Source organism: Silene latifolia, chromosome 8 (assembly GCF_048544455.1).
Source record: "Silene latifolia isolate original U9 population chromosome 8, ASM4854445v1, whole genome shotgun sequence".
In the NCBI taxonomy this organism is placed as follows: Eukaryota; Viridiplantae; Streptophyta; class Magnoliopsida; order Caryophyllales; family Caryophyllaceae; genus Silene; species Silene latifolia.
In genome coordinates, this window is record NC_133533.1 from 17847270 (window position 1) to 17918871 (window position 71602).

At 36.2% G+C, this 71602-nt stretch overlaps 5 protein-coding genes and 1 long non-coding RNA gene across 8 annotated transcripts; 3 read left to right on the forward strand and 3 right to left on the reverse strand.

The window, feature by feature from the left end:
• The first annotated feature begins 2880 nt into the window (after window positions 1-2880).
• Window positions 2881-7996, forward strand: LOC141596513 (cationic amino acid transporter 9, chloroplastic-like). Its single transcript, XM_074416707.1, has 8 exons — window positions 2881-3348; window positions 4465-4874; window positions 5066-5242; window positions 5361-5585; window positions 5672-5848; window positions 6175-6411; window positions 7251-7346; window positions 7466-7996. The coding sequence occupies exons 1-8, from the start codon at window positions 3093-3095 to the stop codon at window positions 7613-7615; spliced, it is 1728 nt and encodes a 575-aa protein (XP_074272808.1). The 5' UTR covers window positions 2881-3092; the 3' UTR covers window positions 7616-7996.
• Window positions 7997-13768: 5772 nt separating this feature from the next.
• LOC141596514 (actin-related protein 2/3 complex subunit 5A-like) lies at window positions 13769-17301 on the forward strand. The gene is made up of 4 exons (XM_074416708.1): window positions 13769-13997; window positions 14116-14188; window positions 14397-14497; window positions 16799-17301. Exons 1-4 carry the CDS (start codon window positions 13900-13902, stop codon window positions 16932-16934), a joined length of 408 nt encoding a protein of 135 aa, XP_074272809.1. The 5' UTR covers window positions 13769-13899; the 3' UTR covers window positions 16935-17301.
• Window positions 17302-17535: 234 nt separating this feature from the next.
• LOC141594173 (homeobox-leucine zipper protein HAT3-like) lies at window positions 17536-19404 on the reverse strand. The gene is made up of 3 exons (XM_074414349.1): window positions 18908-19404; window positions 18096-18175; window positions 17536-17992 (listed from the first exon to the last, which is right to left on the reverse strand). The coding sequence occupies exons 1-3, from the start codon at window positions 19211-19213 to the stop codon at window positions 17674-17676; spliced, it is 705 nt and encodes a 234-aa protein (XP_074270450.1). The 5' UTR covers window positions 19214-19404; the 3' UTR covers window positions 17536-17673.
• Window positions 19405-25343: 5939 nt separating this feature from the next.
• Window positions 25344-34445, forward strand: LOC141596516 (uncharacterized). 3 transcript variants are annotated; one of them, XM_074416711.1, is made up of 14 exons: window positions 25344-25445; window positions 26776-26868; window positions 26966-27234; window positions 28180-28252; window positions 28611-28685; window positions 28821-28931; window positions 29040-29082; window positions 30639-30732; window positions 32038-32140; window positions 32473-32568; window positions 32661-32693; window positions 33616-33712; window positions 33866-33950; window positions 34109-34445. In XM_074416711.1, exons 2-14 carry the CDS (start codon window positions 26785-26787, stop codon window positions 34233-34235), a joined length of 1290 nt encoding a protein of 429 aa, XP_074272812.1. In that variant the 5' UTR covers window positions 25344-25445; window positions 26776-26784; the 3' UTR covers window positions 34236-34445. The 3 variants fall into 3 exon arrangements, with proteins under 3 accessions (XP_074272812.1, XP_074272810.1, XP_074272811.1); XM_074416709.1 differs by lacking the exon at window positions 25344-25445 and adding an exon at window positions 26547-26655; XM_074416710.1 differs by lacking the exon at window positions 25344-25445 and adding an exon at window positions 26554-26655 and having other exon boundaries at window positions 26773-26868.
• Window positions 34446-35863: 1418 nt separating this feature from the next.
• On the reverse strand, window positions 35864-41361 carry LOC141596517 (uncharacterized). The gene is made up of 4 exons (XM_074416712.1): window positions 40919-41361; window positions 39263-39377; window positions 37553-37671; window positions 35864-36238 (listed from the first exon to the last, which is right to left on the reverse strand). Exons 1-4 carry the CDS (start codon window positions 41140-41142, stop codon window positions 36187-36189), a joined length of 510 nt encoding a protein of 169 aa, XP_074272813.1. The 5' UTR covers window positions 41143-41361; the 3' UTR covers window positions 35864-36186.
• Window positions 41362-49555: 8194 nt separating this feature from the next.
• Window positions 49556-51765, reverse strand: LOC141594174 (uncharacterized). Its single transcript, XR_012522032.1, has 2 exons — window positions 51479-51765; window positions 49556-49758 (listed from the first exon to the last, which is right to left on the reverse strand). It is a non-coding gene; the product is annotated as an uncharacterized LOC141594174 (long non-coding RNA).
• Between the last annotated feature and the right edge of the window lie 19837 nt (window positions 51766-71602).

Here is a 71602-nt window from a genome sequence, read left to right on the forward strand (position 1 = left end):
GGAATATTTCGTTTTAAGTGACCGGAAAGTAGTAATGGTAGCAAGTTATATGCACAGTGTTTTAAAAGGTAGTAAGTTTAGAACTTTTTTTATAAGGTAGTTATTTTTAAAAAGTGGTGTATATAAGGCTGTAATAATTAATTTATCCTTATTATTATTATTATTATGAGAATTTGTTATCAGCAAAATTATTATTTTATGTAATAATAACATTAAGATTTGGAATGAGACTAGACATAAGGATCTCAATAATCCCGAAAAAGACAAGTTAACTAGAATCAATTCTAGTAGGGAAGAAATCTGGTGGGAGAAACTTAAAAATGATTTCCTAAAGCTAAATTTTGACGATTCGAGAATAGAAGCCTAGAAGGCAATAAAGTTGCTTTAAGATATTGTATAAGAGATCATAATGGTAAAGTCCGTGTGTTAGGAGCAAAAAAGTGTGGATCTAATAGTATTCTTGTTGCGGAAGTTCTCGCTTTAAAAGAAGGTGTTTTAGCCGCTAAACAGTTAGGAATCTCAAAGTTAATTGTGGAGGGTGATAATTTATGTGTTATTTAACTCATTTCGTAGTACTTGGCAAATTCCTTGGGAAATCTCTAGTATTATCAAGGATGTGAAATTAGACCTTTATTTGTTCGATGGAGTGATAATTAAACATTGCTTTCGTAAAGCCAACAAGGTTGCTGGCTTCATGGCTGTCCAACTCTTTCGAGGTGGTTTGAAAGTTGGTGGATTCAACTTACTTCACTCAATCGAAAAGATGAGATAGATTGGTCCTACCCTATAGGATCAACCTAGTTTTTTTACTTAAAAATAAATAAATAAATATGAGAATTTGTGTTGAACTTATTATTAGTCAATTTAACGGGTACAAAATGGTTCCACACGTGAGTCCTGCTTCACTGCTTCCACAGTCCACAATATAACATTACACGTTCAATGTGTATAAAATCTGAAAAAAGTATGGAAAGTTGGATTTGGAGAGTCCTACATATCACTTACCGTATCCTTTCTACGCTCATGGCTCATCAGAATCTGTGTTTTCTAATAATCCTTATATATATACAGAGACTGTACACCTCACATTACCATTATTATTAACAACTGAAATTAAATCTCAGTTATACATTTAACACTTAATAATAATAATAATAATAATAATAATAATACAATTTTTGTGACATGTGTTCTTAAAGCACACGTTAATTATAAATGTTACTATACTAAATTACTAATACAACAATACAATATCACAAATGTGCGGGCTTGCCGGGCTCAAGTCGGATTATTTCGGGTTCTTATACAATATATATATAATCCTTATATATATACAGAGACTGTACACCTCACATTACCATTATTATTAACAATTGAAATTAAATCTCACTTATACATTTAACATCTAATAATCATAATAATAACAATAATACGATTTTTGTGACATGTGTTCTTAGAGCACACATTAATTATAAATGTTACTATACTAATACAACAATACAATGTATGTGCAAGTTAACTATCATTATCAAGTTATTTATGGTTAATAATCTGTTTGCAACAATAAACATATTCGGGTTGGGTTATACTGGGTCGGGGCAATTCGTGTTTCGAGCCAAGCTCAGATCTTGAGTTCAGAGGTCGGGTACGAATCGGGTCAATTTGTCAGGTCTAGACTCGTATACAAAAGTTATTGCATATTAATATGCCGAATATAAAAAAAATCATAAGATATTATCGCTAATTAATAATACTCCCTAATATTCAATGAATAATAATATAATTCCGTCCAAATTCAACAAACATCCCCCCTACTACTAAGAGAATAAAAATTCTCAAAAATTTTCCCTCCAAACTCCACCTACTTATATAAGGAAAGAAATAAAATTTTCCCATTAAGCTATAATCTTTTTCTTAAAGCATGACTTTTTTTATTAAATTATAAATTATAATTATATAATTTTTTAAAGGAGTATAAAATTATAAAATACAAAATCGTTAATTTTTCTTCGAAAATGACTTAATGCATAGTTAAACTATATAAAACAATAAAATAATATTATTAGCTACGTGAAAAAAACTCATTAATATAATTTAAGCAAAGTTATAAAATAAAATCATTAACTTTATTTAAAAAAAAATTCATGACATACTACATTTTTTTTCTCATATTAAAATACAATTAGGTGAAATATAAAAATTTGAAGGTATAAAATTTGGAATGAATCCTCCTATATACTAAGAGAATAAAACTCTCCAAAGTTTTCCTCCAAAAAGGTATCAAGCTAAATAAGAAAACAAAAATACTTCTTTCTTTAAATTATTATCATTTCATCAAAATATAACCTTTTAATCAAATAATAATATTTTCTTTGAAAATCTAAATTATAATATTTTAATTAAAGAAGATAAATTCACTATAATTTTATAAACTGTAAATTTCTAAATTTTTGTTATGTATTATTATATATGAGAGAATAACTTGACACATTTTTTATAAAACAAAATATTAAACTGATGTAATTAGCTTCATAACAAAAAAAATTAAAAAAATAATTAACATAACTTGAGAAAATTTATTATTTGTAATCATTAGTTTTATGTTAAAGAAAAAAATCATTAAACATATTTTATAACTTTACTAAATTCTCTTGATTAGTTCATAGTTCATTTTTTCTCATATCGAAATACGATGAGGTATATGAAAAATTAATAATGTATCAATTTAAAATATTTAAATAATAACTAAAAATAAAACCTCTATATATACCGCAAATGTGCGAGATTTATACTATTAAATACCAATAGTATAATTGTTACATTCTCTAATATTCCTATCTAAAAAACCGCGCATTTGCGCGAGATCTATACTAGTTACTAATTAAGTACATATATAACTCAACAAATTCTACATCATAATTCACACAAAACTCATTAATTTCCCCTTCAAATTCCCACTACTAAATTAAACACTGTAATAATTATTCTTAATAAAATCGCATTATTCATAATCTCATTAACTTAATTAATCCCAAAAGTTTCAATCTTTATTCAGTAATTAATCTGGGTTTTCAATAATTTTATGATTTACGATGAATTTAAGTGGAAGAAAGAGTAACATTGCATCATCAACATCACCATCTTCACAATCATGGTTTTCACATTTTTATGCATCGGCTCGCCGGAGTAAACCTCTTCAACCCGGTTCGGCCGGCACTTCTACGGATTCCGGTGACGGTTTGGTTAGGCGGTTGGGTTTATTTGAGCTGGTTCTTATTGGAATTGGAGCGTCTATTGGTGCTGGAATTTTTGTTGTTACTGGTACTGTTGCTCGTGATGCTGGCCCAGGTATTTTGTTTTTTTTCCTCAGATCTTGTGTGAGACGGTTTTACATAAATACCCTTATAAATGCGTGTTTTATAATATACTCTGGAAGTTTTTATTGTAAAAAGACCTTACAAGTGTGTGTTTTTTTTAAGAAATTATTATGTTTGAATTTTAGTTAATTCTGTTAGTGGATTAATGTTCGTTTTATAAATTCTGGAGTGTGGTTGTTCATTAGATAAATTTGATATGTGTTTTAATTTGCTGTCGAAATTGAGCTGAAACTTGCAAATGTGTTAGTGAGTGGTTATAACCGGATTTGAAGTTCACAAATTCTCATTTGTGACGGAAATTTTTCGTCAGAAGCTTGTGACCTTTCAGAAACTGCAAGTGGGAGAGCAAGTGGAGAAGCATGTAGGAGAGGGCTTGTGAGAGGTCACAAGCGTGTGACAGTCAGAAGCAAGACTTATTGTTTGAAGTTTGTGGGTCGAAAAATGTCAAATGGGGGCGAATTAATAATGCAATAAGGTAAATTAGAAAAAAAAATCGAAGAAGTGTACTAAAAATTTCAAGGTTTATGGGGCCATCGCCGATACTAGCCCCCCACTTCGTTCCTCTACTGGTTTTCCATTTTGGCACATCATCTCGTAAAATTAAAATGTCATAGTGAATTATATGGAGTTGTTGATGTGTTAAATACTTAAATGGTGAAGTGAGTGTGACCCAAAATTATGCACATTGCGGAACTAAAACGACTAAAGGAGTGATGTTCTTCATATGGAGTAGATGGTATGCTGTTTACCATGTTGATAAGGTAAATCTGAAACATTGTTTGTGTTCCTTAGCGTGAACTACGTTATGTTAGCAATATGGTCATTCGGGTTATGCTACTCTGAATGAAAATGTAAGTCTAGATGAAGCTCCATTACTCTTTCACAGAGCTTTTAAATAAGCATTTTGTGTTTATGAGTTGCGGGAAAGAGGACGTGCATAACAGTATCATAAATTTTTAATAGATGGCTTCACTGAAGCTTTTACTACGTATTACACGAGGAAAAGGATGAACAGGAGTTTGTAATTGTTGAGAGTTATTTTTATTCAAAACCAGAAGCTTATATAAATTTCACTTCAAATGCGCAGCTGTCACACTTTGCTTCATACTTGCGGGATTATCATGCATACTCAATGCTCTCTGCTATGCTGAGCTGGCATCTCGTTTTCCTGCTGTTGTGGGAGGAGCGTACTTGTACACTTACTCAGCCTTCAACGAGTTGACTGCGTTTTTGGTATTTGCTCAACTGATGCTCGACTACCATATCGGAGCAGCCAGCATTGCACGGAGTTTGGCTGGTTATGTAGTCGCTCTACTGGAACTATTCCCCGCTATCAAGGGACATATTCCTAGCTGGATAGGACATGGTGGCGAAAATTTTCTAGGAGTTTTCTCTATCAACGTGTTAGCACCGATCCTCTTATGCATACTCACACTAGTCTTATGTTGGGGTGTTGGAGAATCTTCAGCTGTAAACTCCTTTATGACTGTGACAAAGGTATAACGGCAAAAACTGGACCGAGTTGTTAAATTTCGAAACCTGACCATGACTGCCACCATTTAACGACCTAACCCACTACTAAACTAAGTAACATCTGCACCGTGTGTATTATTTTTTTGACAAAATATTTGGATATCCTGAACGCAGAGGTTTTAATGACATCATTCCATGCTCCATTATCGTTGCAGGTAGTCATTGTCCTTGTTGTAATAATTGCTGGTTCCTTTAAAGTCGAGGTATCAAATTGGAAACCTTTTGTCCCCAATGGTTTTGACACAGTTTTGACTGGAGCAACTGTAGTTTTCTTTGCTTATGTTGGATTTGATGCTGTTGCAAATTCGGCTGAAGAATCTAAAAGACCACAGGTAAAACACGTTCAAGATCTTACACGTACCCTTTAAATATTTCCGATTTTGCTCAAATATTGCACATAATACACATACAGCATTGATTATTACTTAATTCATTTCTCTTTGTTCTTAGAGGGATTTACCCTTGGGGATAATAGGAAGCCTTCTCATCTGCATAGCGCTATATATTGGGGTTTGCTTGGTGATCACGGGAATGGTTCCGTACAACCTTCTTGGTGAAGACGCTCCACTGGCTACAGCTTTCACATCAAAAGGCCTAAAATTTGTATCTGTTTTGATTAGTGTTGGTGCTGTTGCCGGGCTTACAACAACCTTGTTGGTTGGACTCTATGTTCAGGTGACTAGACGCCTTGTTGAATGATCTATGTTTCTTTCTTTCTGGTTTGCATGTTTTGTTAACTCGGTTATGGTTCTCATGGACAGTCTCGGTTATACTTGGGTCTTGGACGAGATGGCTTATTACCTCAAATATTTGCTAAAGTAAACTTGAAGAGACACACTCCAATGAATTCTCAGATCTGGGTGGGCTTTGTTGCTGCGGTCATGGCAGGGCTACTTAATGTACATGTGTTGTCTCATATTCTTTCAGTTGGTACACTGGTATGTGAGAATCCAATCTCAAATCTTATTATATTTGATGATCAAAATGCTGTAGGACGGTTTCATCACTAAACAGCCAATCAACAATTGAATATATAATCTGCACTTTTATTCTTGACAACTTAACTTTCATCATTACATAATACTCCTATCAACTGTGAAAACTAAATCGGATGTTACTTAATACTGTATACAAGTTTTTTTTTTTGAGCTACTTCCTTTCTACGCCGGTGCCGTATGATAGGACCTTTTCAAAGGAGAGACAATGTTTGATGATTATGATATCAGGACTTTATCAGGCTCTGAATTTTATCCTTGTGTTTCAGACAGGTTATTCTGTTGTGTCAGCATGTGTATTATCCCTCCGTTTTAAGGAGAAATCTGAAAATCAAGCTTCAGGTAGACGACTGTCGCGATGGGCAGAAGGTATTATTTGGCTGGTTGTATTGGCTTGCTGTGGTTTTACCGCTGGTGCAGTGTATCGTTTTGATGATTCCTACTTATTCCTGATCATACCACTGGTCATAGCTCTAATTGGATTAGCGGCTCTTTATTCACGTCAAGTAAGCTTTTTCAACTGTTCTTATTTCTTTCGTCTTGCATCAATAAGATTGTTTCCACTTTCAGCAGTTGCGGTCAACATAGCTCTCATATTCCTTATTATCGAACTCTCTTACGTTCTCCAATTTGATTTCAAGTGTAACAAAGCCCTCTATCTCCTCTGGGAGGGGGTATAACCTTGCCCATTATTATTTTTTGCCTTATTGCTATCATTGTAAAAAGACACTGTTACCCTTTACCTTCAACCAATGTATGCCTTTCTATGGTACGTTTCCTAGAACACGCCCCTAAACCCTAGTGAGGGGACACTTCTTTTTTGCATATCAGATCAGCCACAACATTACCACAGTGCCTCAATAGCTCCCTTCTGTAGTTCTGTAGTGTAGTCCTGCGTGAAAAACACAAAGAGACTCTTTCGCAAGACCCATAATGAAAATTGTATCGTAAATTGCATCGACAGTTGGGTACTGCACTATGCAAGAAGCATAGATATTCGACTTCTGCTTTGTTCGATCATTTTCCAAAGCTGAAGAACAATGGGTCTTTGGCATCATGGAAACATTTTCTTTTGCCTAATCCGGAAAAAAAAAAAATTATTGCTGAAACCAATCAGTGATGAAGCTTTGTACATCTTGATCACCTCCACATGCTACCGACAAGTTTCAGATATGGGGTCTTATTGCTTCAAATAGCAGCGTTTTGGTTGTTTGTAGTTCCAAGTTTTTCACAACTAAAAGAGCAAATTGCATGAAACGATTTTAGAGAAGAGTATAATTTGAATTTACAATTCGTATTAATAGTTTTAACAAAATGTTTCCTTTGTCTGAATTATACACTTCAGACATATACAGGTACTGCTCCCCAAGGGTTTTCTTGTCCAGGAGTCCCTTTCTTGCCGGCCATATGCATATTTTTCAACATGTTCTTGTTTGCTCAGGTCTGTTCCATGCTTCTCCATTATTTTATCCTGAACAAATCATTTTCGGCCTTTTACGGACTACAGGTTCAATAACCTTGTAATATGTGCTGTATTGATATTATTCCATTGGTTTGTAGCTACATTATGAAGCATGGGTGAGATTTGTGGTAGTTAGCATCCTCACACTCGGAATATATGCTTTCTACGGTCAGTATCATGCGAAACCTGCTTCAGAGGAAACCATTATCTACCATAGGACACTGCCAGACAGTCCACACGCAAGGTAATCGTCGTGAAACTGCTAAACTCGAGTGAGACGGTCTTATATGTGAGACCAAGCATATAAGCCTGTAATTAAATGAAGACTGTATAAGGATTCTGGTTGGTCGCACGTCTCAGAAAAGACTCATTGCTGTTGCAAAGCCTGCACCAAATGTGGAGAAGGCGCTCGTCGTCAGTACGTAGTTGTAGATCCTTGTAATGAAATAGTCTATCTTTGATTTAAGTATTTATTCTTTTCCCGGGCCTAGAAATCCCAAGTTTATGGATCCGGCGTTGGGGATTTGCGAGCAAGGAATCGATGCTCTGTATTTAAACAAGATATACTAGTTCTTTTAACATTAATATTCGTATTGAAAATTACTTTTATAAGATTACATTTTAATCGATATTTTTGTGTTCTCAGTGTATGAGAAATCGAAAATGGAATGTTGTGTTTCTGTTTTGCCTTAGGCTGAACAGGAAAACAAAATGTACCTACATACTGTCAATTGCAGTAGAAGTCTGACAATATTTACATTTCTTAGCAACGACAGCAACATTACCCCCAATGCCTCAAGGGATCCCGCAAACATTTAGCTGAAAATGCTCACAAAATCGATTAAAAATCATGAACACACCATCATTTTTACAAGCATTTATACTGAAACATGAAACCAGTCAACAACAACAACCAGCATCAGTACATTCCTGCATAATTGAGCATTTGCAGTATCACCTATTTATCTTCAAGTTTGATACAAGGACTTCTTTTGTGGAACTTGACGCCTACTTGAGTCGCCTCTCGTAGTTACTTTCTCAATCCGAATTTGTTCCTTGAACTTAGCAATGAACTCATCAGCCTTCTTATCAATCTCACTGTCAGGGTCGTCTTCTTTAACATCGCACAAAACACCAGCTTTACTATTTGACCCTTCTTTCGAGCTCACCCCAACGATAATAGAAGTTCCTCCTCCCCCTTGCTTCTCTCTTTTACGACCATTGGAGCTCGTTCTCTTCTCACTTATTCCAATTTTTATAACCACCATCCCGGAATTCTCTTCTTTTTTCTGATCAGACTGAGCATTCTGATTAGTTATCATCGGAGCAACTTCTCGCGGTCTGATTGTTCTTACAGATTTCCCTTTCAATGCAGCTTTACTCAAAGTTGGTCTTACATCCAAACTCAAACAACCACACTTTCCTGCTTTTCCAACGTACTGGTCTCCCTCACTCATCCTGTTTTCTTCCCTAGCCTCATTCTTGATGCTCTTCCTTAGATCTCTATCAAAGAAGGATGTACAGCTAAACCCACGAGAATGTGGTGCTTTCGACAAAGATTTTACATTTTTAGGGCTCTCCACAAGCAAGAAACTATCAGAATGTGCCTTAGAGCTGGATTCAACAGGAGGTGTGCCAGGTGGTGATGGTTTGTAGGCTTCAATTTCTCTGCTTAGAACTTCTATTTCGGAGTAATCAATTGTGTCTTTCAATTGAACATCTTCTTCCGCTCCATTATGCTCTGATTCTTGCTCATCACAAGACAATCTACTTCTTGATGAAGCTACTCCTGACAAACAAGCCGGTTCTTTCAATAAAACATCTTCTTGCACTCCATTCTGTTCCGATTCTTGCTCATCACTAGACGTTCTACTTCTTGACGAAGCAACTTCAGACAAATGAGCTGATTCTTTCAATATGACATCTTCGTCGTCCACTCCATTCTGTTCCAATTCTTGCTCATCACTAGACAGTCTACTTCTTGATGAAGCCACTTCTGAAAAATAAGCTGGTTGTTCCACCAGATCTTCTGTGTCATTGTTTTCCGATAAGGGTATCACAAAACAGTTCTCATCCCACTTCACAGGAGTTGCTTTTTTCTCATTCTCATTCAAGAAAGAACCCTTGGAAGAAAAAATCACATCGTCTTTAGCAGTTTCATACTTGCTTTCTGACCTTACCTCAGTATCCTTCTTGAGCAAAGTTCTCCGACTTAAATTAGCCCAAGTTGGTGCTTTAACAGTTGAAGCAATCCCATTATTAGGAGCTTCTCTTAGAAGAGAGTCACTGTTTACTGAAGTGTTCTTATTGTTTGGACCTACGGGCAGGAAGAAGTCTTCATTGTTCTTTGGGAAAGTAACATTGATTGGCAAAGAAACATTCTCAACCGGAGGGATAATGCGAGATGCAACAGAAGTACCATTGATTGGCACCAAAGGTTCAACACCGATATCTTTTTCCAACTGTTTCTCGTGTTTCTTGCCAGAAAGCTTGAGTTTTGATTTTGAACGCCTTGGTTCTCCAACTGATGATGCTAATTCACCTGGTGCACGTAGTATTGAAGGCGGAATTTCTGGTGTTCGGGGCATGAAGTATTCCTCATTCTTCTTTGGTGAAGAGCTAAAGATTGGTTGAGCAAGATCTTTCTCTGAAGGCATTAAAGTGGCAGAATTTCCAACAAAGGTATTTGCATTTTCTAAGATTGTCGGAGTACCCCAACTGCCATTCTCATAATCATGCATCCTAGATCCTGAAGCAAAGTCGCTAGTAGAAACCGGCACTGAAGGTGGGGTTGCAGTGGAAGGCATGTAAAAGTTTGAGGTAGTATTACATTTTTCCGAGGTTGGAGCTGAACCCACCAAATCGGAACTATCGGCTTGTGTATGGAAATTCGGAAAGGGCGTGTTGTTAACTCCATTCCAAGGATATCCTTCCACCATGTTTGGTGAATCTGGCAACCAGGAACAAACACCAGCATTTATCCCACATGATGCTCCTCCTTGAACTGGAGACCTAAAAGACCGCGACTTCAATAGTTCTGGTTCAACTGTACCATTATTTACCATGAAATTCGACCTCATGGATCGTGATTTCCATGAAACTTGGGAAGAATTCCCCAAATTTTCCTCCAAGTTCTCGCCTTTTGCACTGGACCGTGAATCCCATCCATATGGGAAAGCATTACTGCCCACATTTCCTACAAAGTTATCACCATTCCCTGCCATGAACCGGGATTCACATCCATTTGGAGGAGCACTAACCTCTACATTTACATTTCCTTCCAAGTTCTGACCAAATCCGGGCATGAAACCAGCCATAAAGGACCGGGAATTCCACTCATTTGGAAAAACATTACTACCTACATTTCCCTCAAAGTTCTCACCTTTCCCACAATGCAACTCAAAATCACCACTCCCTGCCATGAATCCTGCCCTCATGGACCGTGATTTCAATCCATATGGAAATGAATTATTCCCAATGTTCCCCTCAAAGTTTTCACCTTTTTCACCATACATCTCAAAATCAGTATTTCCTGCCATGGAACTCGCTCTCATGGACCGCGACTTCACTCCATTTGAAAAACCATTATTCCCCATCTTCCCCTCAAAGTTCTCACCTTTTTCGGCATACATCTCAAAATCACTCTTTCCTGCCATGGAACTCGCCCTCATGGACCGCGACTTCACTCCATTTCCAAACCCATTACTCCCAAAATTCCCCTCAAAGTTCTCACCTTTTCCATCATTTACCTCAAAAACACCATTTCCTGCAATGAAACCCTCCCTGACAGACCGCGAATTCCACCCATTTCCGAAACCATTACTCTCTACATTCCCCTCCAAGATCTCACCTTTCTCACTTATTGTACAACTACTAGATTCACTACATGAACTCTCACCACTACAATCACTTTCACCCTCACTAACACACTCATCCTCGCTATCGCTATCCACAACTCTTGACCTTAAACTTCTAACAGGCAAACCCAAAAATCTCTCCTCAACATTTTCACCACTCCTCTGTCTAACCACAACATATGGTTCTGTCCTAAACCCTGAAAAATCACAACTTTTATCTTCCACCGATTTCTTGTCAAATTTCACAGATGGGTTTTCATCTACACAGTCAAAAATTGATGAATGCTGAACAGCATTCTGTTTATACTGCTGAAAGTTAACTGATTTGGGAGAAACTTGTTCCGGGTTTTTTCGACGACAAAATAACCCATAAGATAAAGCAATGCCAATAACAAGAAGATGAATAAGCTCCCAACTTTTAGCAAAAACAGTCTCACTGATAAACTCAGGTGGTTCAGAAGGAAACAATGGTATAAGACAAAGAAACAGAGCAATCACCAAAAATTTTAGTAGAAAATTTGAACAAGACATACTTTTATTTCTGGGATTTGCTTCAAACTTTGGATCAAACTGTTGTCTAACAGATTGAGGTTTAAGATAAAGGTATGCATTATCCTCCATTGATGGAAATAAAAGCTAAAAATTTACAAGCTTTTTTTTAAGTTCTATGTTTTTCCTTTGATGGTTTTTTTAGGGTGTTTATAGTGTGAAAGAGTGATGCAAAAAAAGATAAATTTTTGGTGTATTGGTCTACCATGTCATCGTACACCAAATTAAACACAAGACTAGATTTGAAAGTATTTTTTCGTAAATAAATGTAAAGAATTTACATGTAATAAAAAGACAGGATTTTGATTGGTTTGAGTGTACCACATCATCGTATACACCAGCCAACTAGTCTTGCTTAAGACGTCAATATAGTATGTTTTAGTCATCAATATCTGTTTTAGTATATTGATGATAATAAGACCAACTTGTGTACATCTATTTAGATTCGTTTTACCATTAAAACGGATATTGACATCTTAAGCAAGGATTTGTGACGCCCAATGTATGGATGATAATTTGATTGGAGTAAAAGAAGCCGGAAAAACAGGAAAACAGAAGAAATTAAAAGAAAGAGAGAGGGAAGGTTGAAAAAGGTGAGAAATTTGTAAGTGATTTATGCTTTTGGTGTAAGATTGATTATTGAAGATCACTTTATATGAGTATAATAGTATTAATGTGATGAGATTTGAGACAGTACTTTATTGAATAATGAATATCCTAGTGTTGTGGTGGGGAATCCTGAATTCTGCTGCAATTGAGTTTTTTTTTTTTTTTTTTTTTTTTTTTTTTTTTTTTGAGAAGAAAATTGAGGGACCGTTTATGCATTGGGATGGTAGTCACAAGAATTTTGGTCTAAGGAAAGTAAGCATGTTCACACAACTCACAAGAGGAAAAGGTCAAGTGAATAGAGTGACAGTGTACTATTGGAGCTCCAACTTATTTTTCGGTTTAGGTGAACTGGTGAAGTTGGAATTCCAACTTTCTTTTTCATGTTAAACTTTTTGAAAATTGTCCATTAATATAGTAAGAATTAATAATCATATGTTTAGTAGTGTCATTATTTAATTTGTATCGTCGAAAATGATTAATGTGGGATCAGATTAAAATCAGTGTCTCGCACTCTCGCAAAAAGTTATACTACAAGACCACGAAGTTGTTTGGTAACTTCGTTATCCAACTGGCAACTGCTCGGCAATACATTAACTTTGGTCGGGTCTTATTAAATTTGATTCTTCTAATCAGAATTTGCACCCCAATCCTTGGAATCCTGGGAAATGTTAGGAAGAAAGTGCAAGGGAGTCATTCATCTCGAAATACTGTTTTCGACATAAGAAATGATGCAAAATAAAAATAATGAAATGAACTTACAATAAAAAAGTCGAATTCATTTAGGGATTTATGAGTAGTTTTGGTTGATAGATCATTTAAGATTCTTTTGTCTATTTTTCCAAAAATATTTTGAAAAAGTTATCACTAGACGCCGACGATCATATACATATTACTCCCTCCTATTTCAGATAACCGTCTCATTGTGATTATGGCACAAGAATTAAAAAAGTGAGTTTAGACCACACTAAATGGATAATGGGACAGTTATATGAATAGACGAAAATAAAATTGAATTTGGACCACACAACACTTATGACTTATCAAAAATGAACAATGGGACATTATTGTGAATAGACGAAAATGGACAATGGGACGGTTATCTGGAATATGAGGGAGTATCATTTATCTGTCTAATGACCCTAGAATTAGAAACTGTTTTTGTTATATAATGTGAATTGTTGATAAGAATAAGTTACTTTTTTAAAACTATTGCATCCACAGGGTTTGAACACGAGACCTCTGTTAAAGTAGAATAACCTATTGTCAGTCTATTTAAGTGTTCAGGGTTAATAAGGGTAAATTAAAAATTGAAAAAATAAAAAAAAATTCAATCAAAACAAAATGTAAAGAATCTATTAAAACATGGGGATGAGAAAAAAAAAAAGTAAAGATCATGACGAGTCGGGGGTAAACTTAAAGCACACACCCTAAGCACCCAACTAACCCAAGTGACCAAACGAATTAGTGATTGTGAAAGACAGTAAAGATCAAAGTAACTGTTGAATATTGAAAGAGAGATGGCAGGACATGAAGATTTCATCGAAGCAGAAAATGCAGAAGCAATTATCACAAGAATTGAGCATAAATCTCGCAAGATCGAAAGTCTTCTTAAACAGTGATTCCTACCCTTTTTTCATTCTTCATTAATCTTCCTTTTTCTTCATCAAAGTTTTCATCTTTCATTGTTTCACATTCTCATTTCTCTAATTAATTCCTCAATATAATTAACTTAGGTATAAACCTGTTGAAGCTCTTAAAACTGCTTTAGAAGGGTCTGCTACAATCACCAAAGACGACCGTTGCAAGGTACTCTATTTACGATTTATAAATACTTGAGTAAGGCGGTTTTATATATGTGTATTGTGATACAGATCCTTTTAGTAATTACTGCCTTTTAAAATTTGTGGGGTTCTGTTTCATGTTTGTAAAACCGCCTTACAGAAGACTAATTATGCAAATTTCTGTGTTTTTGGTATTGGGTTATGATCATTGATTGGTTAATTTTTGTGGGTAGTCGGCGAATTGGATAGCTGTGCATCGGGCAATCATGGCAATTAAAGATGTTGATGGAATGCTCTCTTCTTTAGATGCTGAGTACTATGACATTCTTATGAAGTATGCACTTTTTTCTTTGATGTTTCTCATATTATTTCATTTGTTTTCGGGTTTGTGATTAGCAATTAGGCGTAAACGATCAGTACATTGTTGTAAACACAATTGGGGAAGGTGGGTTTGACTTTGAATTTAATGAGTTTTTGGTGCTTACCATCAAGATTAAAGTTTTGGGTGCTTTGAAGATGAGTTATTGTTTATGCCAATTGTCATCAGTGGCAGTTATTTGGTTAGGATGAGATGATTGTGATGTTGTTTGTCTAACTAAATGATGACGGTGTTAATGAAAATGTTAGTAAGTAAAACTATAGGTGTGGAAATGTAAATGGCACAAGATTGTGGTGACTCGGAAACCTTTTAATTGGGTAAAACCCTGGGGTAGATCTGTCTGTGCCAATCCACTTTTATCCTCTAAGGACTTTGTCACTACAAGCTTCTCGACGATGACTTTATGCACAAGTGAATTGCTTTGGACTTGGAGGATCTCTGACTAAAAAAACTAGGATGTTTTAGGATGCTAGATTGCTTGAGGTTATATGAGTGCTTCCTGAGGGATGGAGTTGTGTCCTTCAAGCAATCAGATGCCTTTTTACACTTGCATACCACGTCTCCACTTGAACTGTACCACTCGTTGTGGATCACAACTTCCCTTCTAAGCCTAGTCCGCTTTTTCTCCTCATTCTTCCTTTGTCCCATGCCATTCGAATGTTAGTTGCTTCTTTGTGTTGGTACCATAGAATGAACCTCTGCTAAATGATGAAATATTTTCCTTGAATGTAGCTAATAGTTGCACATTTTCGACTAACCATATGTCATTCCTCTAGTCATCACGAGGCTTTCTTTGAACAACATCAAGATGTTGTCATTTGCTTTAGTCTGCGAATGCGAATCTGAAAGTCTTACTCACGAGTCACGACTCACCAGACCTATTTGTGGGCAAACAATGATATCAGTAGAATGTAGAGTTAAGTCGATAAGACTTATACTTTTGAACTTTTGAAGATGCGTTTTTAGCAAAGGGGAGAAGAAAACGATATTTGGACATATTAGAATTTAGGTGGTCTAGAATTTGTAGGTCTAGGCATTCTTACGAGGCTGAATTGGTGACCCAAATCACTTACAATGCAACAATTCTCTAGTAATTGTGTGGCTTTGGAAAGATCTATGTATGGTAGCTAAGCCACACTTTATTCAAGAGAGTTTTAGGTGGTTAACATATTAGCAGTATTCTTATTGTCCTTCAGAGTTGAGACTACTAACAACGCAGTGTAATTAGGTCTCAAGTACCATTTGTCGGATTCCATTTTAGTTGAGTGAAAGACCTGTTATTCTTTGGTATGAAATATGATGGGATTAAGCCAAATTACTTGCTAAATATTGTGAAATAGTAATCAGTCACTGTTCGCACTGCAGTTTTCATTATCAGTCATCCAGAACCTGTCTGTGTTTTAAACATTATGATAAGTCTGCCTACTTCCAACCCTTCCTTACATTGCCATGGGTAGGATCCTGCAAGGAATATGGTTATATGTGTTGCTGAGGAACATATAACGTGTTAACCTTTGTTCATTTCGTCAAGGCCTGAGCATAGCCAGTTGTCAATTGAGTAGTATTTTTAATATCCCTGAGGAATTTACAAAGCTAAGTTCTGTTATAGCACTTAGAGATAAGTTGTTTGGTAAGTCTCGCTTCAGTGTTGCTCGACACGTAGTGACAAACCTACTTGATAGCGATCCTGGTGCCTGCGATAGCTGAAAGTTAAAATGTGTACTAGATCGTATAATACTCCATACTATATAGTAATAACAACGAAACCTGACAGGAGAGGATATTGACTCTTCAAGTGGGAGTAAATAATGGCATCCATTGTGGGCTGTTCCTGATAAATTTTTATGAACAATATTAGACTTGGTAGTTGGTACTGTACTACTATGTACTTGTTGGAGTTCCATTTTCGCCAGTAATCCCCACTTGGCATTATTTTGGTGAGAGGGAATTTTGAACAATGAGGCGTAATGATTGAGATGGATGATTGGGAACATGAGAGGGGTACCAATTGGGAAAATGAAAGTTTGGGGATGCTATGAACGTAAGTCATCATCTTTGTCGATTCATCAGCTGAGAATATGTAACAAATATTTCAGATTTTCGAGAGATAACAGCTAACATGCTTATATTGTAACCCTTTTGATGGAGAATTAAAGGAACAGTAACACCAGTTCCGTGATTTCTGACAGTCATCAGCTATTGAGTTCCATTTACTAAAAGTAACTCGTCCTTGATATTGTATATTCGGATTTTCAGGTATTTGTATAAAGGTCTATCTACTGGAGATCGGCCTACATGCGATCAATGCCTCAGAATACATGAAAAACTCACACAGAAAGCTGGTTTAGGATGCATCCTGCGCTGTCTTGCTGATAAAGAGAACATGGTATAATTCAATCCTATGTTTTTACTCCGATTCCACTGCAAGCATCAAGCGTGGCTCAATGTCAAATGTCAGCAAAGCAAATTTGTGATAAGGTTCACGCTGTGTCTAAAATGAAGTGCTAAAGTGTCGTTATGGAGTGTCGGACATGGGATACACGGTTGGAGTGAGGAAAAATTTGTAGGAGTATTTCTCGACGATTTTGTACAGAAGCTTACTGGTATACACTTCCTGTGATCACTTCTCTTGTCATCCTTGTAAAATGTGGGTCATATTTACTATCTGCTTGTTACAGACTTACAGTATATGAAAGGCAACCTTTATCTGAAAACTGCGGCTCTTAATATTACTGAAATTTTCCCGATTGTACCCTCTCAATATTACTGAAATTTTCCCGATTGTACCCTCTCATTACGCTTCATTGTTCAAAATCCCCCGCTGGCCAATGAAAAAGTTCGAAAGTTTTATAATTTCTGAAATTTGCTCTAAGTTTACTATGTCATTACTCGTTCACCCCCTCAGTGTTAGAGAATGCAAATAGAGACTGAACTCCTGAAGGGAAATTTTGTTCAGATTAGGATTCTCTTCATATGATTTCTAAGCTCAATCGATCTGAAATACCGAAATTGATATTCTGCATTTAAATCTACTCTGTAGTTCATACTTTTTACAAGAAATTAAAACAAGTTCATAGTTTATCAGCATTAAACTAAACTGCAACCATGAATAAACCTACTGTTTATCCACATTATACACGGGGAAGGTTAGATACGAACATGTTATTGTTTATCGTCAGAGACAACTTCTTTAGATTCAAAGGGGCAGGGCGGTGTAAGACACCAGCAGTCGGAGTTTTACTGCTGCTAGCGAAGGAAGGAGAAAGAGAAACACTCTTGCATGACGAGCACATGATCTGCCCATGCATCGCTGACTGATCAGACAGTCCCATCTTCTGCGCCGCCCTTAGTTCCTGCACCTCCTTCTGTAGCTTCATGTTTTGTTCTTTCAAGGTCTCAGAGAACCTCCTCAGATATTCACAGTCCACTTCTGTTTGCTTTAGCTTTGTCCTAATAACACGAAATCACACCGGTTTTATTATTAGATATCAAAAACTTATGTAAGACGGTTTCACATTAGATTATAGGCGCGGATATGCAAATTTACACATACCTTGCCCTTCTATTTTGAAACCAGACTTCTACTTGCCTTGGCTTTAACTTTACTTCTCTTGCTAAGGTCAACTTTTGCTTCTGGAAATGGATAACAAGTACATGTGTCACCAGTCAAACGTATAATGGTTGTACAATGCTTATTATACAGCTTGACTCTGCTTGAGGTATAGTAGTATTTGTGCCGGTTCACATGGCAAGTACAAAAATAAGAAATTTAGAAATTTAATGAGGGCATTAATTAAACATGTATTTCATTCTTTTTTCAATGAAAATAGGGTAGATTGTGAAATTTCCATATATATATATCAAGAAATCAGTAATACATTTGTATTTTGTATGTATGTTGTGAAAGTAATTACTAGGATACGATGCGAATCACGATCTAGAATGGATAGATACGATTCGAATCTCATGGTAAAATCTTTTTTTATGAGATACGAATCGATCATATTCTTGTTTATATATTTATAATTATTTCATAAAAACACGTTCAACATTACACTATACATATCGTTCCAAATTCACGTTCTAAACATGTTGATTCAATTTATTTGCAAGATTTTAGATTCGGTTTGTAACAGTCCTACTGATCAATAAAATAACCTTCCGACCTATAAAAACAACAACTAAATTCAATTAAATTGTTTCAAAAACTAGTAAAAATAAACTACAAATGACAAATTGACAATTATGCCACCTTTAGCAATTAATTTAACTCATACTTATTTATTTACGAACTTAAACAAAAATTTGTTCTATCGCTCATAATTAAAATTATTACGAGTAAAATAAAATAACGAGATGACTGACCGTATTAAGAGTGGTGTGTTCCCCAAAAGCCCGTTCCAACACCATGATCTGCTCCTTAGAAAGCCTAAGTTTCTTCCTTTCTCCACGTCTACCGCGGCCACTGTCACTACCACCACCGCTACCACCTTCTTCGTCATCGCTAATGACATCTCTATCTCCTTGAAAACCACCAAAATTCTTGCCAGCATCAGCATTACTTGATAAGGTGCTATTTGGGGAACCAACTTTGGTTTTCTCCATTTCTTCCAAATCTATTACCAATGGTGCTGGTTTTACGTCCATCTCCATCGTCTTCGGCATCATCATCGTTAATCTTTCATTTGGTTTATGAATTTTTGAGCTTTTCTCTTCTGCATTTAATCCAACAATAAATTATTATACAAAATTACACATTAGTCATTTGTGTTACTTGTATTTTTTTTTTTACAAGATTTTCAAGGCAAAATGCTGGAAAAATAGGAGAGTGAGTTTTCTGTCCCATTTTTACATCCCATTCCTTTTAAATTATAACACGTCATTCAATTGATATGTTTTACGAAACTTTTTTATGATTAAGGATGATATGTCGAACATGAGACGTAACAAAAATACCACACCAAGTGTGAATGTGTGATACCAACAAGTCCAACAAGCAATGTCTATTATCAATTGGGAAAAAACACATAAATCTACGGAACATGAAAAATATAATTTGAAACGGAATTGATTATGAAAAATCAACCCTTTGTAGTAGACATTTTGACTAAAATTTTCTAAAATCTAATTGATACAAATATCTATCACTATTATTATTAGATTCATTTTGAAAAAAAAAAAAAAAAGGTATTGACATCAATCTACTTAAATTTATTCTTATACTCCGAATATACAAAGGAAGAATGTGAAATCATGAAAACGGGTCAGGCCATACCCAAAAAACGAGTTTAACAAAGAATCATGTTGGTTTTCATTACAAACAAGACACTTATTTATAGTTATACAAAAAGGACACTTTTTTTTTTAATTCTTTTTTCCTCAAAAAAAAAAAAGGGCACTCGATCGTATGGGTTAGACAAAATTCATGGACATGTATGTTCTTACAAACAAATGATTATAATCATATCATACCACCCTTTTCGTAAAGCAGAATATTTTTAAGACAACTTTATAATTTATTTATAGGATCATTAAACAATCTATACCACAAAAACATGATCATAAATTACTCTATCTGTCTTCAATTATTTGTTTATTTTTGATTAAAATATCGTTACAAAAAATATCAAATGTAAATAAACGACTGACACAAAAAGAATATTGCTTAAAAAGGTACCTATTGAGAAATGAGAGACTCTCTTGCATGTAGCCTTTTCATTAACACCATTAAAACTTGGTGGTCTCAAACTCAAACTTAAACCCCATGCATCATTTTTCTTATTTTCCTCACCCATTTTTTTTTTTTTGCACACTAATTATATAATTTGTTATTGTCTCTCTTTTTACTACTAAGAATTTGTTTATTTAGTAGAAAAAAATGAGATGTGTATATATATTTATATAAGGTGAAAGAAGTGATTAGGGGGTGCATTCAATCATGAGTTAAAGGGTATATTTAGAGGATTTTGTTAATTGGAGGATTAATCATAATGGAAAATGTGTAATTTGTTGCACAATTATTTTTAAACATATTATGGTCAAAGTAATTTAATTAATTTCTTCCTTAACATTTATTTTATGTTCCCATTTCTCCTATCTCTTTGACTATAATTATGTTTGTAACTCCACCTAATAGTAATAATTAACTCAAATAGTTATAGTAAGGTGTTATAAGTTCAATTTAATGAAATCATATGTAACTACTCATTATAATGTTGCTATTACTATACCGTTTACCAAAGAATGCTGACTTACTACTAGTAGTATTACTCATCTGTCTGTAAATAATGAGTTACTCCTTCGTCTCGATCAATTATTGTCCTTTGGTTTTGCTGCAGACAAACAATAAGGAAAAAGGAGGATTAATTATAAGATGACAAGTGGACCAAATTGAGTGTGAAGGATTGAATTGCTCATCAAATGCAATTCTAAAATAGAAAGGACAACAATTGATCGAGACACCCAAAATGAAAAAAAGGACAACAAATGACCGCCGGGACAGAGGGAGTATAAGACGGTTTTATTATACCGACAATTGCAAATGTCAGCTAGCTTAATTGGTAATAAAGTCATAAGAAATGGTGTTCATGAGTTATGACCTTGGTTCGTATACCATCGGTATTACATCACCCTTGTGACTCCCGTTAACTCAAAGTAAAATAAATTAAAATATCATAATTGAGTAATTGAGCTGGTCTCACAATAGTATCATCCTGTATATAAATTTTCTCAATGTTATTTTCTTGTTACATTATTTAATTCGCATTGTCACTTTACAAATCGAAAAATGACTTACATAATTACCAATGTTTATTGTTGTTATTCTCACTTTGTCATTTTAGCAAAATAATACTCCTCCTCCGTCCATTCGTTTGTTGTCTTTGGTTTTAGACAAAGACCAAGGAAAGGGGAGGGGCCCAATGACTAAATGACAAGTGGAATAAATTGGGTGTGAATGATCAAACTACTCATCAAATTCAATCTTAAAATAGAAAGGACAACAAATGACTGAGACACCCCAAAATGGAAAAGGACAACAAATAACCTGGACGGAGGGAGTATAAATCTTTTATTAGTTAGATTTTAAACGTGTGCTCTTAGAAGATACGTTTAAAAATAGGGAAAATGCACGCGGTGCCCTTCAACTTTGACGTTTTGCCCGAAATACCCAATTTTTTTATCTAGAGAACTTTAAGAGACTATAACTCGTGTTTACGAACTCAGAAAGTGACGATTTTTTTTTTCAAATTGATTATCATTTCGAGAACTACGACTTGAAAAAAAAAATTGTCGAGTTTGGAATTCGTGAGCGAGAGATATGGTCACTCAAAGTTTGTTCATTAAAAAAAACTTTGACGTACAAAAACTCCTAGCCACGGGATCCAAATACGATAATTTTTTTTTTCAAATCGTAATTCTCGAAAAGATAATCGATTTGAAAAAAAATTATCATTTTCTGAACTCGTAGACACGAATTATAACCTCTTAAAGATTTCCGGAACATAAAATTGGGTATTTTGGGCAAAAATCGAAACTTCAAGGGCACCACGTGCATTTTCCCTTAAAAATATTACTACAGTATCATATAGTACAAATTATTGAATAAAAATGGGATCATATCGCGCTAGATTTGATACACCACCTGCCCTTCTTGGTGATTCTTTTTCCCCATTTCATTAATTGTTTCTCCACAACTATTAATTAGTTGTATAATTATGGGATGTAAATGGGGAGATTAAAAGAGTCAAACAGAGTTAATAATAATTGTCAAAGTTGTAAGTTACGGTGGCATACAAGCACAAGTATTTAGGTTTGTGTAAGGCAGTTTCATGCCAAGAAGCAAAGTTAACGAGTGGTATCTTGATTCAAAATCAATAAATTCCATTGCTTTGAAATCGTGATAAAACAAATTATACCTTGAAGACTATTACTCCGTATATGGTAAAATTGCTTAAAAAGTGACCATTTTATATTAAAAGTGGTCACTATTTAACATAAAATGGTCACTAATTCTCATAAAATGACAATTTTTTGAAAGTGGTTCTTTATTTAACATAAAATGGTCACTAATTCTCATAAAATAGTCACTTTTTATCCGACACATAATACAATGATCGGACTATGATCATACACAATAAATTAACTACTATCTTAAGAATTTGTGCAATTGCAATCTATAATTGGTGTGGTTCCAAAGAGATTAGTTTATGAGAAATGATATCATATAATAATCTCTTTATTTATTTATTTTGTACGAATGAGAGGCTAGATAATACTCTCTTCATTCAATTCCACACTACACATTTATTTTTTCACGTTTGTCAACGCGTGTTTTACGTGATAAATATCTTTAGTTACGTATTTGCAAAAATTATAAAAGTTATATATTTTAAATGTACTCCTTAAGACGAATCAAACAATATCACATCAATATATTTTCACTTATGTATTGAGAGAAAATGGAAATTAAATGCTAACTTATGAATAGTGTACAAAATAGAAACATGTAGTGCGGAGTTGAATGGAGGGAGTAGTAATCTCTTTATTCACATGACCTTTTCTACAACGAGTTTTAGCCTAAAGGGTGAAATAAAAATATCTTTTATTTGCTAAAGCGACAACCAAAAAGCAGTTAATAGATCTTACAAGTTACAACCAGTTATATGGTGTAGAATCCGAGTTTTATAATAAAGTTTTCGAATTTTGTTTTAAAGAATCCGAATTATATCATAAATTTTCTGAACTCACCCATTTAAACATAAAAAAAATAAAATAACTTTAAGAAAGCTCAGAAAAATTACATATAAGCTCAGTTAGATATAAGTTGGTTGTACAATGCTAGCGTATCACTGGAGTCTGGAGGTATAATGTTATTTGTGACCAAAAATAGTAGGTAAATTATATCATTATACTACAATTGATGGTATGAATTATGAGCTTTATAATAGAGTTTTTGAGCTTAAGTATATAGTTTGTGTGCTTTATTATACGGTTTTTCTAAAAGTATTGAAATGGAAAATTTGACAATAGATATGACATTGAAATCTGAAAATGTGTTTTCTTATTTCAATTTACCATGATATTTATCATAAAACATTTCATTTAAGTTTTCTTAACATGTGCCTTTATGACACATTTTAGAAAAACCGTTATTATAAAGTTTATGAGATCCTTTATAAAAATATTGAGCTCAAAAACCTATTATATAACTAAAAAAAAATACATATAAGCTCCTCTAAAAAAGATACATCTTATAATAGCTGAAATTTTATCGTATTGTAGTTCCGTTATTTAGTTTTTTGCTAGTAGGAAGTCTAATTGAGTCGCGCAAGAACTTGCCCATGCTCGTCAGTTCAAACTTTGGACGCATTATTGGTCGCCTTTCCCGAGATATATTGCGGCTATTGTGAACCCGTATGGGTTTCCCTAAAAAAATAAATATACAGAAGCTCCTCTAAAAAAACCCTCTTTAAAAAACGCTCTCTAAAAACCCTAACCTCGATCAATTATACTTGGGGCTTCCTGTAACAATTAGGAATTTAAAGAAAGAAAACGAGCGTGGTATGTATATGAGTAGCATATGAGTAATTTCCTACCTTATCCTCAAACTCCCTTTAACACCCACAACTCTCTAGAAACTTCCCATGAACACTAACTAGAAGACCAAGCCTAGATTTGGAAGGATTATTCACCAAGTTTGATTCTTTCTCACTCCTTTCCACTAGTAAGTTGATACTCATCATTTTCCTTTCATTTTTATGTTGACCCAAACCCTAGAATTTGGGGGTTTTCATGGGTAATGTTAATTGGTTTTTTAAGTAGTATTATGAGTAATTAAAGGGTAATAATAAGGGATTTTGGTGTTACATAGGGGTATAGGATGTATTGTGATAGTTATTATGTAATTTATGTGGGATAAGACGGTCTTATGAGACTGATTCTTGGTGATTTCGAGTAGCTTTTGGAGTATGCTAAAAGGTAGGTTAATCCTACTCGGTTTCAATAAGTATAAATGGTTGCATGTGTCATTATTGTGTTGTTATTACATTATAACATGATTGTTATGGATAATTGTTATTAGTCTCATAGTATTGTTGGGATTTCTTCATAACATGATAATGAGTCATTAGTGTTGGTTTTATAATGTCATTAGATTTGCATTATCACATGTGGTTGTTGATATACACGAGTATGTGGCATGATTGACATTCATGATATATGTAAAAGAGGCACAATTGGTAAGAGTTATGCATATTCGTTGTGAAATGGGCATATTGGTACATTGTGATGCATTTAGTGGTATATGTAGTGGTTGGAGGTTGTGGGGGAGTTACGGTGATGATTTATGGTTGTTGTGGGGACGTAAGGCGGTTGGGAGACCGTCGTCTTACGCTTGAGTCGCCTCTTGGAGCTTTCCACTCTAAGGGGGATGTGCACATTAATGGCTTGAGTTATGGAGGGACTCGCGTGGTTGAGGCACGACGTCTGGTAGGAGATGCGGTTGGCTTCCGGACCCGGTACCACAGGCGTGTCCCGAGTACCTATTTGTGAGGTATGGTATCGTGGGCGTGTCCCTGACACTGGTGTTGTTGTGGGTACGGCTGAGCGTGTCCCGGTACCGGTGTGGTGTTGCTTAGTCATGGGTTATTCATTGGCATATTGCATATTTACATATTGCACCGTGTCCTATGTTTATTTATTGAAACTGACGTGTTTGGGTTGTGTGTAAATTGTCACTTATTTCCGGGGTGCCCTGTATCGATCCATATGATAATTCCGATCATATGGGGAGCAAGTTGAGTACATGTTGATTTGACATCACGCGGGAGATGGGACGAGCTTCAGACTTGGAGTCGAGTCGCCATGAGATAGTTGACATAGCCTTCTTTAGAGAGTCGTATTAGTAAGACGCTTATTCTTTATTATTTATTCATGGTTATATAATTCATTAAATACTTTATTTATATTAAATGTTTCTTAACTGCAAATTCGATTCACCGCCTCGGGAAACCGAGATGGTAACATCCTCTATTACCTTGGCCGGGTAAGAAGATGGTGTTACACATCCATCGATAATCAGTCGATGGTAAGCCTCAATACTGTTTCATCTTTCAATCAGTAGTATGAATATCTATCTTTTAGTCAATAAAAGGTCTCCTTTTTGGTGAGAATCGTTTTTCAGTTCTTTATTTCCGGGGGTTTTCCATTTATTCGCACCTTTATGAACTCGTAACTAAGAGATATGAGCAGTTAAAATCTTTTTTGAGAAAAGTATGGGTATTTTTTTTGTTGAAAAAGAAAAGTATGGGTATTTGGGAAAAAGTATAAATTCCAGGGATACTGTAGGAATTATCCATAAATTTTATGTTAATCAAAATTTCAAAAATGCCATAAAAAATGTGTTGTATACTCTGTATGTATGAATTAAACAAGTAAACGCAAGTATATGCTCGGGCGAAACCAGACACCACCTTAGTTTTCACCACTAAACTAAGACCTCTTTAATAGTTCAAACACATGTAAATGAATCATAACGCACAAAAAGTACTCCGTTGAGGAAAATCTTATCTCGAGAATTTATGAAGTCCTCCGTATCAAACATTATTATCAAGGGTTTCCTTCATGTTATAATAGCAAGTAGACATGGCAAAATTGACCCGCTCCAAATGACCCGACCCGAAAAACTCGACCTGACACCTGACCTCAAGACCCGAGATTGACTCGAATTTAAATCGACCCGACTCGAATATTTACTGTTGCACACTGATTATTATCCATGAATAACTTGTTAATAGGTAACCCAAAAATAACTTGAATCCGAAATGAACCTGCCCAACCCCGAATTCGAACTGAAGTCTATAAACCCAAAATTAACCCGACTCAACCCAAACCCAATCTAATTAACCCGTCTGACAATTCTAATATTGGCCCCTAAAAAAACAAGGGCTTCACTTCCGACTTTCGAGTTCACAATCATATTAAACGTTCTAAACTTCTAACAACTCAGGAGAGTCGAAGTAGCAGCATCCATTGTTTTGTTATTAAGGAGGTTTATCTGAGGTTTTAAGCAGCAACTTCCGCCATTTTCTCTTTTCTTTCTCTAACCTAATCTTGTAAGTTCAACCCTAATCATTAATCACTCTACTTTCTATTTGATTTTAATTAATTTTCTTTTGGTATTATGCAAGTTTGCTATAAATTAGGTGTTCTTTTTAATTAATTACAATCAGCAGGATTGCAATATGGTATTGAAGCGAGCTCCGGTAGTCGAAAGCGAAAGCGATAGGGAAATGAGTTCTGAAGAAGAGAACGAGTTTTTGGATGCGGTATTAATTTTTAGGAATAATAATTATTATTATGATTATGATAGTTGTAGATGGTTGAGTTGTTATTTGATCTTTTAATTGATATTTAATTTCGTAGGTGAGTGAAGAAGATGAAGAATTAGGTGCTTCTGATGGTAGTTATGGGGAAGGGAGCGGGAGCGAAAGCGGTGAGGGTGAAAGTAGTGGGGAAGACGAAGAAGAAGATGATGATGGTAATGACGAGGACGAGGACGGGGACGGGGACGGGGACGGGGACGAGGACGAGGATGAGGATGAGGATGGTGAGGGTAGGGAATTTGTCATACCGAAAGACGATGAGATGGAGGAACTTGAGAAAGAGTATCGGGATCTTCAAAATAGGGAGGAGTATGTTTTATTTTGTTCAAGTTCTGATTTTTGGTGTGGAAATTAATTTGATTTGATTATTAGATATGTGGAAATTGTTGATAGAAATATTTCATTGTTCGTACTATTTCGTGTGTGTTTGTTTTAGTAGTGACTCGTGACTGTTTTACCCCGAGATTGATAGACTGTAAAAGACTAGAAACTGAGTTGATTTGGGGTGGAGAATAATAGAATATCACCTACGATTCTAGTAGAGAACAATAGAAATGAAAATAGAAGTGTTGAAGGAAGATGGTGTTGACTGTTGAGTTTTCTTTTAATTCAACAATATTTTATGGATAGCTACCTGAAATGGTGCAAGTAAGCTTATAAATGAAAGCTAGGGATAGAAGGGTACTATCAGAAAGTAAGAAAATAACAAAAATTCAAATTAACTTATATGACCAGTTTGGTGTGTATCAGTAGCCTTTGCGTAGAATGACACTTGGTTGAAGTTGTGTGAGGGCTGTTCACTTGTTCTAGGTAGCCTTTGCGTAGAATAACACTTGGTTGTGGTTGTGTGTGAGTCGTTCTAGGTAGCCTTTGCGTCGAATGACACTTGGTCGAAGTTGTGTGTAGGGATGCAAAAGTTTTTGGGTGTTCTGTAAGTTGATGAATAGCAAAAGGATTTACTTGGTTGCACAATGAAAAATTGGAAAATTTCTTTTTTGGTGTCTAGAAGTTTGGCTAAACTTCATTTTGGCGGCATGATTCAAGAGAGATTGATATTTACCCATTTCCACAGGGTAACTAGAGGTTTTTGAGGGTTTTACAGTCTATCAAGCTTTGTTAGCTAATTTGCATCAGCAACAACCTTTTGCTGGCTATTTGCTCTTCTTTAGTTTTTTTTTTTGAAACTTTTAATGAGGGTTTGCGATCCTTACTGGTCTTCCATGTTAACTTTTCGTGAATTTAACGCATCATTAGGAAACTGGTACATACTCTAAAGCGGCACAAGGATGAAGACGTTGTCAAGGGACAGGCTATCAAGAGCCAGAAGGTAGTTTGCATTTATTTATCTGAGCTATTTTCACAAACGTGCACTGTTCTATACTGTGTCAGTGCTGCTTGTATCTTATGAATAATTTCCATAATGAGCTCATCTATTATGACGCTCTGAAATCTGTGTGCTCTTTGTCAGCTGTTCTTGCCTGATTTGTGTCCTTGTATCTTATTTACAACTTTTCGTCTAGTTTGGAATCTGAATGAATCAGATTTTCTGTAATTACTTGTGGACGGTCGATGAAGTTACTACTTACTGATGTCACTGTATTTGAGTTCTTTTTTCTGCTGATTTTTCAAAGCTCTATTGTCATGCAAATAGTTGGAGGCTTACTTTATTCTGCCCATCTTTTCAGGCTCTTTGGGACAAGGCCCTTGAGATCAGAATTGTATTGCAAAATCCATATACTAAGTCAAATAAGTTACCACAGGTGATTGTTTGTTGCTTTATAATTCCCATGCCTTCCAGTTTTCTCTGCCCATGTCTGTCCTTGAAAAACACTTCCTTTTCTAATTGATATCCGGCTTTAGATGGTTTTGTTTAAACCTGTCATTGTTCATCCTAGGAACCAATTAGATCATTGTTCTTGGAGTCCAACAAAGCAGTTTCCAGTGGATATTCGGATCTAATTGCATCTTCGAAGAACGCGATAGATTCACTAGTGCAATTGCAAGAGGCATGTTATTGAAACATCTTATTGTTTTGCTATTAAATTTGAACTTCTTTACTCTTGAGCTGTCAAATTGGTGTTGTATATTGATAGTTGGCCATATCTACAATGCAGGCTCTGCTTGACAATAATCCCTCAATTGCTCGAGCCTTTGAAGGTGAGTTTCAGATTGGTTGTGTTTTTTTGTGATAATACCCATTTAATGACAACACTTATCCCTTTATTCTGTAATCAGTAGTCACATGTAGACTCTGACGAACTGTTATACTACTGAGGAAGCAAGGAAAATTTGGTGATAGTGCATGACTGCATGCTTAGCATTTGTTTTCTGTGTTTCACTTTGAAGTAGTCAGTTGCTGCAATGCAAGGAATGGTATAGATGTAATGATCCTTATACGCTTATCAAGTGCTATCTTATCTATAAATGATTCATATAGGGTGTCAGGAGTTGTTCCATAGCATGTGATTCTTTAAATTCTATCTTTCAGGAGAACATGTGATTTCCTTGCTTCTATTGATTTAATCTTTAGCCGCGTTGATATATATGTGTCTTTGCACCCTCTTCCTGGTTCTTTCGATTTTGTATTACATATTAGCTCTTTCAACCATCGTCCTCATGATGGTAGATGAGAAGATGGATGGTTGTGCTGTGACATGTTCCCTTTGGCTAGTGGGGTGATGTTGATTTTATTTTTTAGGGAAATTCTACAGTATATCATTGAATTTTTCGGTTTTCTACCTTGTATCCCTGTTTTTTCTAAAATTTAGGTGGTACCCCTGTACTCTCATACTTAGTCTGGAATGTAACCTTAATGATTAATTTTGTTAATATTTCCATTAAGTCCATCATTTTCCACAACCTTTCTTTAACCTATATTCTTAACCACCAACAATACCTCACCATCCTCCATAAGAGCCATTAGAAACCACTCTTAACAACCAAACAGCCTATATCGTCCACCACAAGATCTGCCTAGAACCAAAAACCCCCCGCAAATTGGGGAGATGAGTAGAGGATGAGGGGCTTGGCGTTGTGGTGGATATGAGAGGAGCGGTTTGTTACTGTTTATGGACATGTGCAGATGTGCTCATGGTGGTATTTAGGTTGGTGCTTGGCCAGAAGAGTGAAGGAGTTTGACAGGGGAAGGAAGTTGATGGTCATGTGAGGATGACGACCCATCTTGCTCCTCCATTGACCAATGGAAATTGGTGTTAGGTTACTTGGTAGGTGGTTTCAAGGGTGATTGAGTGGGGTAATGGATACTTTGCTTTTTTTATGGGTCAAAGTAAATTAGCAGACCGATTTCACGGTTTAGTTAACTTGGGGAGTAAGAAAGCGAGTTCAGGGGAATATGGTATGTTTAATAAAAAGTAGGGGTACAACGTAGAAAACCGGAAAACTTGGGGGGTGCATCATTGAATTTCCTTTTTTTTTCTTGTAGTTTTGATAGCGGAATTCTCTCTGTCGTTGTTCATCTCTGCTTGAGTAGATTTGGGATAATGAACGCAAGACCTATAAAGATCTAGCTGTTGCCCATTATGTAATATTGTTCTTGCCATGCTGGGCGGTGTATGCTTTACTTTCTAGTTTCTACGAATATATAGTCTTACATATTAACAGTTTAACACATTGTTCTAGCTTTTTAGATAATGTTCTGGATTCTTTTCGTCTAAACTTTTGTTCATTTTTCTGTTTTGAATGAATGTTTTTAGAAGGTGGCCCTCAGTCATCTCTCGTTTCTAACGGCGAGTTAGAGAAAATGGATGTTGATCAGGAGTGGTTACAAATTTCCCAAATTCAATCAAGGTGATATACGAGTCCCATCAAAGAGTTTTATCTGTTTGCTTTTGGTTGTCATTTATAAATTTCTTTCGCATAATTATATCTAGTAGTTGTTTGTTACGGAAATCGTCAATTTCACGCAGAAAATAACTGGGTTGGTATTAGATCTGCATGTGTGCAATCTGTGGATTGTAGTTGCGGAATTGATTTTTGACGTGTTGTGCACAAGGTGACTGGTTGATGCTGATCTCAAACCCCTCAGATAGTCATTTTGTTTTTTTCTTGTGTTCTTAATGATCATAAACACCTCAGATACTCTTTACATTCTAAACTCAATCTTTGTTACAAAAACGTGGCTGATAATGCCCTTAAAATGCAATCGTGGTGACCTTGAAACCCTTTACAAAGCGGTTCTAATGCGTTGTCATGGCAAATTTGATATTGTGATCTTGCCTATGCATTTGAGAAGGATTTAAATTACACTTGGGATTCTGTTTGGATGAGATGACGTGCGTGCCAGCTAATAGCCTTTGGATTTTGTCTTTATTTTAGCTTAATTTTCACCTGCTGTTTGCAAAATAGGAGGTTTGAGACGAACTGAAGCTGGTTCTTTTGGAAAATCCTGGCATAATGGAGAATTGTCTCCACACCCCTTTCAACAAGTTGGAAGTCCACAGCTCTTATTCGAACCTCAACGCATGATATCTAGGTCACATATTTGACGGCTAGAACCGCGTAAAAAACTTTCCTCCTGGAGTACCCGTGAAAAGTTTCATGTTTAAGGCTTTTGTATTGTTGTGATCGTTATGAGATAATAATTTCAAAACCAAGAAGACAATGGAGGAAAGTGTTGCTAATGAAGGGTGAAATGAGGAAAAGAGGGTCGAAGGTGCCTATCTCCTCCCTAGAGTAACGCGTTACCTCCACATGGAAGCAGTAGTGCCCCCATGAAGCCATGACCCATTATCCACCTTCCTCTACGATCTCTTACCTGCTGCTACCCTATCATTCCCTTACTAGTGATCAGCACTGTGGCCTGGACTCTCCAATACTACCTTGTGTACCCATGTCGGACACGCGGACATTTCATTTTAGACCAAAAATGATTTTTTTCCCATAAAATAGCCGAATCCGAACCTTGTCGGATACTTCTAATTGATTCCGAGCAACATAGGTGATCGGTTATCTTTTCATTTGATAGATTTTGCTGAATTCTTGGGGCTATGTGGTATGTGTGTGTGCAGCTTGCTTTTGCAAGCATTGATTTATTTTCATCATCTAAGTTAGTCATGAAATTTATGTAGTGCTTTTTCTGCCTTTCTGTTACAGATTAGCATCCTTCAGAAACAAGTCGGTCGATAAATGGCAGAGAAAAGCTGATGTGCACAGTGGTGCTGCTGCAAAGAAAGCAAAATTACTGGCGTTTAACCAGGTACTGCATGTCTGGATTTTGACAGTGAAAGTGATTTGATATCCGATTGCAACATCATTAGTTCATTACCCCAGTTCTCTATATGGAGAGGTAAAGAGGTTTGGATGTGCACCTTACCCCTTTGCTTGAACACAGAGAGACTTTGCATCACACATATATTACTTCACACTTCACAATATAAGAAGGGCAAACATATCAATAAGTCAGTTTGCTTTATTCCATGAGATTCCAAAGCCGAAGAAAGTGAATTATTGGCTTCAGCTGAGATGGAAATAGAAACGGTTCAATTTGGATTGCGTTTTCTCTAATTTCTTTTTGAAACTTCCTTGTAGAATATAAGTGACCAAGTGGAAACATACATGAGGGATCCAAGTAAAATGATTAGGGGCATGCAAATGAGAAGAGAGACTGCCGATGTATTTGGCTCTGTAAGTTTTAACTTCATATCTCCTAAATATCATCAATCTTCGAAAATGAATTTGCATCCTTTGGGGTCTGATTAGTGTTCTTTGTATGGCAGGCTGCACAACAGGTTGACAGCGCCATTGAGGAGGTACACTGTTTTTTCACAGCGGACTATTATTTTTATTGTAATTCTCTCTTGATCGTTGTTAGGTGCAGTGCTGCATGTCCTTAAACTGAATGTACAGTCCAAGTTAAAGGGTCTCGCCAATTAAGTTGCACGAGTTTTTTGGCCATCGACTTCTTTATATTCGCATAAACCTCTTTATTAGAATATGTCAATGCATGTATCAAGTAGTAAGAGACTTGGGGAACTGATTTGGGGGGTGTTTAAGTACAAAAAAGGAGGGGTATGGAGGGGAGGAGGAAGGATGGAAGGGAAAGGGAGGGGGTGGAAGGTGTGAGTTTCCCTCCAAATATTTCCTACTTTGGAAGCATTTGCCTGGTAGGATGGAAAAGGGATGGATCTATTTTCCCTCCCCTCCAACCCTCAACAATCTATTTTGCTAACCAAAGAAAGAACATTATCTCCGTGTATTTCCCTTTCCCTCCAACTTCTCCTATTCAAACATACCCTCAAGACCATGTGTAATAGTAAAGGAATTAACATTGGAACAATGGAACCTGTGCTGCTGTGCACTTAGTGCATTTTAAAGTGTCTGCTATTTTGTGAAGAGTCATTTTTGCGCACTAGGGTGAAGTGTCGAGTATTGTGTCAAGACTATGTTTCATGTCGAGGCGTGGCTCACAACAGCTTTTGTTTGTCTGTGATACTCCCCGTGTATAACCATTGCCAGTTTTATGTTAATGCATGATTATAGGTAATTAAGACCTCCTTTTAGCCCCCCTGGTGTTTGTATTCGTCTGTTTATATGATCTGAGTTTGAGATGGATACTGAATATCTTGCTTTCAACTAGCCTGAACTTCTTTAACTGGTACGTACACTGGTACACTGTTCCTATGCAAACGGTGCTTCCAACTGACCATGCTCTTGATTTCTTTCAAACTTTAGGCAAACCCTGAAGGTGATCCTGAGCTCTTGGACGACTCTGAATTATACCATCAAATGCTTAATGAGTTTCTTGAATCAGTTAACAACACATCCTCTGGTAAATTATTTTTCATTTAGTCAATAGATTTTTTGTTTTGGTCTCGAGATATGGGTTAACTCTCTCTAAAATAATTCACTTATTCATACGAGTCTATATAGTTAACTTCCATGATCTCACATCTGAACGGACATTGTGTCATTTCACCTACAGAGGCAACATTTTACACTCTGAAGAATAAACAACCAAAGAAAAGGAAAGTTGTTGATAGGCGAGCCTCCAAGAGCCGTAAGATAAGGTTGATTTCTTATGCAATCTTTCCTAGTTCATGATGGTAACATGGTATCACAAAGATTTATACAAGAGCAGTCTCAGTAGTTTCTTTGTGCGACTGTCTCGTACTTGACTAATTCTATATATTTAGTGAAATCTTACATTTTCTATTCAATGTGTCAGGTATAACGTTCACGAGAAGATTGTCAATTTTATGGCACCTCGACCAGTGGATATGCCCGAGATGGCCCCCAAGTTATTTCAGAATTTGTTTGGACTAAGAACTCAGAAATCGTCATCAGCCGCGTAGAATGAATGCTGTTAAGTTCGTGCTACATTTTAATCTGCATTGTAGTAATGATCACGAAACTGAGCATCACCAATTCAATTATAGGAAAGTTTTTTGGGATCCCATACATGTAATGAAATTTAATTTTTTTTGAGTTGGACAGTGTACATGGCAATATGGCACACACTTGATTGTGCTGGAGGTTCAAAATATAATCACCTTCTGTTTCATTAATGTTGACTTTCGAAATGCTCAAAACTCAGCTAAAGATTTCGTCTCAGCCTCGTAGGTACACAGCAGATGCCGAACTCTTAAAAAATCATGATTTTACCAATGACTAGTGTAGCTGGTAAAATAATTGAAGGTGGTATGTTGTGCTCTCGAGTTCTGACCTAGTTCAAAGTTCACAACTCATTGGTATCTTTGTTGTAAACCAGCGCTGGTTCAGGGTCCCACTTTCTAAGTTCAACCTAACCTGACCTGACCCGCCGAGAAAAACAAAAAGGAAAACAAAATTTTGATCCTGCTTGGTCCAAGCTAACTACATGTCGATCTTGGGTCAGGCTTGAGCCATACCTGCTTGGCCAGCCGTCTCCCCTAGACCGGTCCTGGACTCCTGGGTCAGTGGGGTTAGACCCCGCCCACCCCAGGCAGTCCTGAAATTGGTATGGCATTTGCCATGATTGTAGGCGTAAAACAGCGAGAGAAATGATCATGATTTTACCCATTGCTAATAGAGTTGGCAATCCGGGCCGGGCTGGGTCATTCGGGACATGCCCCGACATGACCCGGGTGTATAGTGCGTGCCAGGCACATCGGGCTGGATAGCGTGGGCCAGAGCGTAGAAACTGGCTTTCATCCGTGCCTAGGCATGGCACGGCACGGCTCGACTAGCACGACAATTTTAGGGGTAAATAATTAAATACCCAAGCACGATGGCCATGCCTCGGCAGCAGTCTGGCGGGCGTGCGAAGCACGGACGACCCACCATCTGTGGTTGGGCTGGGCCTGGTGAGGGGCTGGGCATGACGGGCCAGAACGAAGCATGGCCAGCCCACCCGATTACCTGCTCAGCAGCTCTAATTGCTAATAGTACAAAAATGACGTCCCCTTTGCAACCAAAGAGAGTACATTTTTTTTGGGGGTTTTCTAGGTAGTACTCCTAAATTTTTTCGAATTCTACGTGATATTCCTTGGTTTTCAAAAATATCATTGGTACCCCTGAACTTTGAAATCCTCTTCAAATACCCAAATGGTTCTAGTTTGCTTCATTTAAATGTTTATTTTATGCATTTTTTTTTGGTTGATTTTTGCCAATAATTTGCCACACTATTAACATAAATATCATTTACTCAATCGCAAACATATTTTCTTTACAAAATTTAACTATTTAAAAATTCGATTGTTAGTAGTTTGGGTATCTTACGAACTAGTTACTAAATTTAGGGGTACCAGTGATATTTTTGAAAACCGAGGGGTACCACGTAGAATTCAAAAAAATACAAGAGTATCACGTAGAAAAACCCCTTTTTTTTCAAATTCCGAGGCATTAAACGATTTCTTCTATGTTTATTTTCGTTTTTTTTTAGGTAAAACTTTAGACTTCCTATTTCTTAAGAAGTTTATCGGACAAAAAAGGCAGTAAATAGACTCGACTTGTTTGAAATTGAAAATTACTGAGAAAAAAAAAAAAATTCAACCGGTTAGTAAATATTGGTCATGCTACACTACTTTATAACAGGAGGTAAAAGTTGGACACTTATTCAGAGAGCATTACATTCCCTTCACTTGAACTCGACTACATCAAATTTTTTTGATACAGAATCACAGAAGATTGAATCAAGATAACTTGATAGCTTTCAGCTAAACATAATGCCAATGGCCAAGAGAGCAGACGCCCTCAAACAAGTACGTATATGATTCAATTGGGTCCACACAAGGCAGTGACAATGACTTACACCATCTCCGAAAATTACCCGAGGCCTCTAACATATTGGTCGAGGGTAGTGTTGAACAGCTCAGTCCTACAAAATTGCATACACATTTGCATAATTAGTAAATACCCAAAATCAAAATACATACTGAAAATGAGATCCTCGTAATGGAAATGAGTTATACTTCGTATTTGATTATAAAGCGTTATAAGAGCTAGATTCAACTCCTTGTTATGGGAAAAGAGGTTTTCTTTTCTTAATTTGAAAATTGCATATATATTCATAACACAAATCTGAAAATCTTCTAAATTAGTACACGTGATTAGTGTGACAAAGATTGACACATGTTTCTCTCTAATTAATTTTTGGAGAAAAATGTTGGTAATAAGGATTTACACGCTATTCTTTGGCTCTAGATTATAGTGAAAATAAAGCAAAATGATTCACTAAATTGGTTATGCCTCTTTCTATAGTGACGTAGTAGTCGTTGAGTGCAATTCTCCAAATAATTTTCAGTATGATCCAAGAAAACCTCTAAATGAGGTGAACACAGGCATAAGGTTGCGTAAATTCAACTATGCTACCATTTGCTAGAATCCTTGAGGCACTGGGTAATGTTGTTAGTATCTCTTAGGCACCAAAATCTCATATGAGACGGTATCAAGATTATAGTATCTTGAGACTGAACTATTAATCTTAGGCCCAGTTTTTCTAGTTAGAGCATGATAAAGTCAGCCAGATCATAATTTCACCATGTTTAAGTTTGCAGTTCTTAACGCAGTTTTCATCTTGGGTCATTCAGAAACAGCCTTCTTTGTGTTGCTAACACAAGGGTAACGTTGAGTACATCCGAACCCCCTACCCCCTTACCTCGCAATTTGCAGGCGGCCATTGAGGCGCTCGGGTAATGTTGTTGTTAAGTTGCTAAGAAAGTCATGGTTGCAAATAATTGGGTATTTGAATAGCTACCACCATATTTAAGTTGTTAATCGTTCCTTGAGTTAACCTATTAATTCTGATTAATAAGTCAAACCCAAGATCCGGAGATTAGTTACTTGGAAGGGAAGGGGAAGGTGAAGGAGGAAGGGAGACTAACAAATGCCTCTTACGACTTCCAGTCTTAATTCATGCAAGGAAATGCCGTATTTTATGGAAAGATAATAGGAAGAGTTCTGAGAAGGCCTAACATAACTTTATCAGCAGGAAAAAGGATAGCTACAAATATGCATTCCTAAGCATTTGTTGGGATAAGAGATCACATTGTTCCCACTGATCGCAACAAGTTAATTATGAAATATAAAAAAAGAACACCTTTTACTTGTAGGATTAGTAGAAAACTTGGGAAAGTATGGATCCAGGTGTTTAAATAACAAACCTACTAAATCTGTGAAGTCAATCACTTACCGGATAGGAGTTCCAGGTGAATAGAGAGGATTCTTGACTACGTATTCAACATACATGTTGTAAATATACTTCAGTGAATCTCGTAGATCACCAGTTCTAGGATGAGTAACCAGAATAAGCTGCATATACAGAGACGAAAAAGATGGACATCAGTCAACGAAAGAACATAACTTGCATATCAAGGAATGCTACACGAAATGGTTATGCTACACAGCTACAGATATCCAGATACAATTTCCATGTTACAGATGCAACAACAGAGAGTAACAAGATATTAATCAACAACGGTTTGTCCAAAAGCGGGTCCACATTTGAGGTAGAGATAACCCGTTGTGTTAGATGGAAAGATAAGGCAAGGAAAGTGAGTTAAGACTTAAGAACATAATCCAATGGCCAAATCTCCCTCCTATGGCAGAGTAAGAAGGCCGTATGTACAAATTCTAATCCCGTGTTGGAAACAAAATATGCTATTTTTTATTAGCAATAACAAAAAGCTTGGTGACTTACATTGACCATATGTCCACATGCTACTTCACAATATACGAAGCATGTACAGTTTAGTAAGCCATAGGATTTTATTGCAACATATTCCAATGCCAGCCATTAATGACTTGGTTCGAGACAAAATAAAAAAAGGAGGGAGAACGGAAGATCTTTACGTTTGTACTTTGTACGTTTGTAGTAATGAGCAAAGGGCGGGGAAGGGAAGAAAAGATAACAAAAAAAATGAGGGTAACCGATCCCTTAATAATCCTAAGCTGGAGATACACGAAAGGAAAACTCTTTTAGTTTTAGAGGAAATTGATCTCTCTTTTCTATACAAATTTCAAAACTCCCACCTTTTTCTGAACATGTCCTCAAGAACTCAAAGCAAAAGCCCATTTTCGCCAAAATAAATGTCATTCGTTTAGCAAATATCAATCATGATATATATTTATTTCTGTCGAAAACTAACTCTTGCTAGAAAAAAGAGCACTCATGAGTCATGACTGATATCAGCCAAAAAATGTCTTTTATTTCGCAAAAACTGGCTTTGGTGGGAGTTTTAGACGAAATGTTCAGAAAAGGTGAGTGTGTTGAAAAAAAAATTAGAGTAGGTGGTGAGTTTTAAAAAAGTGGTATAAAAATCTCTTCTTTTTATTATATAAGTCTCGTCCATTATGAATTTCTCTTCCCTTATCTCTGACTTAGAAATTGAGGGTAGTCCCTTCCTTACCCTCTGAATTTGGTAAACCAATCTGACTATGCAGGTGAAGAAGAAAAGGTGACAGGTCGAAAAGCAAAGCAGGAGCCAAGCTAATATAAAAGTAAACCTATGATCACCAGAGATCCAATGGCGAAATCAAAACGACCAGGGTTAATGGCTGGCAATTTGGAAATAATTATAACGAAGTAGCTGGAAAGAACACGAGGGTTAATGACTGTCAAAAGCTTACAAGCCTAGTTTCAGAAACACAGAAGCATTCAACTAGAGATCCTTCACAGTTGGATTCCTAATACAAGAAAAAAAAAATGTGACTACTTTTGAACTCCTAATACACGAAAGGATGCGACCATAGGAGCACAAGTGATTCGAGAACAAAGTTGATCAAATGCAAAATGAAATCACAAAATTATATTAGAAAACACAAACTCAAAGTATAACCAAACAAAAACAGCAATTGGATTGTGAGAACCAAAAGGTCTAGATTATAAGTGAATGCAGCATACCTTTATTCCAGATGGCGTCTCCATGAAACTAAGCTTATAAGTATTGGTGCGGAAACTATGAAATGAGCACCCCTGGCCTGGCAATTGCGGCACCCCAAGGTTGACCTTTTCCGCACTGCCTCGACATCAGAAATGTAAACATCAGCAATGTTCTATTTATTCCACCTTACATCCAACAAAATGCAACTTATGCAATTTGGTCAAGGATTGGTGATCTAGATGATATTCAAGTTGCACCAGTCAAAATATCAATACAGAAAGAACATATTTTTTGCAATCTTGTAGCTTAATTTGATCGTGTTTCTTTATATTGCACAGGTTCTGGTACTGGGATTTATCCTTTTCCCAAGTTTTCAGCTATACTACTGTATCTCTTCAAATTACCTCACATAACCAAAACTAGACACACGAACATGGTTATGATACTTGGACACTTCACTTCAAGCCAAAAATATGCGTTTTTATAATATATGAGTCGGACGCTTTCTAACCAAGGTTGGGTAACAAAAATTCCGGTGTAAGTTATGTAAATAAAACTTTAGGCATTGTCAGAGCTGATACAATATAAGTGAATGCGGACGAACTATCTGCTCTCCAAATTCCAGTGGAATCAAAGACTAGTCATCAAATTTACACTTTCTACACAACACCAGAAGAAGATTACACTTTCTGAATTGGAATTCATCTTCATTCACCAAATTTCCATTATACTGATCTCGGCACTTCTATAGTCAATCAAATCACACCCCCACCATCCAAAACTCGAACAAATAACCCACCGTCCAAAAACCCAAAAAGATCAAAACTTTAACAAGTTTGATCTATTCGATTCGTGCTAACCCATATATACAACATCCTAGGCACATCTTGTGACACATCACATTAATCCCTCAATTACCAATGAATTCCTGCAACCTAACATATCATACACCCACCATACAAAAACCATAAAAGATCAAAACTTTGCCTAATTGATTCATTCTAACCACATATCCCATATTCTAGCCACATTTTATGACAAATCGCATCGATCACTCCCTCACCAATAACCTCATACAGCAACAACAACATTACCCGAGTGCCTCAATGGCTCCCGCAACTTACAGGATAAGGGGAGTCGAATGTACACAAAGAGACTGTTTCCGAAACCAATAAACTAATACTGTACAAATTAACAAAATCCAAAATCAGGAAAGATTTAAAATTACATTACCATGTGAGGTATCTTTGCAGTAATCTGATCGACTAGCACAACAACAACCAATCATCCCAAAACCAATAATTTCGACGTAACACCAAAAAAGATTACAACTTTCTAAATTGAAATTCATCAGAATTCCATTATACTGATCTAGGCACTTCTATAGTCAATGAAATCACACCCCCACCATTCAAATTTCAACAAATAGTCCATTATACTGATCTGGGCACTTCATGATCATCCACATATACCATATTCTAGCCACATTTTTTTGATAAATCAAATCAATCACCAATGGCTCAATGGCTCCCCCAAATTAAGGGATAGGGGGTCGGATACTCGGATGTACGCAACCTTACCCTTCTATTAACAACACAAAGAGGCTAATTCCTAAACCAATAAACTCAAACAAATTGAAAATTACAAATTAGGAAAGATTGAAAAAAGGTGATTACCAAGTGGGGTCCATCTTAGCAGTAAGAGATTTGAGGGAAAAGAGCAAACCAAACATAAGTTTGTGATCTTGTTGAGGATCTAAAGTATGAAGATGACGATTCCATTCCCTGTAAAGCAAACAAACACCATTTCTATTGAAGATATAAATCATATGTGCATTGTTTCCTGATGCTGTTACTGCTGGTGGTGATGGGTTTATCTCTGTTCCCCCAAAAAACTGCATCTTTCAACCTTACTTCTCCTAATAATAATCAAACTAAATACAAAATTAATGTCGCACGTTGATCACTATTTATAACCCAATTGGTAGTTTTTATGGGATTGAAATCAAAATCAGAATTCAGATGAGGTGATGATTTAGAATTTCGGACGGATTTAGGAGACTCTCACTGGCTTTCTACAATAAGGTCGGAGATTTTTTTTTTTTTCTACAACCGGCTTGGCTTCGGGTCGAATTATTTCGAGTTATATATAGGACTGAGAGTGATGATGAGGCAGAGGCAGTTTGACGATTGAAATTCAAAAAGCTTAAGTCAAGCCAAGCAAGCCCGGGCTCGACTCGAAAAGCTCACAAGCCGCAAGCGGCTCGAACTATGTGATTAGATAAGATATTGTTCATGTTGTATAAAAATATTATATTATGATTATATCTTTGTATCATACCTATCAAATGTCCACTGATTTGTCAAATATTTTTAACAATCAATCAATCATCAATCATCAATATATATAAAAGAGGATTTTTTTTCGAGGCATGTGGTAATCTCCAACTATTTTAAACTACCTATTTAAATAATTTGTTAGATTTAGATAATAGTTGAAAGTATAGATAATCAATCAATCAATCAATCAATACTATATATTAAATCTAGAAACCAAGGGACTTTAATGTAATTAAAGAAAGTTATACAAATTAATTATACTATATAGTTTTAAATCACTAGCACCGTGTGATGGACCCGATTAAGGGATCTCAATGCAAATATTATATAGTTTGGGTTAAAATTAAATTATATAGAAGTTTAGTAATTTTCCTAAACATTTGTAAGAGACTAAAACATGGTCAATTTCCTTAAAATAAAATAATTAATTAAGATGGTCAATTTCCTTAAAATAAAATAATTAAATTTCCTTAAAATAAAGTAATTAATTAGTATAAAAATGCACACTTATGATATTAATTATTATCATCGTAAAATTATATACTAAATTTAGATGTATAGAGATGTTATTTATTTAACATACAAAAATATAATATAAGTAGGTTATAAATAATTCAAGTTAGATTCCATAATATATAATACTCCCTCTTATTTATTTATAATGTTCCCTCTTTTAAAAACGGATTATTCAAGTAATGTTCCCCTTTCTTTTTTTGGTAAATTTTACTCTTATTTTATTCATCCCTCTCTCCCATCATCAAACCCCACACAACTCTTTTACTCCTATTTTATTAATTTTCTTAATGTTTTGGCCCCAAAACTCCTTATTTAACTCCTAATAATTTATCTCTCTCTCCTATCACTAACCCCATCAATGTCCTTTATTCATTTTTAATAGTATTCCTTAAGTATCGTGCCAAAGACAAAGGGAACATTATAACGAATTGGAGGGAGTATTGCATAATTCTTTCGATTTGATTTAATGCACATATGTAATATATCTATATAAATATATAATTCTCTTAAAATTACATGCCTAAGTAGTAAAAGTAATTTCGTCAGTAAAGAAAAGAATTGTAGTAACATTGGATATAATTATATGATAGTAATCACTCATTTGAATAGTAAAAGTAACAATATTATCAGCGAGATTAGTGAAAGTAGTAGAAACAACGGGAGTAGTGAAATAATCAATATTAATGCGACAATAGTGAAAGTAACGATAATTACGGCGGGAGTAATGAAATTATCAATATTAATGCGGCAGTAGTGACGGTAACAATAACTACGGCGGGAGTAGTGAAACTAACAATGATTACGGGCAAGTAGTGAAATGTTATTACTATTGTTTCATTAATAAGAGTAAAATATTAATAGCGGGAGTAGAGAATTTGTCTAAAAATTTATTTCATCGTAATTTTAGGATATGTCATAGAAAAATATATTAATGATAAATTTATGGGTTATGCAACTTTAAGTAATTTTATTTAAATTTAAAAAAAAAAAATATAATGGTAAGTAGAGGTAGCACGGGCGAAACCGGGCACCAATACTAGTTATATAACAAAGTTAAGATAATTTGTGAACTTTTATTTATTGTGATTGTAGTACATCTAGAAGTCTTTCGCAAGTCATTCGGATTCAATCAATATATACTAGAGTATATAAAGACATGCAGTCGTAATTCCGCTTATGATATTATTGTTGTTTTTTCTTTTTATTCATGTTGTATTTGTTTGTTTACGTAATATATGTATGCACATTATTTCGATTCTATTATCAACTACTCCAATTTAATACGCGTCTTTTATCTTGCAGGTGTTTAGAATATAATTTAGGTCAAGAAGGATTCATATTAACTAGCTAAGACAACATTCACATCGACACAACATAATATGATGGTAAGTCCTACACATAATTTTGTTTCTGTCATTTACCTTTTTTGAGTCAAATTCTTAAAACTTTAGGCATTGACTAAATTATAAACTATAAATTTTTCGAGTTTAAATCTTTAGTTAAAGGGTATGGGAGGCTAAGATTATTCAGAGATATGCTACAAAGTGTTTCTCAAATGGAGAATGGTGGGTTTCCATTGGACACAATCTCTTCAACCATGGTCCTATCGTCCTATGGTATTCACAGTGAACTAACCCAAATGATTATTGGCCCAGAGAATTGAATGCTTTAGGCATTAGCCTTTCAATTAGGACATATAACTTTGTGCTAAATTATTGCAAGATCTGAAGAGTGTTCCCATTTCATTGAAAGACTTCATGCCATCAAAAATTCAACGTTACATTGTGATCATGTTTATCATGGTCTACTATTCATTGAAAGATGAAAGACTTCATTCCATAAAAAGTTTTATCTATTTTATTCTTCCTATAAGTTTGTTGAATTCAACGTGGGAAATAAAATAAGGTAAGTTTCAAGTATTTCAATGTAAATTTTGCTTTTGAGATGTGTACGATTATCCAACTATGAAAACTTTCAAATTATTATTTCAAGAGAAACCATCATAAAATAGGGTTATAAATTTGTATTTCTTTTAATATTTTTTCATTTTAATGCAGGGTGAAGCAAGGGTTTTTATTTGAGATTGACAGGCGATTATACTTGATCTCTTTAGATTTGGACTTTAACAAATAATCATGATTATCCAACCTTCTTAGTGAACAAGGATCACAAATTCACGTAGTCATACTTGCAATTAGCTAATTAGCCAAAAAGATGTAAAGAGTTCGTCGCGTTAGAGCATGCAAGCGGGATGCATATAAAATATTTTCAAATCCTCCAACTTGGTAAGCATAGATTTGAGATTGTCAAGATACAGCCCACCCATGATAAATGCGCATGTGAGTATTCCACATTGGAAAAATAGGAGAGAGTTGTCTATCATATAAAACCAAGGAGTTACTCCACCCATTGCCAATTGGTTTTGGGATAGAACCTCCTTGGACTTATAAGTCGGACTCTCTCTCCTCCATGCGGGTGCGAGTCAGGCCTGATAACAGAACTTATCAGAGATGGCAGTGGAAGATGATATAGAAACAAAATTTATTTCCTCAATGACAAAAAATTTCAGTGTCAAATAAATTTTTAATTAATTTACATCCCTTGGTCTCTCTTTGGGAAAGGGGTAGACAGAATTTAGGGTAGGGTTTAATGCTAAACGTCATTTCTTACAATATACTCCGTAGAAGAGAGAAAAGTCGGTTCTTGAGACAACATTATATGTTTGATATATTTCCCAATGGGAAAATCATATATTCATGTCTATTAACGAATTGGACTTGAGCTCATATTATTAAACAATATTTGAAGGCCGAATAGTTGAGTCTTGATTGGACACGACAAAAAAAATACCAAGATAAGACTTAAGAATACGAGAATTTGGTTGGGATGGAAACACAACAGTGTTTCGCAGTATATATATCAGCGGTCCCTCATACTCTTACCTACTTTCCCCCATATATAAAAATTGACAATATACGTTTTTAGATAAAAATGTAGAAGTCTTTAATAAGTTGGATATACGTCATCACGTTACCTATAAAATTATCAGTTACACAATTCCAGTATAACGTTGGTCTAATTTCATATTATTATTATTATGTGCTTGGTGTCCCTTTGTTTAAAGTCTTATACTCCATATTAAATTTCTATAGATTTTCTAACCATTCGATAATATTGTGGATAAAATAAACCATTTTTAATTATTTAGTGCGCATATGTGGCGTAATATGTACATCAAAAACATATCCAAACATTATTGATTTACAAAACATTTCGCAATGAACAAGTTACACGTATCCGATTGACTTTAAATGTCGACACATTATCTACTTACAATTTTGAAAAGCTCACTTAAAAGAGAACATTATTTAGTTATCGTACATCGCACGAGCATGAAATCTAGTTATATATAAACTCGAGCTTGACCCATAGCCTTGTTATTGAAAATATCGAATAAAAAAATTAAAAAATTAACAATTATATATAAGCTCGAGTTTGGCTCGAGCTCACGTTAAAACTCGCAAGCTTGATTATATATTTGTATCATACTCTCTAATGGAGAGAGACATTGATATCTAACGTTGGGATTGGACTAGGACAATGAATATACACGTCCCATTAGTATAGGACGTTGATTGTGGGTGTCTCTTATGGGAATGAACATTGAATTTGGGTGTCAGTGTGGGATAGGGACATTGAGTATTATTGTTTGTGTCCATTAGGGACATTGAGTTTCATTGTTCATGTCCATTAAGGAAAACTAGATTCAACGTCAATTGATACGAAAATAAATACAATTCAATTCATACTGAGCAAGCAATGATTCGTACTAGGCAAGCAATGATTCAACGTCCACATTCATAATTGATTCATACTAGGCAATAACTCATACTATGCAATGTCCGATTAAAATGAAATTACATTGTGTAGTTAATTAGTTAATTTACGGATGATTCGTCGCTAGCCATTGATTTAGATGATTCATTGTTTGACATTGAATCCGATTAACAAAGTCTTGATTTTTTAATTTTTAATTTTTTAAAAAATTTTGTTGTTTGGGAGGATTTGGAAGAAATATAGGAGGGAGAGAGTGACTAAGGGTAGTGATGGTCTTTTTAAAAAAAAACATCGACGATTCGTTACAAAACGTCAAGAACGTTTCGCAACCCGGTTTTAAAACCGGAAACATTTTTTAAAAAAATACGGAATATATAAAAAAGAAAAAAGAAAAACCCTAAAACAAGTTTATTCAGAGTTAAATTACTCAAGTTCGAACTCTATTTCTGTACTATAAAGTGCACGTGTTGAGCACTTGAGGTTATGTTTACTGTACTTTGTGTCTTCTGAATTATCCGCCGCCTCAAATCTCTGCATATTCACTTGTTCTTTAGATTTTGTTCTTGGTAGGATTCATTAATCTTCTTATAATTATTTTGTTATTTTTTTTTTGCTTATTAACTCAAATTTAATTCATGCAATACCTTGATGTTCTTCATGATTCAATAATTGTTTAATGGCATTAACAGTCAATTGTTTTTGAATAATTGAGCTATTGAAACACTGGGTTAATGTGGTGGTTGTTGTTTTTGAATAAATTGGGTTTTGTTTAAATTTAGTGGGTTATGCTTGGAAAGAAAATTGTTGCGAATATAAGGGTAAGGCTGTTTACATTCGACCAATTTATCTCGCAATTTGCGGGAGCTCTTAGAGCATTAGGGTAATTTTGTGATGGTTGTTATATAATTGTAGAGAAAATTATCAACCATTAGCTTAATTGTAGTGAGATTTGCTCTCAAATATGTCCTTGTATACTTCTTTTTTTATTCCTTGAGGAGTTGAGAGGAAGTGGTGAATGATTGGCATTTGACAGTGACGGAGCGACGTGACAGCCGCTAGCCGAGAGGGGGATGTCGTCCCCTGGGCTATAGAAAATTTGAAATTTTTGTTCAGATTTGAAATCTTTTTTCCAATTTACTGTATTGCAGTAAAATTCACGAGACTATCTATGTTTTTACGTTGATGGTGTTTTGTAAACCCGGATTCGCGATCGCATTGGGTCTTGAGGAACAAAAAAAGACTCGTAAGAAAAAACTTTTATTAATCAATATGTATATTGCCATAATATATCGCCAAACATCTATCTATATCTATATAATATTATAAAACAAAAACCACTCATGTCATTTTCCCGCCTAACAAAACCGTTTTCTAAGCACAATATCTATTTTATTCTATTCTATATATACAAAAATATAAAACAATATTTTCCTAAATCTTTCCTTATTTCATGGCAAAATCATATAATAATTGGATTGGATTTTCTAACTTAAAATTAGTTTTCGTTAACGATTTTTTTGTGATAAGCTAAATTCATTGTGTTGCTACGTCAACAAATCCCTAATTTCATTAGATCAGTCTATTTCTTAGGCATCTTCTATAAAAAAAATAAGGTAAATTTTTGTATCATGCCCTTATGATAAGCATGAAAGAATAATCAAGTTTATAATAAGAAGAGTCCATAATTGATTAGGGTTAGGCTACAACAAATTTTTCTTTTGGGTTTTGATTTCGTATTCAATTACTTTCATATTCTTAAAAAGAATTGGTATTTCTAGGATTAATTGCATTTTGCATACCTTGGAGATTAGAATGGTACATTGTTTCTTTAACGGTTTATTGACGTTATCGCGATGAGAATTTTCACAATCATGCCTTAATATAGTCTCACATCTACCAGTTTGGCAAAACTTATTTGTATAGGGTCTCATATACACAAACTATATCATAGTCAAAGGGTATACTGTGATATGACGTACAAAAATATCATAGTTGAGTTGTTTAAAATTTTAGCTACTATATTGAGTATGGGTGATTAAATGCTTATTCGAAGGAGAGTACCTACTCGGTCGAGTTATCTTTAGTAACAGTCGAATTATTAAGTACGACTTTCAATCAATTTTTTTCATAACTGTACCTTAAATTTCATAACGTCCTTTAATTCTGATCTTGAAAAAGGAAAGACAATCTTTGCTATACCTTCATATGTAGCAAATTTATATTTTTTTCAAAAACTCAATTTTTTGAGTAAAAAAATCGTGATCAGGTTTTGTCCGGGTGAATATTGATAGATCATATCATTCTTTCCTTACACGTATCTATGACGTTCTAAATTTAGTAAAACACAAAATGAAATTGATATACGGAATATAACATTTCTCATCAATAAGACTCAAATGTTTTTTGCAGGGTTTATTTATCATAAAGTTAAAATGTTTATTATGCTTATTGTGGCATGGAGTTATTGGGAAGTGTGGAGGGAGTTGCGGGGGGAAAATGAGGGAGTGGTGATCAAAGATCGCAAAGACACAAAGTGTGCACTGGAAGCACCTAAGGGAGGAGTAATGAAAATTAATGCCGATGCACGATCTTAGGAGAGGTGGTACTGAAATGGGGTTGGTAGTGCAAGATCAAAATGGCAGTGTGGTGCATGTAGGGTGAAACAAGTCAAGGGAATGTGGAGTCCTGAGATTGTCGAGCGAAAGCGGTAGAGTTTGGACCGATCACGGTAAGGCAAATGGGAGTAAAAATTATTATACTGGAATCTGACTGAACTTAGTTTCATGCTGAACTCGGATGTGTGTCCTTCCAGTCAATTTGGTAATATGGGTATAATATTGTTAGCTTTATATCTAGAGAATTTAGGAGACTAAACTTTTGTTTTTTGCAACGGAAAGGAAATAGGGAATTCAAACTTTTGTAATTTTAGACATTATGTCTGTCGTTGATTAATAGCAATTGCATATTCTTCATCAAAAAATAATAAAAGAGTTGTGAAAAAAAAATTACAATAAAGTCTCTTAGTAATTTAATGACATACTGTCTCTCTATAATTGTGTAAGACGCTATACAATAAAGTCTCGTAGTAACTTAATTAGATAGATTGTCTATACAATAAAGTCTCTTATCATGTATGGAATACTAATTTTTTTTCCCAAAAATTCTTTTACCACACCCTTGCAATTTTGCACGGGTCTAAGCTAGTATGTTATGTTTATGACCACAATTTACTAAACTTTATCACAAATTACTAATATTTTGCTATGAATATTGTTACGTTTATTAGTCTTTTACCACGATTTTTGTTATTATTGTTGTTTGTCTTCAATATTTTGTCTTTATTTATTATACTCCATCCGTTCCGGTCATTTGTTTACCTTTTACTAACTTTAAACCCGTGCAAAAATTACACGGATCTACTCATTCATTTTATTTGTAAAATCTAAATAATGTGTGACACCCTTAAAATTAACGATAAATAAAGGCGTAAATTCTACGGAAAAACTGGTAGGATATGTTTGTAATTGGTCCAACTAGCCAAAAACCTGTAATTTCAAAAAATTTTCTAAACCAATCACAACATTTCCAACATTTCCAAGAGGCGGGTGCCAAAACCTGCAATGCTAACGAACTAATTTACATACATAGCTAACGATAAGAAAAAGTAAAGATACAAACCCAGAATAGAAAAGGGAGACATATGTCCCTTCAAATAATATACAAAACCAAAAGATAAAAGGTTTACTATAAGAATAGCCAAAAACTAGGTCCAAGTTTCCTTATGCTCACTAGCTCGTCTGTGACCCCAACAAAGCATCAACAACCTGTCAATCGCATTTTATATAAACACGAAAGCCACAATTCAGTGGGGAGTAACTTCGAGTCCTCCCAGCCACGAATCGTCATATTTAATGTAACATGTAATGAAACATGTAAACTATATGAAAATTAATCTAATTTCCAAGTATTCTAACATATGAATGCTAAATTGACTAATTTAAACTATCATGTGAAAAATATAACAAGTAGTAATCCAAACTCTATCAACCATAGCCGGCTTGCATCTCACCTTCTATGATTCATAGAATCATCAAACAAGAAAGGGCAATATATCAAAGACAGGCATAAGTTCTTAGTCCCGTCAATAGTCACTTTGTAACTCGAGTCTATACCACGAGGTAGGGAAGGTAATCGAACCGGTATCTTGGCTCAGCGGTTAATATTAATAAAACATGGCCAAGACACAACACAACCCTAGCCTAAAATCACATGAGACCTAGACATGCGGATACACACCACCGCACCCAAGACCCACAATTTTTCTAAAACAAAGTGAGTACCCTAAGGAGTCCACCAAAGGGTCGGCTAGTACTTAAGTCGACCACTTACTATCAAAATAAAATCGAGGTCATGCCCCAACTTGGATATAAATCCACTAGTCAGGAACACAAAGGCTATCAAGCAGTGAACATATACTCGTCAAAGACTATAAAGACCTATCTATGATGAAGGCCAAAATACTCACCTAGGACCTAGTCCCAGCTAGTCCCAGCTTGAATACTTTAGCCCACACCACACAAGACTCACCACACAAGTCAAGTAAGACACCCACTTAACCATAAGAAGGCAAAAAGTCCAACTTACCAACTTAAATGCTAACATTCTATCATGTGAAAGGCTATATAAATGTCTATTCAACAGATAATCCAACAGTATTCTCAATAAGTATTCAAAACTAATTACCAATTCTAACAATATTAACCATATTAAAGGCTTTAGGGGAATCTAGGGCCATTTCTACAATATAAGATACTATTAAATACAATCAACTATACATGTGAACTAAAACTTGATAAATGGCCTAAAACAAGAAAAAGGTCGATTATCTAATTCATTCAACCGAATTTTTACCCGCAACCCCAGCCCTGCGACAGGTACGGGTTAAATTGCGGCTGACCAATCACTCAATTAACTGACATCGCATCAGTCAAAGGGACTAAGGCTCAGTTTTCGGCACAATCAACAACACATTACAATTATCGCTATATAATTCATTCTGAGCCTAATCTTTACAATTTCATTTTCTAACCTATACTAACATGTGCAATTACCAAAATAAATATAATTTTTACCTTTAACATAATTTTTACTACTAATTTGATTTAATTCAAAAGTTTACCCATACATTACTTATTCTAATTATCTCATTAATGAATCTAAAATGACGAACAATGCATGGAAAACCGCGAAACAAGCAACGGGCCGACCCGGGCCAGCCGTGGGCCAGCCATGGGCCTGCCGGGCTGCTGCCGCCACCTATTACTCCTCTTTTTTTCCGTTTTTGTTCATTTTAACATCGTCTAAACATTAATTAATCGTTCCCATACCAATATCCTAACTTAAACTAACCAAAAGGCATAAATTAAGCATGCATGCAACCATATTTTAACATGTGAAAATTTCTACTCAAACCAAAAATCACAAAACATCCAAAAACAACAAAGCATGTGACGATCTTTCGTCGAGTAACTCGAAATATGTTACCTTAAGCTAGAAAAAGGCAAAATAACCCTTGAGAAAACCCTAAAAACAGAAGCTACCCATCATCCTCTACTATATAGGAGTCCCCCACATCATCCTCATAATCTTCACCAGGAGGTAGATCTCGGCGAGAGGATTCCGGAAATATAAATTATGTGAAAATCCGATAAGAAATGAGGAAGTTATGATGAATTTTAGCTTGAAAAGCTTAGTTTTATGGTGTTTTTGGGTTTAATGGCTTAGAATGTTGAAGGAGATGGAGTATTGACAGAAAAATCAGAAAGAAAGGAAGGGAAAAGGGGGTGTGCCACGTGAAAGGAAGAAAGGAAAGGAAAGAGCGGGTTTGAGTCGGGATTTTACGAGTCGGTTTTGACTCGTTTCGATAATAATTAAAACCGTAGGTCAAAAGCAAATTCCGACAAGACCAAAGTTCTTAAACACGAGATTACAAGAAAATTGAATACTCATACGACCCATTTCCAAAATCGTTTACCCAATTTTCAAAAGAGTTGTCATTTTTCCCCGATATGCCCTTATTTCGAATTAAAAGATTTTTACACGGTTAAAACTATTTTTAAACATCACAAAACTATCAAAATAAATACTTTTCTTCAAAATATAATAAAATTATATTTCTTTGAATTATTATTACTTTAAATACATTAATATCAAATTTTACTTGTTTAACTAATTATTTCCGAAATATATTAACGGTCCGAAATTACGGGGTGTTACATAATGAATGAAGATTTTTACAAAAAATGCACAAAGTTCTGACTGAATAATGTTTTATCAAGATTTATTGATAAAAAAAGTATAAAATTTGTATACAAAAGTTTTGTCTATATTTATGTTATATTCTAAAAATTAGAAAAAAAAAATATTCACAGATTACTCGTATATTCTATGTTATTTTCGATACAATCATATAAACATAACACCCCAATATCCTCTCTCTTAATAAAATTAACTACCCGACAATTAATACTAACAAGTAATAATAAATATTTTAAATTTTTGTTAATTATCTTCTTTTCAAGTTGATTATTAAATAAAATTAATTGTCCGACAATTAATACCGACAAGTAATATATAATAGTTAATTATCTCCTTTTAAAATTAATTATCTTAAAAAGAAATTTTTAAAATAAAGTAATAAATGTTTTTACTTTTTGTTCAACAAATTTAAATTACAATTGTAATATTTGAGTTCTAAAGTCATATTTAAGTTTTTGTTTTGTTTTGAGTTACAATTTACATTTGCGATTAAAGTAAATAATGCATTAGGGTCAATTGGCTAGGTAGTTATTACACTATGTATGATATATTTTCTTGGTAGTTAAATTTGAGTCAATAATACTTTGTCTTGTTAGACAGGAATTTCAAAAAAACCCGACTTACATATCAAATAAAAGTATTCAGATGAATAAAACAAAATTAGTAAAAGTGAAACTCTCTAAATAGTTGCATACCCGTGCAAATCATTAAATCTATTTTTCATTTAGTCAAACAAATTTACGTTTCTAGAACCCGTGCAAGTTTAAAATGATTTTGCTCCGTGCACGTAAAAATGTAAAAAATTAACCCTTTTTTTGTTTAGTTTCGATTGTTAATTAGTCAAAATTGCACGGATATGCACTTCAAACATCATTATTTTAAAAAACTCATAACACTTAACTTTTGTATAAACTCATATTTAAGAATTTGGACTTGAAGTATAAATTATATTTGCATTTATAAGGCAACAAAATTAGGATATAAGACGCATTAGTTTGAGTTACTACTTGACATGGTGATTGAGAAGTTAAATAAAGACCGAGAAATATGAATTAAATGAATTGAGGTAATTTTAAAAAAAAAATTATAAATTCTAAAGTCAAACATTTAAACATCTATGATATACCTGTAAAAATTTGACTTGACACCGGCTAGTGTTTTACGAGGTTAAGTCCAGCGAATTTTGATATAAACCAGTCGGGCTGAAGTAATTCGTTATTTAGTTCCCCTTAGATTCAACCTGTTTTTTTCGTGGTTAAGTCCAACGAATATTGACATGGGACTCCGGAGTAACCCGTTAATGTAAGTTGTCTTAAATATAATTATAGAACATATCACTACTACAAATTTAGGCAACTACAACGCCCCTTTAACAACGATTATTCACGAAAATCACAATAGACGTTGTAGAATGTATGGCGCGAATTTTACTAAAATAAATTACAACGGGTATGGTTATAAAAACCGTTGTTATTAGTTTTAACAACGGGTCACCCATGCACAACCGTTGTTAATAATTTGGCGCAAAATTGGCGCAAATTTAGTGAAAAGTAATCACAACGGTTATTTTTGAAACCCGTTGTTAAAACTTATTTAACAACGGGTGTTTTTTATAACCGTTGTCAAAACATATTTCACAACGGTTGTTGTTTAATAACCGTTGTCAATACCTTCCATACTATAAACCACACAAACACAAGTCTCCTGCAGCCACAAAACACAAACCTTAATACACAAACACAAACCCAAAGAGTTGAGCCCAAACACAAACACAAAACACACACTTTCTCATCGTCTCTTTCTCTCTTTCTCATCGTCGCTTTATCTTCTCGCATCACCGTTGATTTCATCCTCTCTTTACGTACGTTCTGTAATTATCAGGTTTGTTAATTATTTCATTTCCATCTTCATTTCCATGTATGTGTTTCTAATTATTTCATTTCCATCTTATTTGGCGTCCTTGAAGACGGATCGAGCATGTTTTAGCAAAGATTAGTTGAGATAATGCAATGTATTTATACTAATGTGTGGGTTGAGTTGTTTTTTAATTAATATATATGTTAGGAAGTTGTGCCATATATGTTAGGAAGTTGTGCCATAATCAGATCTTGATGATGAATGATAGATCTATGGAGTTGAAAAAATGGAAGCAAATCAAACAAGCATAACTCAACACTTTCAAAATGATCATTTCATTTAATTTTAAACCAAATACATTAAAGCAATTATCAGAAATCAAAAGATGTATAATAAGCGGTGAACAACCCCGGTTAAGCGTAAAAAGCGCTTCTCAACCCGCCACCAATCACGCCACTCTGGTATACCGCTAACTTCCGGGTCATTGGCTTCATATTTTGCAATAACATATTGAATATATGCAAGGACACGACTTGCATGTGGAGATAAGGTTGGAAGAGTACAACTCAACATATCTCTGGGCCGCAAGCCAAGTTGCGAGTAAACAGCCGACTAGGGTATGAAGATGATGATGATGATGAGGCTTTGTTGACAAGCCGGACCGCTTCACGCCTCTTAATCCAATAATTCCGTTGATGTTCAAGGGATGCTTTGATTAATGGGTGTTGATCGAAGGAAGCCTTGGCGAGAACCTTACCATCATCTTCAATCGTTTGTGTAAGCCATTCTTCGTTGTTGATAAAATTAGGGTTCATTGCCATGTTGTTTCAATTAATGAATGTTAGTAAAGGATGCTTTAATATATGTTGGTAAAGGATGCTTTAATATATGTTAGGTAAAGGATGCTTTAATATTTATAGCTAGTAATATTTAATTTAATTTTTTTTTTATTTTTTAAGAACAAACAACAACGGTTATTTAAGAACAACCCGTTGTCTTTAGTTATAACAACGGTTTTGTATATTAAAACCCGTTGTTATAACTTTCCCCCCAAAATTGAGTCACACTTTACACAACGGGTTTTTATATTTAAAACCGTTGTTAATAGTTTTAACAACGGTTTCCGTAAGAAAACTAACCGTTGTTAAAACCTTCTACAACGGACGCTTTAACAACGACCGCTTTTTTATATAACAACGGTTTTTGACCGTTGTTATAGCCTGTATCTGTAGTAGTGTATAAGTCACTAATATTAATAAAATACATTAATATTTATATAATCTAACTGAAAGAATAATTAATTGTAGTACTTATAAATTACAAATACACTTAAAACTTTAGTTTTATCTAACATTTATAACCTTACTTGTATTATGGCTTATCCCGTATAAGCCGATCTAAGGCGATAGTCTTATGCTCATAGGATACACATCTACATTTTAATAAATTTTGGGTGCAAATAAATACATTCACAAAATCTCCTCGGACACTCCAATTACAAGTAATGGACGAAAATACCCCTAATTTTATTATAATAACTGCATTCGAGAGGTTGGAAGTTAAATGGCAAATCAGTCATATGAAACATAAATAGAGTATCTCAGGACATTTTGATAGTGTATTTAGGCCCACTCTAAGTTTTTTTATAAAAAAATAGTAAGTTTCTCATAAAATGTCTTACAATAAGTCATTGTAAAACCATCTACAAACTACATTGATGCCCTTATCACTCAACCATGTTAAGTAATGGAAGTTTTATGAGGTTAATAATGTAAAGTTATACATGGTTTTTTTTATTAATGCACTAGTTTTGTGACCCGTGAGAATCACGGGTTTGATTGTTTTTGTTCTTTTATTTTTGCGGTATCGTTCATGAATGCGTTATTCGGCTTGTTTGTCTTCTTGCTTATTATCTTGGAGATATGTTAGTAGGATACCTAAGCAAGACAATAAAGAGGGTCCTGTCACAGTTCATGAGGGTAAGATATATTATAGCACCAAAACCCATGAATCCCTCATTTTAAAGAACATACGAATGTCCATTATCTGATTTCGAAGGCTGGTATTGCATATAAATTAAATGGGAAATTGTATTGTCTTGTATTTTATCAGAGCACTTTAAACAACTTATTCTCAAAGCCTATAAGTAAAGTCAACACAAATTATGGGAAAACGTAAAATTGCATACAAACAGTGAAATATTAACTTTGCAAACTATTCGTATTTTGCTACGGTCCTCATTGTCGCTGTCCTTTTATTGGTTGTTGTCTTGATGTGTTAATTACTGTGTGGTCCCCTTTCTGTTTTTGTTCCTTACTTTTTTTTATGGTGTTTAGATTGTCTCTGGATTTCGAGGGCGCTTGGTTTTGTCACGGTGGTTATTCAGTTCATTCAACATTGACGGTTTTTGGTATTCTAGTACTTGATATATTGTTTTTAGTGTTGTTTTGGTGCGTTCGAAGAACCTTGGTCCTATTTTTATCCGGCAAAGAAATAAAATGTTGGACACTTGGACATCTAATTTTATTCCTTATTACCTAACGTATTATAATGAAAAAAGAAATGTAAAATAAAGTAAATATGAAATATATAAATGAATGGATGGTAATGATATTTTATAACTGAATTTTACATATTGCCTTTAGTCAATTAGAGACGATACGAATAATGCGCAGAAAGCGCTATGTTAAAATACAACTTCTGTTTATCTTACTAATTAGGCTAAAATTACAAGTTTATTTTCTTAAATGCAATGGAGTTTGTTAAACTTTTAACAAATAATACATTTATAATTCTTGTCGATTCGTCGGTCTTGCAACATCGTCCTTGTAAATTCAATTGATTTTCAACGTATTGGGAAAAATATTATTGAAATGATTTTTGTATAACGAAAGACCTAAGTGATATTCTTAAACTATTAGCAAGGAGTTGATGACATGTGACTTATACAAATAAAATTTTAGACTAAATACGCATTCAATAATTTTAAAAATAAATTTTATGTGAACAATTTTTGAGAGGACACACGAGAAAATGTATTTGTTAAACAATGGACATCATTCTAATTTCATTTCTATATCTCTTGTCAATTAGAGTAATCTCTATATCTTTTGTTGTTGGTGAACTTTTATGTGAGGAGCTTTAACGCCTATCCCAATGAATTTCAAAGTAAACATTTTTCGAACAAAGATTGAGAGTGCTAGAAGAAAATATTTGATGGAAAAGAAAACAATGATTTAAAGGTTTGAAAGCATTCAAAATGGAACAATGGATTGGAGAATGATCATCGAATTTCAATCAAAACCCATGCAAAATATTTACCTTGATCCGTATTAAAAGATTCGATTTATATCCTTGGACCATATAACTTCAACACTTCCAATAAGACATTCGATTTATAATCTTTTTGTCGACTAAGATATTTGATTTATAACCTGATTGACAAAACACAAATTGAAGAGTACACGGAAAACTAATAAAGTGCACAAAAGGGTATAAGACAATTTAGTACAATTTACAAAATTTGTCAATTAATATTTGAAGGGTTGGAATATATAATGTAACATGTCACCAATAATTAGAGATTCATACTACAATTTGATATTGCGTATACATCATAATCATAATAAAAAAAAAAGGAAAACTCAATGAAAAAGAAAAATATATTCAAGTCGAAAGATAATTGCAAAGAAGTTTCATAACAATTATTTCCAAATTTCATGCAATGTTTTTAATATATGAGTACGTCATCCTCCTGCAATTTTAATACAAACACAAAAATAATAATTAAATAAGATTCTAACTATTAATTAATTCAAAACATAATAAGAATAAAAAAGTTAAATAATTCAAATGGTTATATATGCATACTTTACCTACCAACTTTTTGGATAAAAATGAAAAATAGGATTGTTGTAATTTTTATATAAGGAAATTTTTGTAATTAATTATCTAATTAATTTCAATAATTTATTTGAGAGAAGAAGAATGTTGTGTAAACTAAGGGGGAGATAAAAAATTATGGTGAAATAAATACAAAGTATAATAATTGTGAGGAAAAACCAAAAGACCATCTATGAAAAAAAAGAAAAAAAAGGTTAAATGAATAGGTAGATTAATACCAATATTATGAGAGGAAAATAAAGAGTTTGTATTAATTTGTTTTTTGTGTTTGACACTAATATTTTTTATTTTGTTTGTATTTTATAAGCATGGTTTTTAGAGATTACTTTTAGTTAGATAATTACTTACTTTTAGTTAGATAATTAAGTAAATAATATAATTGAATTATTATTAAGTAACTAATATAATTGAATTATTATTAACCAATAGAAAAATTACACGTGAATTAGAAATTAAATGCTTTAAGTAGGCTTTTAACTATTTTAACTATATTGTATAAATTAATAAATTCAAAACATAATAAGAATAAAAAAGTTAAATAATTCAATTGGTTATATATGCATACTTTACGTACCAACTTTTTGAATAAAAATGAAAAATAAGATTGTTGTAATATTTATATAAGAAAATTTTTGTAATTAATTTCAATAATTTATTTAAGAGAATAAGAATGTTGTGTGAACTAAGGGGAAGATAAAAAATTATGGTGAAATAAATACAAAGCATAATAATTGTAAGGGAAAATAAAAATACCATCTATTAAATAAAAGAAAAAAAAGTTAAATGAATAGGTAGATTAATACCAAATTTATGAGAGGAAAATAAGAGTTTGTATTAATTTATTTTTTGTGTTTGCCACTAATATTTTTTATTTTGTTTGTATTTTATAAGCATGTAACACATGGTAGTTAGAGATTACTTTTAGTTAGATAATTAAGTTATTAATATAATTGAATTATTATTAACCAATAGAAAAATTACACGTGGATTAAAAATTAAATGCTTTAAGTAGGCTTTTAACTATATTGTATAGATAGATAAAATGCAAAGAAAAATAACATAAAATGTGGCACTTAAAATTGCTTAACATGACACACGTCAAATAATAAACTAATTATCTTGTCTTTTTATTATATTGTATAGATACTAATAGTTAAGTCATTTATCATACTAAATTTTGAAAAAACAATTAATTTGGAATAAATTTTAAAGGATAATTAAACAATAAAAGTGGAATGGACAAGGTCTCATTTAAATTATCCTTTACGTGATATAATTTCATGAACTAAATACATGATATTACAAACCTTTTAAAATTCTATTATTAGTGTTTAGTTTACTTATGTATTTACAGAATTTGTTTGTAAATTATTTAAATTAAATAAATATTTTCTTTTCCATATATTTTATATTTTCAAAACCTTATCCTTTACGTGAAATAATTTCATGAACTAAATACACGGTATTACTATGATAAGTGCATATTTTATATACTTTCATCCCCTATATTAGCTCCATTTTATTTGTCATTTAGCACTTATCATAGTGTTTGTGGACAGCGGGCCGCCCACGGGGGCGCTTGGTGAAGGTCGAAAAACAAGCGTTTGCATTTTGTAAGGAGTCGCCACCAATTTTTATGGGAAATTGGAACCGTTCGAATACCTCATGTCATGTCAAGACATAAAGTAGTGACATGAACACTAAGCAATCGTTACCCTTAGCATTCTATGTCTAGAATGACTCTCGTGGATGCCAATGAACACGGGCGCTCACGGAGATCTGGAGTAAGGGGTGAGGGTACGTATTAGGAAGCTCTTTTGATCGAACACCTAATCCCGCCCGCCTCGATAGCGGCCTCTACTAATGATTAGGGAAGTTATTCGTACTTGATATATCGTCGGCTATATGCATGCAATGCAACATCCGTAGATTAATCCTAACATGTGAGAATTAACTAAGTCGGTTGACACGTAATTAGCATACAATTGGGTCGAAGTAGGATTTAATGTTGATTTACATGTGAAAACATACAAATGATAAAAGAAATACAATAATTATGAATTACAATAATGAAAATTACAATAATTACATTGGAATAAGCGATTTATGTCGAAAATACCTTTAAAACGGATAATTTGATAAAAGAATAAAAGAACAATTAACGAACAGGAATTAGCGATAATACGGATAATAGTTAGTTAATTACGTAAGCTAATTAAACTATGTCAAGGCAGAAACGGAGTTCAGGGACGAACTCACCAGAACAGCGCAAGAGTCGCGTCCTTTGGAATAAGCGCAGCAGACGCCGTCGCCATTCCTTGGCTCGTCCCCGCCGTGAAGCCGTGATTGCAAGCCGTTAATGTCGATTGGTGATTTAAAGGATTAATTGATGATATTTACTCGGATGAAAGTGATTAACAGGTTAATTACATGTGAATGATGGTCATAAAAGCGATAAACATGAATGATACGGATGCAAACGAATTAATTACAAGGGATTACGATGAAAACATTAATGAGTCCTCTGTTGAAATAAGTCAATTAGGCTAAATACGACGGATATACAACGAATATGCGAATAAGCAGATGAAAACTATATCAATGGCGAATTCCAGAAACTCAATATGAACAAATTGAATCTCTAAAATCCGGGTTTGAATTTAATGACGAAAACCCGCAAATATGAATTATTTAGGATTTAAGTCGGATTTATGACGATTAAGACATGCTAATGAATGATGAATTATATGATACAATATACATATGAATTATCGTGATTGACGATTATACCAAAGAATTAACGGACAAACAAACAACAAATAAAAAGAAACGAATTACAGAGGACGAGGAAGAAGAAAAGAAGCAGAAGCTGCGGCGGCCTCACGAAGAGGCGCGCAGAATCGCGCTCCTTCAAGAGGCGCAGCAGCTTTCTTTGCGTCTTTTCTCGACGTCCGTCTCATCGGAAATCCGCAAAAACGAGTTTTAAAGCACGGTTTTAGAAATCGGTTTTAACGGTGTTTTCGACATAAATCTTACAATGGTGATACGATAAATAAAATACAATAAATGAATAAGGATTATACACCCTCAGACTTACATGTTGACGAAACGAGATGAACTAAGATATCGACTAGTGAATGCTCGACGCGAATGCAAAGAGAGTGCCCTCGTAAGAGGAAAACGATTGATTAATTAAGTTGATTATTGGTGTAGTTGGTCAAATTGGTCGGTCATGCAAACGGAGAGGCTGGTACCCGGAAAGATCCGAGCTTACGTGGTCGGAAGTCCAAGCACGTAGGCGCCAGTTAGTAAGAACAAAGTCTAGAATGCAAAGGGAGAAGAGAAGGGCGGACACTCGCGTGAGAAATACGAGGAGCGAAGGCTCCTATTTATACTAATCACACGGAGGAATAGGGTTTCGGAGACTCTTTGGAAGTGAATCTCGGAAAGATATGAAAAATATACGTAAGATATGCAAAGAAGGGCCTGGGAAAAGGCGCAGCAGCCATTGCGTCTCTTGGAAGAGGCGCAAAGACTGCCGTTGCGTCTATTCCCGTGGAGGTTTCCTCCGTGAAGAAAGATTTACGCGTTTGAGTTATGGTAGGACGGAAATAATTCGATTATCTTATGAATATTACGGGATATTATTTGCCAAAAGATAAAATTTATGGAATATGGAATAGAAATACCCGGAACATTCCAGAATATTCCGACTCGGGATTTAACAGTTATCAGAAAATGGAGACGGTTTTTGACCCGGACTCCGAATGTACTCTAATTACTGCCAAAACGACCGTATCGGGACGTAGATGACAACTAAGAGGTCGACATTAATGTTTGAGCAGTCACTTGACGATAAACTTACGAACTGTCACAAATCGTTCCGCGTACCAAACATGCGGCCCAATCATCACCGGGTGGTTTGTGGGAGGTGCAGAAACGAGGTGTCGACAGAGCCCCCACTTTGACTGAGGCTTGGACAAGGCGAAAGTCAAAGTATAGCCATCAGGTCAATCGAAGATTACAACCTGACGACTATGGCGACGCGAGGCGGTTCAAGGGGTCTGAACCAAGGACCTGTCGTCGGGAACATTTTAGAGTCTGTCGACTATCGGGGAGGGTCGTTTAAAGTCCATTAGACTACGTAAGGAATCTCGCCAGCCATAAGAAGAGACCATACCTGAGATACCCCTGGGTGAAACGGAACTGAAGACGCTTCGGCAAAAACTCTTTGGTCTGAAGATAACTTGGTGTCTGAAGGCATTAGGGGTCACAGGGAACCTGAAGAAACTTCTTTCTTGAGATGCTTTCGGAGAATGACACCTTTGCCGAACTCCGTGAGGAATAAATATCGAAAGCAGCAGGACGTCGGTAGAAGCTGCCGGGGAATCCGCTTGCGTTGGTCTCAAGCGAACTCTTGCAAAAACTTGAGGTTGAATCTGCTTGCGTCGGTTTCAAGCGAACTCTTGTTGGAGAATATATTGACGATTAGGAACATCTTGATCGTCATGGAAGGAATTTTGAGTGAGCAATATCGCAAAATCTGGCTTGGGGACAAATATTTTGACGACTAGGAACATCTTGATCGTCATGGAAGAAATCTTGAGTGAGCAATATGCAAAAATCTTTGCTTTGCTTATTTGGATAAAAGGATTTGGACAATATTGCAAAATACCGCCATTTGGATAAAATGGATTTGGACAATATCGCAAAATATCGCCGCTACCGACGAAACGTGGGCCAGAACGAAAGAAAATCATCAAACGGACCAAAAGAATATAACAGAGTCAAGGAAGAGGCGCACCAAAGATGGGCCCACAAATAACGAACTTATAACGAATTTTTGAAAATCCATGTGGAGGGAACGAGAATGAAGAGGCGCAAAGAAGAGCTGCGTCTCTTGGAAGAGGCGCGGCCCTGCTGCGTCTTTTCCCCAATTTGGCTTTCTGCGTAAAAACGCGAAATCGAGGGATTTTGTGTTCATTATTTCGAAACACAATTCACTCATTTCTCTCTCAAATCTTCACCATTTCCGCCAAGGTTTGATCCAAAAGCTTGCTTTAAATATGACTAATCGAGGTATGTGTCTTAATCTTGCATTAATCTTCTGCATTTGTTGAATTTTGAGCCGCGAAAATTAGGGTTTTCGACCCTTTTGATCGAAAATTTGGGGCTTTTCCCCCAAATGGATTTGCCTTGCCAAATTGATGTTAGAAATGGATAGTAGGTGATGTTAGGAACATAACCATGTATTTGTTTTGAATTTTCATCAAGTTTTGAGCCTTTGAGCGAATTTTGAGACGGTTTTACAGCGAAACCGTAATTTGCTTCGAAAATAGCCTTAGGATTGCCCATTGGCGATGAAATTTGATATTTGGGATCCTTGGATGATGGGTAAACTTTCTACCATCTCGGAATTTTGGTTTGTGACAACTTTTTCAGGACACTCTCTAGGGCATAATCGCCGTTATAACGAAATGCTGCCGAATCTCCGACTCGGACCCAGAACTAGGCTTTGAATTGGACCTGACTTGACCCAATTTATCACATGAGTGATCGGGTTGGCGGGGACGTGGCCAAAGATGGCACGGAAAGGATGTTTCCAGGGCTTTGAAGGCTTGAAAACCCCTTAACAAAGGCTTGTCGTCGTGTGACGCGGCCTGAATTTACTTTAATGTTGCAGGTGATGAGGCTTCTACTTCCGGGAGGACTCCCATGGAGATAGACGCTGCTACTGTTGAGGAGGCTTTAGAGCAGGCCTTCACCGCTGCGGTGATGGCCACTGGAGACGAGGCTCACGAGGAGGAGGCCGTCGAGGAGGAGGAGGCCCCGAGACGGGCCAACGTTGGGCGAGGAGGTCGTCAGCTGAGAGGAGCTCCTGTGTGGGCTGAGACTTGGGAGAGTAGGCACCTTGTGTGGGCTGCAGAGGGTCACCTGTCCTACAGGACGGTGAAGAGCTTGGTAAATAAGAATTCACTACTCATTACCTATTCTCTTTCATTCTTTTTGTCCAAACTTCTTTCAAATTTAAGTCAAAACTAAAGATAGCTTTGTTTCAAATCATTATAGGAGGCCGGGAACATCAGGTCGTTCTCGGGTTACACGACAGCGATGGAGCACTACGAGTAGCTGTCGGCGGAGGAGAGGGCCATGATCGAGCGTGGAGCGTTCGGTCCTCTGGTTCAGGTCTGGAGGGATATCGTGAAGAGGAAGTTGCGGGCTAACCTTAGCCTGGTCCGCGCTTTCTTGGATCGATTCTGGGACACGACTTCCACGTTTCACCTACCTTTTGGTGAGGTGGGAGTCACTTTGGAGGATTACGGCATGATTTCTGGTCTGCCGTGCGGGACCGAGGAGATGGTGTGGCCGGAGACTGCCATGAGGGCGGACTCGGCCGAGGCGAGGAGTTTGATCGGCTGGAACTTGTCGCCGAAGGTGTTGCGATCTTGGGTTTGGTACCAGTACCTACGTCCGAGACTACTTTGCGGGGAAGACCCCGGCGCTGGTGACGATCGATGGGAGGGAGACAGCTCCTCCTCCTTGTACAGCTGAGCAGAGGGCTCGTCTGTGGCTTTGGTGGTTCCTGTCTTCGATTTACCTCGGAGACAAGGGCGAGAGGCTATCGACGAAGCTCCTTCCCTTTCTTTCTGACCTGAGTTCCCTAGGCGCCGGGACCGGGTCATCGCTGGTTTTTGCGGTCCTCATCCGCTTCATGAGGGCCATGGTTCGTCCGGAGTTGATGGAGAAGGGGACTTCTCCTGGCGCTGTCGGACCTGGACTACTGTTGGAGGTATGAACCTTCCTTTAGACCAAAGTAAATTCTTTTCTTTATTAAATCACGAAAGATCGTCATTGATTATTCTGTTTTACAGGCGTGGGTGTACTCTTACTTCCCGAGTTTCGCGCCCAAGAGGACGGAGCCGTTGGAGAGGGCCTATCCCGTGGTGAGGGATTGGGTCATGTGCCGGACGAAGAGCAAGCATTCTTCTCACAACGTCTACCGGCGGGACGTGAACGCCCTTCAGCTGAGCAGCGTGAGTATCCCATTTGTATTCATTTACTTTTCTTATCCTTTGCTTTTAATTGATCATAGGAATGATTTTTTTGCCTTTATATTGTCGCAGTGGGTGCCCAGACCTTGGGCGGAGTACGCTGGAGCACCTCCTTTTGTCGCTGAGGTCCTTCGACCTAGGAGCCCGAGCGGTTGCTGCTGTGGACGTCGATGGGTCCTGTGTGGTACTTGGGCGAGCGGTTGGCTCGTCAGTGTTCTCGGGACGCGTTGACGGTTCCCGTCGATCCTCCCAGGACGATGTTTAGGGAGCCTTCGAGGCTGAGAGGGAGGCGGACTTGGCTGGTGCCAGTGGCGACGACCTTCTTCTGCCTGGCGAGGACTACTCGGCGTTCCTTTACGGGAGGTTGGCGTACTGGCCGGTAGTGGTGAGTATCTTTTACTTTTGTTTGTTTTTGATTTTGAGGATTGCGACGAAAGATCATCGATTAACGAGAGCTATTTGTCTTTGCAGGAGGTTGAGGCGGCGGGCGTCGAGCCCCCAGAGTACCCCGAGACCCTTGAGTACACTGACGCGACTGGGAGGACGACGATCTCCGAGTTGCGTGACTTCGACGTAGCTATGACGGATGCTGGCTTAGATGACTGGCAGCATCTGATTCGGAGGGTAAGTCTCCTACTTGCATGACTTTTGTGTAAGAACACATTTGATCGAGTTTGCTTAATTTGCTGAGAATTTCTTTTGAAAATGCAGGTTGCACCGTCCCGGTTCGTGGCATTATGGAGGGTGGCCAACCGGCTACGAGTTACTGCCATCGAGGCACTTGTCGGTGGTCGAGGTCGTCAGGTATGAACCTTATTTGACTTTTGGTTTTGATTTTTTTGATTTCCAATTTTGCTTGAACCGATTGACATGAGCCAATTTGTTTCTTTGTTTACGGGGTGGTGACCGCGAGCCTGGAGCGAGAGTTGACCCGATCTCGGGAGGAGACCGCTCGCTTGCTGAGGGAGCTCGAGGTTCGGGACGCCGAGATCGCCGTTCTGGTGGCGAGAGTTGCCGAGTTGGAGGGCGCCCAGCAGTAGCCTTGTGTAGTTTTGTAGACTTGTACATTTTGGACATTTGATTTTTGAACATTTTTTGGACTCCGTTTGGGGCGCAAGCCCCCGGTTTGCTTGGACTTTGGACTTTGTTCGGGGAGCAAGCCCCCAGTTTGCTTGTACATTTGTATATACGACGGCCCTGAGTGCCTTTGTTGGTTGTGTTGCTTGTACCGCAGTTAGTTCTTGAACAGTTTGGTAGACAACGGTTTGCGCCGTCATGTCGCTTCGAAATTTACATGGAAATTACGCAAAACATACATTTTATATACATAAGGCCTTTGATTAGCGCAAAGTGAGACTCAAAAGAGCACGAGGAAAAGAAAAAAATTTGCCGGAAATGACCGGACGGTAGGGAGGGTTACCCCCTAAAAAAAGAAAAAAGAGAAATCTGTAAGTGTAGGAATGAAATGTTGAAATGAAAACAAAAGAAAATTATTTCCCAAAAAGAAAATGAAATTTACTTCCTAAAAAAAAAATGAAATTCATTTCCTAAGAATAAAAAAAAGAATTTAAGTGTCATGAAATGGCGAAGGTGTCGATGCCGCTTCGAAATGCGTGCCCGCGAAAATAGGAAACTTGAAACATGGTAAACTGCTCGTATTTACCAAAATAAAATCCCGTAGGAATAGGAAATTATTCGTTATAGAATTAGGAAGGATCCAAACGCGGAAATCACAGAAAGTAAACCTGGGGAAGAGGCGCAGATGAGTCGCGTCCTTTGAAGAGGCGCAACAGGCGCGCCTGTTCCTGCCGGTCCGTTCTGGCGGATTTTTGGAAACAACAATTAGTAAAAATAGAAGCGTCGACGGGGCGTTAATTCACACGATTCTTCCGTCTCTTCCTCGTCTATTCACATAAAACTCTCAAAATAAATCTTCAAGAGAAAATTGTCATCATGAATACTTTGGAGATCCGCTTGAAGGAATGGACCAATGAGTTTTCAAATATGGAGAAGCACGACATGGGTGCTTATAACCTTGGGTCTTTGTTGAGTTTGAAACTCATTAAGGTAGTAAAACCGTTCTTGGATGCTTGCCTTGACTATTGGGACCCGAATTATCATGTTTTCGCGTTCTCGGGAGGTGATATTTGCCCGTTTCCTAAAGAAATTGCTGCTATTGGTGGGTGGGACCCCGAACATTTACCTGCGATTCCTTCCACTTCACAAGGGCAATTGGTCTCCCTTGTGACGGGTTACCATTTGTGGCGGATATTTTGTGAGTTAAAATGGTAACAAAATGGGTTAGTGGAGAAAGGGGACCACATGAACAGTGTTGCAGAGAGAGAAAAAGTGGGTACTTTGTGAGGTAAAATGGTATCCGTCACTCAAGAGTGACGGATATGTGCCGTCACAAACAAGAATTTGTGTCACAAGGGTATAAGAGCAAATTCAGAGACTTGCTTGGACTGACTAGACTTGAGGTGGATCGCTTAGTTACCCCGAAAGGCGTGAGAATGTTGGACTTTGTAGACCGATTCATTAACAGGGCCGACCCTACTGTTTCCCATGTTGCCAGGAGGAGGGCATTTGGCTTTTGTTTGCTGCACGTGTATGTCTTCCAAGGACATGTCAATGAAGATTTGAGAGGTGATCCCCGTCTTTTGGGTCTTATTGAGCAAATGGAGCTGCGCAGGAGCCCAGCTTGCTTGTGCTTAGGAGAGATTATCTTGGGTTTGGATAATAGGAAATCCAACCGCGATCTGTCGTTCTTGGGGAGTCCCGTCATTTTGCAGGTAAAAGACATCATCAATTTTTTTTTTTTCTCGTTTTTTTTTTTTTTTTTTTTTTTGTTTGGTGTCTAATACCTGCTCTTGGTAGGTTTGGCTTATGGAACGGCTCCGATTGATCGAACCCCCAGTTCATGCACTTTCCTATCATTCCCGTATGGTTGCGATGAGGACGCGATTGTACATGGTGGACTTCACCCGGGTCTGCGATTATTGGAAGAACAAGCTGAAAAGTGATGATGGCCCGTTGATTAGGTGGGTTGTACCGTGGTGGCACCTCAAGTCGTCACACGGGGTGTCTTCTTTGGATCCCACTAGGTCCGTGCGCATTCCGGGATTGGAGTTCATGGTATGCATCTTTCCGGAAAGATTGATGAGGCAAGTTGGGTTGAAGCAGACGATCCCTAGGCTTGATACCGTCCCGCAGACTACTATGGCGCTTACTACAGAGAGCCGAAGAGAGTGGGCCATTAAATGGGCCCAAAGAAACATGTGGTTTTTGAGCTTCTCCGCCAATGCTTTGTGGGTGTCGGACTCTTATCTGAGGTGGAGAAAGGCTGCAACTCCGGAAGAGCGCGAAAGACTGAGGAAACGTGAACCGGTTGTTTACAAGGTGCGCGAGGGAGAGAAAGAGAAGGAGAAGCATCTGACAGAGGGAGAAGAAGAAGCTGGATTTCAGGTCATTCATCCTTCGAAGAAATCAAAGACTACTCCTGTTGCGGAAATGGTGGTCAGCAAGAACGGAAGAGTCAGGCCTCGAGAAAGACCGCTGGTGATTAGGTCTGAAGTGGTGCAAGAGCGCCCGGCTCGAGGTCGTGACAAGAAATATGACAAGAGTGACAAGGGCAAGGGGAAGATGGAGGAATAGCCCGAGTCCTTATTTATTATTTGATTATTATTATTATTGTTGTTGTAATAAAAGGGAGAGATTTTTAGAATCCTAGCCTATTCTATTTTTATTATGTAACGTACTATTATTATTTTAGAAATTGAATGAAATAAAAAAGGTTAAATGGTTATGAAACCGTTGAGATTCTCCACTTATTATTCTTGTCGAATTTCAAATGCAATGCAGATATCCTTCTATTTACATTTTTTTAGATATAATGGGTTGAATCCCGTGAAGGATTGCCTACGTATTCACTTAAAAAAAGCGAAATCAAACCCTTGCGCGTAGTTCAAGTAAATGTAAAAGAATAATTGTTCGAAGCAAGAGCTTGTAATGAACATAGAAAATAAGCATGAGCTTTTGCTTACTCTGAAGGTGCGAATTTAGTTTATTTGATGATATGAGGATGACAAACTTGTCAAAATGCAAGAGCACAGTGACATTTAGCCTATTTGAGCTTGGCCAGGGGCCGTTTATTTAGTGCCACAAAAGCGACACATGGGTTTACGCGAGGCGCGTTTTTGTCCTATTCTAGGCATAGTATCGTTTCAATTGGTCGAGGTTTGTGGGGTTTGAAAACCCATTCCCATCTAGGTCTGTGATTCTAACCGCACCCCCTGGGAGTATGGATTTGACTAAATATGGTCCGGCCCAATTAGGTTTGAATTTTCCCCTTGGGTCGACAGGTAAAAGAGCTCTAACCGATTTGAGTACTAAGTCTCCTTCTTTGATGTTTCTTGGCCTAACCCTTTTGTTGAAAGCTCGTTTGATACGGGCTTGATATGTTTGGACATTATGTAAGGCGCGTAGCCTACGCTCATCCAGGAGGATGAGTTCTTCATACCTATCCTTCTTCCAATCGGCCTCCGGGATTTGGCTTTCTAGTAGAATACGTAAGGATGGTATTTCTAGCTCGACTGGTTGTACAGCTTTCATGCCGTAGGTCAAATAGAAAGGAGTAGCCCCAGTGGGTGTTCTAACAGATGTGCGGTACCCCCATAAGGCGAAAGGTATCTTGCTTGGCCAATCTATGTAGTTGTCGGTCATTTTCTTGAGAATCGTGACAACATTCTTATTTGCTGCCTCTACCGCGCCGTTAGTCTGTGGTCTATAGGGCGAAGAGTGGTGATGCTTAATCTTGTATTTGGCTAGCAATTGCTCTGTTTCAGCTTGGAAATGTGACCCATTATCGCTAATGATCTCATGTGGGCAACCATATCGACAGATGATGTTGTTTTGTATGAATTTGGCCACATTTTTAGCCGTAAGACTAGTGTAGGAAGCCGCTTCTACCCATTTTGTGAAATAGTCAATCGCTACTAGGATGAAACAGTGACCTCCTGTTCTGGCTGGGGTTATTTTCCCGATTATGTCAATTCCTCATGCGGAGAATGGCCAAGGAGATGTCATCGTGTATAGCAACGAAGGAGGGACATGTTGTACATTCCCGAAGATTTGGCAATTGTGGCAATGTCTCACGTATTTGATGCAGTCGGATTCCATTAGGGTCCAATAATACCCTAAACGTGTGATTTTCTTTGCCATCATGGGCCCACTCATGTGAGGACCGCATTCTCCGTCGTGGACTTCTTCCATCACCTTTCGTGCCTGTGAATGATCAAGGCATCGTAGGACTACACCAAGAGGTGTTCTTTTGTATAATTCTCATTGCATCAGAATGTATTGGGAAGCTAGTAGGCGTATAGCGCGTTGTACCCTTTTGTCCATATCCGGTGGATAGGTACCGTTAAGTTTGAAATTCAAGATTGCTTGGAACCAGGGTTCCTGTGCGATTTCCTCTTCGTCGGTGATTTGATGGACGTACGCCGGCTCTGACCGTCGTTCGATACACAAAGGCATTCCCATCATGTGATCTGGCATATTAATCAAAGATGCAAGTTTCGCAAGAGCGTCTGCAGATTGATTTTCCTCCCGAGGTAGGTGTAGGTATGTTACATGATCAAAGAATTGAGCGACTTGGTCTATCCTAGCCTGATAGGGTGCGAGGCTTTCACTTCGGATTTTCCAAGATCCTGTAACTTGGTTGATGATCAGCGACGAGTCCCCATGTACGCGGAGGTTTTTGATGCCTAAGCTTACTGCCGCTTGTAGCCCAATGAGACAAGCTTCGTATTCTGCGGCGTTGTTTGTCACCTCGAAGTCGAGCTTGACAGCAATCGGTGTATGCTCACCTTCAGAAGAAATGAGATACACTCCTATCCCGAATCCTCTTAAGTTTGATGCTCCATCAAAGTACAGATCCCAGGAGTCTACATCTGTTTGAAGTATATCCTCGTCGGGAAATGACCAAGTATCTATGGTTTGTGCGTCGTTGATGGGATTTTCGGCGAAGAATTCGGCGACGGCGCGACCTTTTATAACTTTTAGTGGCACATATTTGAGGTCGAATTCTGAGAGCATCAGAGTCCATCTTGCCAGACGTCCGTTGAGGACGGGTTTCTCGAAGAGGTATTTGACTGGATCCATTTTGGAGTATATCTTGACGGAGTAGCTAAGCATGTAGTGACGTAGCTTCTTCATTGCCCACACAAGAGCGAGGCATGTCTTTTCGAGTTGTGAGTATTTGCACTCGTACTCCAAGAACTTCTTACTTAGATAGTAAATAGCTCTTTCTTCGCTTCCTACAGTTTGAGCCAACATGGCACCCATGGCGGTTTCAGTTACTGTGAGATATAAACCAAGAGGTTGATCTCGTTGCGGTGGCATGAGCACTGGTGGTTTAGCCAATATCTCCTTAATTCGGTCAAACGCCTTTTGACAATCATCATCCCACATGGTGTGGTCTGTTTTCTTGAGTTTCTTGAAGATAGGCTCGCAAATCATCGTGAGTTTCGATATGAAT

Bases quoted from the DNA above. Each gene is read 5' to 3' on its own strand.
- LOC141596513 (XM_074416707.1), top strand. From the start codon at position 3,093: ATGAATTTAAGTGGAAGAAAGAGTAACATTGCATCATCAACATCACCA. The intron at 3,349-4,464 runs GTATTTTGTTTT...TCAAATGCGCAG, and splicing joins TGCTCGTGATGCTGGCCCAG to CTGTCACACTTTGCTTCATA. The intron at 6,412-7,250 runs GTAAGCTTTTTC...TATACACTTCAG, and splicing joins CGGCTCTTTATTCACGTCAA to ACATATACAGGTACTGCTCC.
- LOC141596514 (XM_074416708.1), top strand. From the start codon at position 13,900: ATGGCAGGACATGAAGATTTCATCGAAGCAGAAAATGCAGAAGCAATT. The intron at 13,998-14,115 runs GTGATTCCTACC...TAATTAACTTAG, and splicing joins ATCGAAAGTCTTCTTAAACA to GTATAAACCTGTTGAAGCTC. The intron at 14,498-16,798 runs GTATGCACTTTT...TCGGATTTTCAG, and splicing joins TACTATGACATTCTTATGAA to GTATTTGTATAAAGGTCTAT.
- LOC141594173 (XM_074414349.1), bottom strand. From the start codon at position 19,213: ATGATGATGCCGAAGACGATGGAGATGGACGTAAAACCAGCACCATTG. The intron at 18,176-18,907 runs GTCAGTCATCTC...ATCCATTTCCAG, and splicing joins AACACACCACTCTTAATACG to AAGCAAAAGTTGACCTTAGC. The intron at 17,993-18,095 runs GTATGTGTAAAT...TCGTGTTATTAG, and splicing joins TTTCAAAATAGAAGGGCAAG to GACAAAGCTAAAGCAAACAG.
- LOC141596516 (XM_074416711.1), top strand. From the start codon at position 26,785: ATGGTATTGAAGCGAGCTCCGGTAGTCGAAAGCGAAAGCGATAGGGAA. The intron at 26,869-26,965 runs GTATTAATTTTT...TTAATTTCGTAG, and splicing joins AGAACGAGTTTTTGGATGCG to GTGAGTGAAGAAGATGAAGA. The intron at 28,253-28,610 runs GTAGTTTGCATT...CCATCTTTTCAG, and splicing joins AGGCTATCAAGAGCCAGAAG to GCTCTTTGGGACAAGGCCCT.
- LOC141596517 (XM_074416712.1), bottom strand. From the start codon at position 41,142: ATGCAGTTTTTTGGGGGAACAGAGATAAACCCATCACCACCAGCAGTA. The intron at 39,378-40,918 runs GTAATCACCTTT...ATGTCGAGGCAG, and splicing joins GCTAAGATGGACCCCACTTG to TGCGGAAAAGGTCAACCTTG. The intron at 36,239-37,552 runs GTAAGTGATTGA...GCAATTTTGTAG, and splicing joins TCACCTGGAACTCCTATCCG to GACTGAGCTGTTCAACACTA.